The sequence below is a fragment of the Bos mutus genome, chromosome 6, assembly GCF_027580195.1.
Source record: "Bos mutus isolate GX-2022 chromosome 6, NWIPB_WYAK_1.1, whole genome shotgun sequence".
NCBI classification, from domain to species: Eukaryota; Metazoa; Chordata; class Mammalia; order Artiodactyla; family Bovidae; genus Bos; species Bos mutus.
Genome location: NC_091622.1, coordinates 116,360,674 through 116,428,800, shown reverse-complemented (window position 1 = coordinate 116,428,800; position 68,127 = coordinate 116,360,674). Strand labels below are relative to the sequence as shown.

Sequence of the window (68,127 nt, the reverse complement as noted above, 5' to 3'; positions counted from 1 at the left end):
TGCAGGGGGAGCAGGCTGCGGGTGGACGTGTCAGCCCTCAAGCCCCCGGGGTGGGCGGAGCGGGTGGGGGGGGTGCTCTCGAGACGCTCAGCCCGCGCCTGCTGCTGCCTCCATCCTGCCGAGGCCTGTCCCAGCCCGGCCTTCCCGGAACCCCAGGCTGCAGGGCTAGGTGGGGGGGTCTGTGCCCCCTTTATCCTGGCTGGAGCCTTCTGTGAGGTTCCCCCACCCCATGGCCCTGAGGCAGGCCTAGGCCGGATGGGTTCGTTCAGGCCTGCCCCGGGGCCCTGTGACAGAGAGGGATGCGTCTCCATCCCTGACCCAGCCCAGCCGTCCCGAGGCAAGTCTCCCTCCCTCAGCTTCTTCCTCGGGGTCCCAGGCTTTCCCCGTGTGTGTGTGCGTCCCAGGACTGGCTCTCACCACGTTCCCCCCTGGTCTTGGCCCCCAAAATCTGGCCCGACACCTGCCGTCTGCCTGGGGAAGCCCACCGCCCACCTCCCCCCAGGGCTGAAGCGCTGGTCCCCAGCCATGCCTGTGACCCTGTGGTGCAAGGTCAGAGGATGAAAGTGCAAGTCGCTCCATCGTGTCAGCTCCTCCCAGCCCCAGGGACAGCGCAGCGTGCGGTCAGCAGGTGTTTGTCACGTGGACGGAGGGCCCCGGGAAGCCTTCGATGGATGTTGCGTCCCGTGGTGAGGTGGGGTATGGCTGGCAGAGGAGCGGGTGGGGAGCCGGGGGACTCGGTAGGTCCGCGAGGCCACAGTAGGGGCGCAGGGGGGCGGGTGCAGGCGGCTGAGCATGCACTGCAGGCGAGGAGGCAGGAGCGGCTGGTGGGCACTCGGTGCGGCGGGTGGACGGCGGGTGGAGGGCTGAGTCCCTGGAGGACGAGCCCAGAAATGGAAGCGTGTCTCCCAGAATCCTGGAGTCCCACATGGGGCGAGTGCGCTGTTCGGAGCCGCCAGGAAGGCGGCAGGAGTCCCAGGGGAGAGAGCGCTTGGCCTGATCCACCCGCCTGCGGAGAGGGTGGCTGGGCACCTGCCTGGGCCTGGCAGCCTTGGCAGTGGAGCGTGGGGGTCTCGGAGAGGGAAACGCTGGGAGGGGAGAGTTTCCGCGTGCCTGGGGCTTCCGGCCCCGGGATCCTGGAGCAGAGTTGGGGCCATCAGTGGGCAAGCAGCAGGTGGGGAGCGCCTTGCCTGCCTCAGTGGGCCCCGAGGAACCCTCCCCGCTGCCGCTGCTCCCAGCGGGCACAGGGCCGAAGGATGATGTCACGTCTGCGGCAGGGGCCCCAGAGCCTGGCACGGGCCCCCGCCTCAACCTTGCCAGCCTCCGCTCCCCCAGCTCACCCCGAGGTCACTGAGCGGGCGGGCACCATCTCCTGGGCAGCCTCACGTGGTCTTCCTGAGTCCCTGGCCTCCTTACTGGGCAGTGGAGCCTGGCCGGGGCCAAGCCCGCCCACCCTCTGGGGTTTGGGGCAGTTTGTGAGGAGATGGGCCAGGCTAGGGGGCAGAAAGTGGGGGTCAGGGCAGCGCTTCCCCCGGCAGCTGGAGCAGGGGAGGCCGAGGCAGAAGCCCAGGATGCCAGGGTCCCCCGGGACGCCACCAGCCCTCCAAGCCCTGGACGCTCCGGAGGGGACCCTCTGCCTGGTGCCCACCTTGCCGGCAGGCAGGCCACTGAGGCCGGGCGCTGGCAGGGCCAGGGAAGACCTGCGGCACTGGCTCCAGGCCCCCAGGTTTGATGGCCGGCTTGCCTCCTGGCGCCGGCCAGCCTGGCCGTCACCAACGCCCCGGAGGCACAGGGCTGCCCCTCACACCCTCCTCCCACCATCTCCTCCTCAGAGGTGATGGGGTCCCCAGGCGGACACAGAGGCAAACGTGAGATTGTGGCCCCTCAAGGCCCCTTGCCGTCTGGCCCATCCCCGCCTCACCACGCGGGGGCCTGTGGCCGCCCTGCCCTCTGAGCAGGGCTGAGGTGGGTGATGTGCGAGAGGGCAGAGGGGGGTCCCAGGCAGACAGGACTGCTGCATCCGTGGGCAGAGCCAGGGAGGCTGAGCAGGCACACCTCATCAGGGGTGGACTTTGGAAACCACGTTACTGACCGCCCACTGACCTTCCTCATCCGTGGTCCACCCCACGCGTGTGCTGCTCCTGGGGGCTGGGTCTGTGTGTGTGTGTGTAGAGGGGAAACCAGGGCCTCCAGCTGCCCATCAGTGTCCTCGGCCAGGTCCTGACCACCCCAGGCCTTGTCCAGCCCCTGCTGGGTGCGTCCCTGCCTGGCAGGGGCCGGACAGGGTCTGGGAGACGGCTCTCTCCTGGACAGCGTGGTCCAGGCCCCTCCTGATCTGGGCCCTTGGCGAGTGGGCCCCCGGCCCTGACACACGGGCTCCTGCTCGCCCCCTCTGGGGCCTGGGCCAGCCGCCCTCACAGCTTGGAAGGGCCCCCAGGTCAGGTAACTGGCTGTCGTGTCAGGCTTTGCGGCCCAGCAGGTCCAAGCCCCAGCCTCCCCGTCTGCAGAACGGAAGTCATGACCAACGATGGCTGCTCCCAGCTGGGCGGGGAGTGGGCAGCGAGCCCTGGGCTGCAGGGGCCACTGTCACCCAGAGGGGCCTGGCCCCCACCCCCCACCCCAGGCCCAGCGCAGAGCGGCCATCAGCGGGGTCCCCATCTGGAAACGATTGCGCCCGTGGCCCTCAAAGATATAATTAAAATATATTGGGTTTTTCTGCTCCTTCCTTGACTGGGGAGGAATCCAGGCTGGTTATGAAACCAGATTGCTCTGACGTGGGTCCGGGGCATCGCACGCACGGAGGGCAGCTCTGAGCCCGCTGGGTCGCGGCTGCCCCGGGCTGCTGCCCCCGGCCAGAGGGGCCCTGTCCTCCCTGGGGAGGGTGGCCTGCTGAGTGGTGGACATGAGACCCCAACTTCATCCTCCCCAGGAGCACCCCTTCCCTTCTGCTTTTTCATCCTCCAGGCCTCATTCCCCCACCCCGGGGAGCCTCCCTGGCGGGATGGGGCCCTTCTTCCCCAAGTAGCCCACCTGGGAGGTTCTAGGGGCATCTTGGCCCCCAGGGAGGGTGTATGGCCCAGGGTGGGTCTGGGGTGCATGGTGCAGCCCAGGTGCCTCCGCAAACCACAGATTCCAGGCGTCCAGGGCCTGAGACCTGCCCAGCAAAGCCCCCAGAGACGGCGGCCCCTGCTGGTGGAGCCCATGGGGCAGGTGTGCGCTGGGCGAGCCCTGGGGGCCCTTCCTTCTCCAAGGAGCCTCTCTGACCCTCCCTCTGCTGTTCCCCTCGGTGCTGCAAGGGAGCCACAGGTCCCTGCCCCCACTCCCCATCACAGCCCCTCAAGGAGAGGAAGGGGCAGCAGGCTGGCCCCCCAGACCCGACCCAGGACCCCAGGACAGGCCCCAGGCCGGGTGGGCCCCAGAGTGCACCACAGGCTCTGGCCCAAGGGGGCCCCTGCCTGCCCTCCCTGAGGCTGCTCTTCCGTCGGGAGGAGCCCGTGTCCCAGTGGGGCAGGCTGGATGCGAGTGGGACAGTCTGTCCGGGTCTGGCGGGGCCGTGTCACCCCGCTCCTAACCCAGGGCCGTGGGGGTCAGGGGCCCTAGCCCCTGGTATCCACCTTGCGGCCGCCGCCCCTCCCAGCCCAGCGCGGTCACCCGGGGCCTCCCCGCAGGGTCCCCGCAGCCCTGACCTCGTCTTGTGTGGCCTGGCCCGGGGGTCAGCGTCCTGACCAGCACCTGCTGAGAAGTCTCTGCTTCCCCCCACCCCGAGGCTCCCCAGAAAGTGCAGCTGTGGGGGCAGCACTCGGGGGCAGGCTCCCCTGAGAACCACAGCCCTGGGGCAGCGAGGCCTCTGAGCGCTGGGGTCCAGGTTTGAGGGGGTCCACGGCCCGCGTGGCGGAGGGGCCGGCTGGGGAAGCCCTACCCTGGGCCCTGGCACCCTGTCCCCCGCTCCTGCCCCAGCTCAGCCCCAGCGTGGCCTCAGCCCGGCCCTAGCGCGGCCCCCCGCGTGTCCTGGCCCCAGGCCTCCCCCAGGTCTGGCTACCGGCAAGGCCCAAGACGACTTCCTCCAGAAGCTGCCTCCCCAGGCCGTCCCTGGCCGGGGAGGGTGTGTCAGGCTCCGGTGGGGCACCGGGGGGCCAGACAAGCCTGGGCCAGGGCGAGGGTACATTCCTGCTCCCCGAGCCTGCGGGGAGGGGGTTCCCAGAAGCGCGGGGAGGCCTGGCCAGCAGCCCGCGGGGAGAGCCCCCGGCACTTCCTGCTTGGCAAGAGGGCGCAAGGCAGCAACAACTGTGTGTGCCCGCCCTCCTGGGCACCCCCCGACTCCCCCTCCTGGCTCCCCCTCCTGGCTCCCTCTCCTGGCCTCGCTCTGCCCAGGCCCCGCAGCCTCCCCTCCGGGATTCAGACTGGACAAGACCGGTCCCTCCACTCGCCGGCCCTGGCACCACTGGGTGCCCCATCTCTGCTGCCCGCTATGTCCACCCTGGGCTCCCCCGTCGGGCCGGCCTGGTGGTCGCCGTCTGCGTGAGGACACGTGGGCTCGGAGCCCACCCCCCAGGAAGTGGAGGAGGGCGTGTGACCAGCGCGGGTTGGGGCGTGACCGTGAGTGAGTCTCCTCGCCATGGGGTGGGCCCTGTGCAGCCCGCCCTGCAGGGTGGGGGGGGGGGTGAGATCATGCTCCCTGCAGGCGGCTGCGCCAGCACCTGGAGTGGGGAGCACGGTGGGCACGTTGGGACAGGTACCCGGCCTCACCCGCCCGGCCCCGAGGCACTCACCCGGCACGCTGAGACCCTCCTGGCAGGGGCAGGTGGGGCTTCAGGTGCCGCCTTCAGGAGAGAGGCCCCCTCCCGGCACACCCGCTCCTCTAGGAAGCCTGGACCCCCAGGCCGGCCCACGGCGGGGCCCTCACAGAGCGGAGGGGAGAGCAGCCCGAGGATTGGATGCAGGACATAGGAGCACAGGGACACTGAGTTGGCCGGACATGTGTTTCTGGTTCCTTGATGCCTGCCCAGCGTGGAGCTCGTGTGAGAGGCCGCCCTTCTTCGGGGCAGGAGGACCCACTTGGTGATCCCGGCCCATGGCGTGGGGATGGATTATGGTGGGAGGCTGTCTGCCAGGCTCAGAGGAGCCTGTGGGTCGTTGGCCCATGACCTCCCACGGCTGGGAGAGGCTGAGGGACCTGCCTGTGCTTCAAGAAGGGGCAGAGCCTGGCCAGGGTATGGGGCACCAAGGACCCTCTACCCAGCAGGCCTGCATGGACAGTGGGCACCCCAGGCCGGGAAGCCTGGTGGGTGGGGAGCCAGCATGGTGTGCAGGGGTGGGCAGGTCGCTGGGAGGAAGTGGCTGGACCTTGCTGGCTGGAGGGGCCCCGGGAGCCCCCACAGGCAGCTGCAGCCCTGCCTCCCTGCCCACCCCCTGCCGCAGTCACCCCCACCGACGAGCTCTGCGTTTGCCCATTCATTCCTTCATTCTCCGCTCCCCTACCTGACCCCCAGCCAGAAGGCTGACTCCACCAGGGCAGTGACTAGACGGGTCTGTCCCTGCTGAGCCCAGGGCCAGGAAGAGCGTGTGGAGCCGGGAAGGTGCTCGTGAACTGAAGAGCCAATGGCTGAGCGTGTGGCGCCGGCCTCAGGGTCACACGCCTGCTGATGGCCGGGGACCACGGGCTGAGCGGCGGCGGGTGGGGGTCTGGACGGGGGTCTACCCAGAGTTCACGGCCCCACCATGGCCCCTGGCACCGCTGCTGCCCGCTGGAGCTGTCGGGGACCCGGCCCTGGGCCCTGGGAGGGGTGGTGGGAGGGGGCAGGCGCGGACAGACAGGAGCCCCGGGGCCCCACCCCGTCTGGGGATCACCCCTGGGCCAGGCACACGGGGAGGGGCGCCCCGTCTGGGGGGACCCCTCGGGCCCACTCGCTGTGACTGTGGTGCTCTGGGGACCCTCCCCCTCCCCGCCCCTCCCACCCCCCAGCTTCTGCCCACACCGTGGCTCCTGCCAGGATGGGCCCTCGCTGATGCCCTGTCTTGGCAAAGACCTAGTGGGCACACAGCATGTGAGGTCGGTGGCCCGCCCTGCGCTCATGGTGGCCAGTCTGCCAGGCCTGGCCCGGCTCTGGGTCTCAGGCTCCTGCTCCCTTCATGACCCAGCCGCCCTGCCCCCGTCCCAGCGCTGCAGCCGGGGGCCTGCCAGTGGCCCCGCTCGGGAGTGGGCACATGGTGGGTAGACAGGCAGGAAGCAGGGCATGAGGAAGAAGGACAGGAGGGGGCACCCCCTGTGGGGACTGGGCCACCACACGGGGCGCAGCCTCACCCACCCGCTCACGGAAACGGGAGAGGAGGGCCAGGCCACTGGTCAGAAACAAATGGGTCCAAGATGGCAGAAGAGCGGACTCCCACTAGACCTGAGCCTCAGAATATCAGCAAGCTAAGTGTGACATGGCTGCAGGCACCACGAAGGTCAAAAAGCGGGCAGTGGCCCAATTCCTGGAAATCCCCACCACTTCCCCAAACTGGCCGGAATACTCCTCCCACTCATTAGCCTATCCTCAGTGTGTCTGACTCTCTGCGACCCCACAGACTGTGGCCCGCCAGGCTCCACTGTCCGTGGGATTCGGGTGCCCTCGGTCGTCTTTACCACTGCAGTGCCTGAAATAACCCACCCCTATAAACACTGAGAGCTGAGGTGGTAAAGAATCCACCTGCCTTGCAGGAGACCCCGGTTTGATTCCTGGGTTGGGAAGATCCCCTGGAGAAGGGAAAGGCAGCCCACTCCAGCATTCTGGCCTGGAGAATTCCATGGACTGGATAGTCCATGGGGTCGCAAAGAGTCAGACATGACTGAGCGACTTTCACTTTTACTATAAGCACCGACAAGCCCCGGACCCTAAGGCTGCTCTAGCCCTCTGAGATGACTCGGAGTCTGCAGAGTTTGTTTCTCTCTGAATAAATCCACTTCTTAGCTGTCATCACTTTGTAGCTCACTGAATTCTTTCTGCCATGAAACATCCTGAGCTTCATTAAGCCCTGAGACCAGGTGTGTGATCTTAGTTAAAAGGGGGGCTTCCCTGGGGTCCGGTGGCTAAGACTCCGAGCTCCTAATGCAGGGGCCCAGATTCAAACCCCAGTTGGCAAGCTCGATCCCACGTGCTATGGCAGACACTAGCCGAGGCACCCTGCTGCACCAGCCCTGATCCATCCTGTTCTCTCCACCCGTTTTACCTGCAAATATTTGTCGTCCGACTTTCTTGCTTAACCACACTCTGAAAAGGAGTGCCCTCTAGCTACACCTGGCGTTTACCCTTCTAAGACAACACTCCCTAACTCTCCTTTCCTCTGCGAGCAGCCTTCGTCACAGAAAGAATGTCACAGGGATGGTGACCCCGAGGACCCACAAACCTGTCCTGGAATCACCCGATGCCAGCCCTAATGACCTCAGTGCTGCCTGGAGGAGGAGATGCATGACCACACCAGCAGTACTCCTTGTCTGCAGCCTGTTTGCCATCCTAAACCGTAAGACCTCCTCCAGCTTCCCAGGAACGGGGGCACGGTCCTGGAAGCGTCAGCTTGCTGTGGTCCCCTCTGCCTGGCAAAGCAACAAAGGCACTCCTTTCTGTGAGGCCGGCAAGTCGTGTCCCACTCTCTGCCACCCGGGGACTGCAGCCCACCAGGCTCCCCTGTCCACAGGAGTCTCCAGGCAAGAACATTGCGGTGGGTTGCCATTTCCTCCTCTCTACTCCTCCAGATCTCTGTCTCCATATTTATATTTAGCATCAGAGAACAGAGGTCACTTTTTCAGCAATACACACGCTAAATAGAGCTAAGCGTTTCCATGCTGCACTAAAAATCGCACGTGCCACAGTGGAAATCAAGATCCCGCGGGTCGCAGCGAAGACGGCGCCCAGCCAAGAGAGAGAACGGGCTGGGGGGCAGGGGGCACGCGGGGCGAGCCCCAGGCTGAGCCTCGAGGCTCCACTCCTCCCCAGCCCTGGACTCGCTCACTCGCTCACTCACTTTGCTTCACTCACGCTCTTATTCACTCGCTCACTCACTCACTCACGCAGCAGGTCATCCCAGTCACTGTCCATAGGAACCAGGACTCATCCTCTCTCCCTGCTCTGGATCCAGATAGGCTGCAGGAGGTCTCTGGGTACCTGCCCGCCCATCCATTCGTCCCCCCTATCAACACCCTTGAACTGTCCAGCTGGTGCCCAGCACCAGGTCTGGGACAAGGGCTGTATCTCCACCTAAGCCCGGCCCACTGCTGGGTCTCTATGGACGTGAGGGCCGTGAGTCTAGCATTTGCTGCACCCGTGTGTCAGGCTGGGGGCAGCACCCACCCCACTGAGAGGGCGCTCAGAAGTCACTGGACAAGGATGGGGCTGGGGAGGAAGGCGGGGGGTCCTGCTGCGGACGGGTCCCATGGCCCCGCCCCGGGCTTGCTCAGTGGCGATGGTGCCCGTCAGCTCCCCACCTGCCCTGGGCCTGGGCCTGCCAGCTGGCCCCTGTGTAGTGGGTGGGCCTGCCCTCCACAAACAAGGGGCTGGGCCAGTCACAGGGGTCTGAAGAACAGAGGGGAGTGTGGGAGGGCAGGACCATGCCCCAGACAGCTGGGCAGGGCACCAGGGAGGTGGCCCCTTGACTCCCTGTGGTGAGGGTCCCAGAGACCCCGGGGGGCAGGGGCGGGGGCTGGACCCTGGATGCAGTGCGGACTGCCCACAGGGTCTCAGGCTGGCCCAACAGTGCCCCCTGCAGGTCGCCTGAGCTCCCGACTCCCAAATGGCCACAGCAACCCTGGTGGTGCATGGGGGGCTGGGTACCTGGGGGTCAGGAGAGCTGCGGCCAGAGGGGCACACGGGGGCCCGAGACCCGGGACCGGGTGCCAGGGCGAGGAAGGGCATGCCTGTCCTGACACGGATGGCCCCGCGGGTGTGCCTTCTGCCTGCAGCCCCGGGACACACCCCCACGCAGCACCGAGGACACACCCCCACACAGCCCCCGAGGACACACCCCCACACAGCCCCGGAGACACCCCACGCAGCCCAGGGGACACACCCACGCAGCCCAGGCAGCCCCCAGACAAGCCCCCACTAAGTCAGGAGGGCCCTGCTCTGGCCTTGCCCAGGCGATGGCTCCGGCTGCTCCCCACCAGCTCCTGTCTCCCCATGACCAGGGTGCCGCTGGGCCCTCCCCTCTGGGCCCCCCCACCCCAGACAGGAACGCGAGCCCTGCACCTGCGGCAGCCCAGGGCAGAGAGGGAACTCTGGGTGGCACACCCGGGTCACACGGGCACAGATGCCCCCAGAGGGTTCTTCCCCAGGGCGGGCGGCATGGAGGGCTCGTGGCCCTGCCTGGCTGTGCAGCAGTCCCCACTTGCTTGGACTGTGAGGGGCTGAGGGAGTTTGGGGTTTGGCCTCGGCTGGGGGTCGCTATGCATGGAGGCAGCGCTTGACTTCGGGGGGAGCCCATGGCAGGAGAGGGCTGGGGGGACCCCCGGGAGTGGGTGGCAGGGTGGGGACACAGCAGCTCAGCGGGGAGCCCTGTGGTCAGCCTATTCTGGCCAGCCCCCCGAGTTCCCGGCCCCTTGAGGACTCAGCTGCATGGGTGGAGCCCAGTGAGAGGGCTGAGACTGCCCCGGGTGGCCCAGGCAGACCCTCTTGGGGGGCAAGGGCAGGCGGTGCCCACAGACCTGGGCGTCTCCATGAGGCGGGCGCCAGCTCAGAGTGGGTGCGGCCACAGCTGCCCGGAGGACAGGCAGCAGCTGGCGGGGCGGGGGGGCGCGGTGGGGCCTTGGGTGAGACAGCGCCCTGCGTGGTGGGGTTGTGAACTGCTCCGGCCTCCCCTGCAGGGGACACTGAGGTGGGAGGCTGGAGGGTCACGATCGGGTGGCCATCGCTTGACTTTGGGATGCGGGGCTGCATCCCGCCGGCCTGCAAATGCTGCCTTCTCACCGCGTCCTCGCGGTGGAGGTGGGGAGGCCTCAACGTGAGGACTACAGTGTGTCCCATGAGGGGAACCAGCCCTCAGCTTCCCCCAAAGGGCCCACTGCCTCCTGATTGCATCGCCTTGGCCTTAGGGCTCCTTAGGGCTCCCCCCTGAATCTGGGGGTCACGAATATCCACTCTGTACTGGGGTTCCGGGTCCCACCCCACCACTGGGAGGGGCTCACTGACTGTACGTCTGGAGGCGGCTGCCAGGGCTAGGCCCATGCGGCCTCCGTGGCCTCCTTGCTGGCCGACCCGCTCCCGCCCGGCAGAGGCCCCCGGCCGTGGTGACAGCGTGCCAGGCGCAGGGGTGCGGAAGCCGGGGCTGCGGTGGCGTGCCCAGCTCGGGTCATGTTTACCCTCAGGAGCCCGGTGCCAGGCCCCCGCCCGGCCTCTCGGCCCTGAGCTGACTCGGGCCCCAGGATAAACACCCATTCAGCTGCACAAGGCCCCTTTGTCCAGGGCGAGGCTGCCGGCCTAGGACGCTGTCCGGCGGCCCGTGTCCTCAGCGTGGCCAGCCACCCCTCGTGGCCTTGTCTGGGCAGACGCCGGCTCAGAGGCCCCAGCTGGGGACAGGGCCCTGAGCGGCTCGTGGAGTGGCAAGCAGCAGGGGGCAAACCTGTGGGCCCTCTCGGAGTGAGCCATGTCGCCACAGCTTCGGGGCCCCCGCCCTCGCCAGGCACACTGGGAGGCGTGGGGGGGTCCAGGCGCTGCAGGCGCCCCTTGCTCACCCTGACCCCTGCGGGGGGCCCACAGACCTCCGGACAAGGCGCGGCCAGCGAGGGCAGGGCCTGGTGTCAGGAGGTCCGGCTTGGGCCTTGAGGGCTCAGTTTTGGGGCTGGCCAGGGTGACTCTGGATGGAGCCCCGGGACCCCGCAGCCCTGCACCTGGCTGGGTTCGGATGCCGAGGACACCCCTCCAGGAGTTAAGCGGAAAGCAGCCGGCCTGGGCCAGGGTCCTGCAGGCCCAACCCAGCGGCTTGGCCCTGACGTGGGAGCTGAGACAGCTTCTTGAGCGCAGGAGGGCTGCGTGTGACTCAGGTCAGGAGAGGCCTGCTGGCGGTGTTACTGAGGATGGGGGAGTTGGGGGACCCACAGGGGTGCGTGCAGGCTGGACAGGAAGGACTCAAGTACAGGCCCGGGGGAGCCTGAGGCTGGAAGGAGCGGCCCCCCGTCCCCGTCGCTCTGAGAGTACTGAGAAGAGACGTGCTGTGCAACTGTGGGGGCCACAGGGGTGCCCGGGGAGGTGGGGGGCACGGGCATCACCATGTTCCCATCCTCCTGCAGCGTGTGGCCAGCAGCGACCCCTGGTGGCGGCCAGCGTGCCACTGCGGCCCCCCAGAGGCCTGCCCTCCTGAGGGTGTCGGGGGGCCTGCTGCCTCTCTTTGGGGACCCCTGCTCCCTGTGCTGGTGGCCCCCCGCTCAGGACGGCACCCTGGGCTCGGGGTGGACGTGCAGGCCCTGGGGGTGCCCTCTGGTGGTTCCCAGGTCATGTCATGAGGAGTAACCGCTCCAGAGCTCAAGCTTCCGTGACTGGTGTCCAGCCAGCGGTCCACCTACCCCCTCCACAGTCCCGCTGCCCTGCAGGCTGGGCCTGCTTGGTTCAGAAGGCCCCCGGGGGCCGCCTGGCCCTCACCACCCCCAGGCCAGGGACCCCTGGCCCCGCCCCCGCCCCATGGAAGGGGCCCAGGAGAAAGACGCACTCAGCCTCTCCTGGGGAGGACCCTGGCCCTGGGGGTGCAGACTGAGCCCTCACTGAGACTTGACTTCTGAGCCTTTCATCTATCAGGAGCGTCGGATGTCTGTCTGTCTGGCAGGGCTCTGCAGGGAGACCCCCTGCTCGTGTTTCCACCCACGGCGTCTTCCTGGGTCTCAGGAGACTGGGGGCTTCCAGCCAGGAGGGCGGCAGCTGGGAACTGCTGGTAACCCCCATGAGCGTCCCACTGCGGGGCCTGCAGCCCTCCCCGGACACATAGCCAACCCCTGCTGCGGCTGCCGTGGTCTCCTTTCTTCCACGAAGGCGCTGGTCTGCGAGATCCGTGGTTGATGCAGATCGCGTCCACCCCAGCACCACATGGCTGACCAGGTGGACCGGGGGGACTGGGGCCCACTCAGCCGACGCCCAGGAGGTGCTGGTGGCCGGCCGGGCAGCTGCGAGGAGTGGGGCAAGGACATACTGTAGACATCGAAAGGACAGTGGCTGTGGTCAGGTCAGCCAGAAACTGCCCCTTTAATGAAGACCAGGACAGGTCTATTGCTTAGATTTAAGAGAAACTTTATTTAGTTTTTTCCTAAAGCAACCTAGTTTAAAAACGAATTGAAAAAAGACGTCGATAGAGAAGAAAAACCTAGACAGACAGACAGACAGACAGACACACACACGCGCACACACACACACACACAGGGAAGACGGCAAGATCAGGGCTGCCGCGTCAGATTCTCTTCATCTTGGAAATGAGGTCGTCACAGATCCTGGTCAGCTCATCATTCTCTTTAGTCTGAGGAGGAGAGCCGCGCCCCTGGATTTCTCACAGTGCTTGGAGCCTGGAGCCCCCGAGGCTTCCCGAGCTGTGAGGGCTGCCCGCCCCCGCCCCCTCCGGCCTAGGGACCCTGCGCCCACCTTCTGTTCCACCACCTTCTCCAGGGAGTGGACACGCATCTGCTCCTTCCTCAGGACCGCCTGCAGCGCCAGAGCGTCAGTCTGGGCCTTGCTGCGGACCTGGGCGATCTCCTCACTTGCCCTGGAGCAGCAGAGGGCCCGGCTGAGCCACGGGCAGGGCCAGACCCCCCCAGGCTCCTGCCCCCCATCCTGACCCCCCCAGGCTCCTGCCCCCCAGGCCCCGCCCCCCATCCTGACCCCCTGCCAGCCCCGCCTGCCCACGCACTGCCGGAGCTTCTCCTCCGCCTGGGCCTTCAGTGCCTGGTACTTCTGGGCCTCCTTCTCCACCCTCTCTATGTAATCCTCGACACACTTCTTCAGTGACTCTTCGTTCTGGGAGGAAGATGGACGCTGAGCCCCGAGCTGAGGCCCAGCTCTTTGGGGGTTCGTGGAGCAGTCCGCCTGTTTCCCTGCAGACAGCCCAGGCCTGTCCGCCCCTCAGGGCCCTGCCACGGGGGTTCTGTCCAGGTACTGTGGGGGAACCTAGGTCAGGCACCAGGCCCACGGAACAGCCTGTCCTGTTCCCTGAGCCCCGGGCTCTGGCAGCCAGGTGCCCTGCCGTCTGGCGGTGGGGAACAGTGCAGCGACCAGCACAGACCCGTAGTCTCCACGCAGGCCCACACGGACGCCTCGCGGGCACCCGTGTCCAGTTGCAGGTGACAAGTCAAGAGCCCAGGGTGCAGGCACAGGCAGGGCTGAGGCTGGCCCCACCTGCGGGCCTGCCTCTCCCTCTTGCCAGGCTCCGTACCAGGGCTGTGCTCAGCTCCTCCTCCTACAGGGCCCCCGCCCCTCCCCCGGCCCCAGGCTGGCCCAGCACCCACCGTGCGGTAGCCTTCGATCACCTCCTTCTGTTTCTCAAACCGCTTGAAAAGGTCGGAGAACGACTTTTCCATGGAGTGCAGGTCGGCCGTCAGCTGTGCCTTCTCCTTCAGGACCTTCTGCATTTCGGCCTTGGTGAGCTCCTTCTGTTTCTGAGACTCCTCTGGAGGAGAGACCAGCACCTCAGATCGGTGGGCGTCAGGGTGTCTGCCTCTCTCGGGACCTCCCAGGGCAGACCCTTGGGGCTCCAAACGCCCAGAAAACAGCTGTCTCCTCAATACCAGCTCCACCCAGAAACCGAGGCAGCTGGCAGTAAGCCCAGACCTGTCCCACACTCGGGGCTTCCAGCCCGGACACGGCTAGTGCCCAACATCCACAGAGGCCGCCAGGGGACGCACAGCCCCCAGAGCAGGGTGGACACCGCAGCATCAGGAAGGGACCCAACCTGCCCGCTGCCTCGCCACCCCTGCCCCTGATGCCGGGGCGGGGACTGGCACTCACCCATCACCTGGTAGACAGTCCCCTCAAAGCTGTCCATGATCTTCCTGTGGGAGGAGAGCAGGTGCGTGAGCCGAGTCCCACGTGCACGCGCGCGCACGGCAGGGCGGCTGCACTCACCCCATCTCCAGGAGCCTCTCCTGCAGCGCCGCGCACTTGCCCCGCAGCACCTCGTTCTCCTTCTGCGTGGCCTCCACCTGCGTGGTCACACGCCTGCGTTGGCCCAGGGCCGCCCCCTGTGCTGACATCTCCCACCCCACTTGGTGGACGCCTCCCGACATGGGCGGGGCGGCTTAAGGGGGGTGGGAGGTGCTGGGCACCGCAGGGTCCAGCCTAGGCCTCCACCCCCTTAGACATCGCCCCGGCCTCGTCCTCACCCAGTGAGGAGGCTGGGGGGCGCTCCCCGGGGACGGTGCAGACCCTCCCCCATGGGTTCTGTGACACACGTGGGGGCGGAAACAGGACACCCGGCTGCCGGACCGCCTGGGCACAGTGAGTGGAGCCTGTGACGCCGACCCCCCCAGCCCCGCCCGCGCTCACCGCCGAGTCCAGGTCCTTCTGGCTGTACTGCAGCACGTCCACGATCGGCCCCACAGGCAGCAGTGGAGCCCCGGGCCCAAGGTCACACGGAGCCAGGCCAGGCATCTGCGGGAGAGACCGGCGGGGCCGTGAGCTCCCCCGCGCGGCCCCCCGCCCTCCCGGCTCCTCACACCACAGCCAGAGGCGGCGCCTCGGCCCCCACCCGCCCTGTGAAGCCTGCAGATCCGCAGCACGTGAAAGCTGGGCCCTGAGAACAAGCGAGTCTCTAAAGCAGAGGGGACGAAGCACTTACAGGAATGCCCGGGGCTCCAGGGAAGTCCAGGTCAAGCAGCTGGGCCTCCGGGGGGCTTCCAGAGGAAGGCCTGTCCACACTGCGAGCACGGAGACCAAGAGAGAAGCCACCTGCTGTCTGCATGAGCCCGGGGCTCTCCTCGGAGGCCAGAGGGCCCGCGCTCGGGACAGGTAGGCCCCGCGGCCTGCCGCTGCTGTGGGCACATGGGAGCATGCCCGCTCACTAACTGGGCCCCCAGGTGGGCCCAGCCCCCGCCCTCGCCCCTGCCACCAGCCAGGCGTACCTGCTGGGTGTCAGCCCCTGGGGACTGTCCTGCAGGAGCGGGTCGAAGTTGAGGTACAGCGACTGCTTCCTCAGGGCTGACTCTTTAAACTGCGAGGCGGGGGGCAGGGTCAGCAGTGTCCACAGCGTGCGTGCCCCATCCCTCGGGGGAGCCCAGCCCACAGGAGACGCCTCTGGGGCCTGAGCCAAGTGGTCTGGGGGCCAGGGGCAGGACTGTCCTGGGAAGAGTGGCTGCAGCAATGGGCCTGGGGTGACGCCATCTCCAGGGACACAGAGCCTGCTCCCGGGCAGCGGGGCCGCGACCGTGCTGGGTACTCACCGAGGGCGCCCCGAACTGCTCCAGGTAGTCCAACTCTGCCCCCGCGCCTAGGACTGAGAGGGCGTCAGCAGCCGCCCCCCGCCCGCCACGGGATGCCCGCCCCCCATGGGCCTCAGGTGAGATAAGGCCAGGTCAGCCGTGTGCCCCCCAGCCTGGCGCTTGGCTGTGCCCAGCACAGCACCCCTCCCCGGGCTCCCGGACCAAGCACTTTTTGCTGTAGAGCAGGGTTGCTCAGGGTGCCTGGGGCCAGAGGGTTCGGGGGTGTCACAGAAATGTTCCCTGGGGGCCAGGTCACCCTGGATGAGAACCACCACGGAGAGAGTTCTTTACTATCTGATAATCTGAACTCTGCTTAAAAAAACCCAAAGGTGACTGATGCCACAAAAATTTTAAATTGACACCAAAAGCCCAAGCAGCAATAGAACCAATTGGGTTTGAAAGTAGACATCTGTGCTTCTGAAGACACCATCAAGGAAGTGAAGACAGTTTTTGCAAATCATGTACCTGACGAGCAATTCTTATCTGGATTATATCAGAAATCGGTACAGTGTAATAAAGAAAACAGTTCGATGTAAAACCAGGCAAAGAACCTGAGCAGATGAAGGTCAGGAGCGCGTGCGCTGCTCAACATGAGGGAGCAAACCCACCATGCGACCACTCCCTGGACCTCAGACCCCACGGAGCCGGGCTGGGCCCCCAGGAGCCTCCGCCCAGAGACAGACAGCAGTGCACGCGCTCCAGGCAGCCCGCTCCTGACGGCCAGAGCAGCCGTGGAAGGAGACGAGGCACCATCCACGGCAGGGACGCTGCTCGGCCAGGAGAGAAGCCCTGCCTCACCCTGACCTGAGGCAGAGCGCCGCGACACAAAGTGACCCGTGAGGCCAGGGCCCCTGGGGCAGAGGGAGGCTCCTCCTGGCTCCCAGCCCCACTGGTGCGGTGAGGACCCCACAGAGAGCCCCCCAGAGACCCTCGGCCCATGCCCTGCCTGCCTCAGGCCTGGGCTCTTCACGGGACGGAGACCCTCGAGCCCTCCTGGCCCTGAAAGGCCCCGGCCGCACTAGGGCAGCTCAGCCTGTGCCTCTGGGGGCGGGTGGCTCCTCTCCAGGGGCCTCGGTTCACACAGGCCCTCCCGGCTCGGCGGCCCGCTGCCTCCGGTGCCTGCGCTGAGGACGGACAACCACATACCCTCCGCGGGGTCCCGGAACTGCTCCCCGTTCAGGTCCAGGGTGGGCTCCGGCCCCCTCTCGGTGGGGGGCGTAGGGTTGGTGGGTGCAGTCGGTGGCTCGCTGCTTGGGCTGCTGAGGGGCGCCGAACCCCCCAAAGAGCCTGTGGTCCACCCCTGAAAGGGAGGTGGGATCACTGCAGGGCTGGCTGAGATGAGGGGTGTGGGGGAGCAGGGGCAGCGGCGTGCCCTCCCCACCAGCCTCCCTCTGCCCGTGGCGCCCGCAGACGTGGTGGCTGTGCCCATACCTCGCCCGCCGCTCCTGGGGTCCTCGCTGGGGCCCTCGTCCCGGGTGTGTCATCTGAGCACGCCTGCCTGAAGAGACAGGGTCAGCAGGGCCTGAGCCCACCCCCAGCTCCGAGCTGCCGGGGTCCTGCGACCCCTCCCCTAGAAGCCAGGCTCAGGGCCACATCGGGGGCCCCACAAACCATCCGGCCCAACCTCGCCTGCACAAGAATCGCGCTCCTCAGGAGTGGGCAAAGTGCCCTGAGGTCGTTTCAACTCAAGCAAAAGCAAAAATAAGTGAATGCTATGGTTGCTAGGAAATGGCAACAGAGGCCAGCCCGGGAGGCTGGGGCCCCGCTCAGCACCGAGCACACCCCGGGAGCGGGCAGCGGGAGGCAGACGAGGCGCCAGAGTATTCCTGGACCTTCCAGAGGCGCAGCGGCCCTCCTGGACTACACGAGCACCCCGCCTGTCCCCAGGGCCCCCACCTGGGGGACACGTGGCACCTCTGGTCTCACGTCTGCCCTGGAGGACCACCAGCCCGTGCTCACCGGCTCAGAGACAAGGCCTCTGTGGCCTGGCCGCTCTGCGGGTGCTCCAGGGGCCGGGCCTCGCCACTGTCTGCGGCCGGGTTACAGTCTGGGTCGTCTGGCTTGTCCCAGCTCGGGCCGTCGGACCCACGCAGAGTGAGCTCGCAACCCTTGCCCGCCTCCAGGGTAGCCTTTCCGGGCCTCGCCTCTGGTCTCCTCGAGGGGGGCTTGAGACCCAGGGCCTTCCCTCGCTTCCGCAGTGGGGGCGACCTTTTGCCGGTGGCATCAGAGAAGTCGAACTCCAGCCGGACAGGACCGCTCCTCAGAGAGCTGGCGGCCTGGCCACAGGCCTCCTCCCCCTGAGCACCGGGGTGTGTGGCCCCCGCAGCCTCTCCAGGGCCGGTCAGAGCCGTGTCCTCGCGGCTGGTGGCACCCATGGAGCCCACTGGGGCCGCTCCAGGCAGGTCCACGAGGGGTTTTTCTCCAGGGGGGGCACCACAGGGCGAGGCGGGCCTGGCAGGGGGACCAGGGACCCCCTCTGAGTCCCCTCCCGTAGCGCTGAGTGGGTCCTCTGCTGTGTCCTGGGACACCACCCCAGAGGGCTGTTCTGGAGCCATGGGGCCGAGGGGCATGCTCTCCTCTGAGGGCCAAGGGTGGACGTGCTCTTCCCGGGCACACTCAGGGCTGCCGGGTGCTGGTCCTCGGGAGGCCTCCGGGTTTTCAACACTCTCTGGTATCTGGGAAGAGCTTGAGGGACCCAGGCTGACCAGAGGAGCTGAGGGGGGCCCACCAGGAGGCTGGTCTTCAGAGACTGGTCTCATGTCCTCTGAGGGGGGCTCGGTGTTGACTGGTACTGGCTTCTGGAGAATTCCATGGGTCGTTTTGGTGTCTGTTTCCTTGGTGAACTGTTGACTTTTCAGAAAACAAACTTAGTTAACACTAAGGAACCAGTTAGGACTTTAGTTGGATTTTAGTCCATGTGAAAACATTAACTAAATACAAAAACAAGAAGCGTTCTGTCGACGCTCTCCTTGGGACCCGCTTTCACAAGAACATTCCCACAAGTCAGTGTCGGTGGGCCCTGGAGACCCAGGTGACAAGAGCAGAAACCTCACCGATGACGGTCAGAGTTGAGCTTCCCCACACCAGCCCACGTCCCCCTTCCAGCTGGGGACCACCGCCACGTCATCAGGGAAAGTCAGGCTCCCCACTGGAGCGAGAAAGGCCAGGTGGAGGCCGCGGCCTTTAGGAGAAGCAGGACCCCAGCTCCCCGCAGCTAGAGCGGCTCAAAGCTGGCGCCTCAGCAGCCTGGCCTCCCTCTCTTTGGGCTTTGACAAAACGACAGTATTTGAGTCACTCTAATCTCATTCAGCTGAATTTCAAACAGAAAAGTAAAAGCCTGAAGCTGAAAAGCAGTGAGGAGACCTGGGTAGAGGGGAGTCAGGTGCGAGGAATTTCCACTCTGGATTCAGGGGATCCCTTGGGGGCACTCGCTGGGTAAATTCAGCCTAATCTGGGGTGAAGAGCCGCCACCAGGTCCCCGTCTCTAGACAGAGGCAGGAAAGCCTGGGCGTTCACTGAGCTGACAGCCACATCCAGCCAAACACCTAATGCCAGGTGAGGCTGCAAAGACAAGACGCTCCTCTGGTCAAAGTCAAGTGTTTCCAATCTGATTCGTCAAACTGGATCACACAACAGACAGCTCCTGTGCCTTTAGCAGCAAGGCCGGCCTGTAAGCCCTCTCCCAGGCTTGCTGCTGAGCATAGGAGACTCCTGAAGTGCTAACACAGCAGCAAAGCCACAGAGCACCCCTCTTTGGAGATTCCGCCAGGGCACTTCATGAAGTCAGAGGAACAAAAACCAATGTCAATTTGCTGGCAAGAGCACAACAGAGAAGCAGAATGTAAAGTTTACACTTTTTCTGTTTCATTACTCACTTTTCCAGTAACAAACGGTTTCTGAGGTGCTTTGGGCCACGCAGGACGCACAGCAGAGACCAGAAGCCTAACGGATGTGGCCCTCTGCAAACAGAGCTTTCTGCTGAGTCCCTGAGGCCACGGACGGCAGTGCATCAAACCACCCCACACTTACTTCTCTTTCTGGGTACAGACTTGATGGCAGTTTTCTAATTCAACGGGGTCACCCAAAACAAAACAGGCTTCGAGCTTGCTGCCCACGCTGGGACTTAAGATCCTATATGTCTGTGGGTCCCGTAGAGGTGTCTGAAAAGTCACCTGTTGGGGAGAGAGGAGGGCACCTGCTCAATAATTCAAGTCTTTGACACCCCTCGGGCAGCACCGTGCCCTGCCCGGGCAGCTCAGTAAGTTGCCAGGAAAGCAGGTGGCAGGGCGACCTCCGCGTGACACACAACAGAGCGAACACAGGGGCCTGACGTGCTTACCTTCACAGTTTTGGCTGTGCTCTTCGGCGGCACATTCTCTTTCTGTGACAGACGGAGAACGGACGCCCTTCCGGTAAGTTCCGGGGGTGAAAACAGGAAGTCGCAATTTTCCCTACTTTTGTCACCAGTGACGTTTTCGTCACTGAAGAGATGCAGACTCATTCTGGAAAAGCAGACAGTTGGGTGTCAGGAGGGGGCAGTGGCCCTCTGCTGTCTGGACGCTCATAGGTGCCAGTGACAGGGCTGATCCCACGGTGCTGCAGGGAGATGCCCCCCTTCCGCACAGCTGGGTCAGACTTCAGGCAGTCCCCATCCTGCTCCGGGGGAGCTGCCACCTCCCTGGAGTAAGAGCCGGAGGAGCCTTCAGCTCACAGGGCAGGAGGGAAGGCTCAGGTGATTGAAACAACTTGAACTTTGTGGGTAAAAGTTCAGAGACAGAGAAGGGCTGATCTGTGACGAAACTGAAGCAGCAGAGGAAGCCTGGGCCCTCCATCAGGTGGAGCAGCTGCCAAGTTTGTGGAGAACAGAAACGCAATAGGGCCCAGCAGCATGGCCAAGGAGGAGCTGGAGAAGGTAACAAGCAGCAGGTGTCGAGTCACCTGTGGGGAGTTGAGTGTCTCCATCAGGGGCCTCCAGTCAGGCCCAGGGGGTTCCAGGAAAGTCTCATTCCTCCTTCCCGAGGCCCTCATGATGGTCAGTGCCATGGCATTCCCAATTTAGGAGTCACCAGAGAACTGGGCATTTGCCTCGTGGGGGCACTACAGGTATTCGCTGGCGTTGGGGACCCTGGGGACTGTGGTAGAGGATGCCAGGTGGCTGGGGCAGCAGGAGAAAGGGTGGCTTTAAAAAGAGGTGAGGTCAGGGTGACAAGCCACCTCGAAGGGCTTTGGGGGTAGGGGCTGCCTGTGGAGGACAAGAGGGGTGGGGTGGGGAGAGTCAGAGGCTCTGGCACTGGGCCAGGGGTGGCCTGGTCAGCCCCTCATGGCATCAGGCTCACACACTGCGTGGGGAGACGCGAAAGATGAGCCCGAGCCGGTGGCCACTGTGAGGTTTGGCCTGAACAACTGGGTAAACAGGGGAGGGGGCTGGACGGCTGCAGGACCCAGGACGGAGAGCAGACACAGAGGACGCCTTTCCGGCAGACCCCCTCCTTGCCCTGGGGACGGTGGGAGAACAATGACGACAGCCTTCCGGGGTTCGGCTTCTACTAATGAGAGCTTCTGCTTAAAAGGAGGGGTCTTTGAGGAGGGCTGGCCGGGGAGGCGGGGAGGGACTGGGGACCTAAGGTGAGCGGGGTCTGCGGAATCAGGTGCGGCAGGAGTCGGCGATGGGTCCAGGCGGGACTGGACCCAGAGGGGCGGGGATTGGGAGGCCAGCGCTGGGCGCAGGGCAGCGAGCGCGCGTGTACTCAGGCTCGGAATCACCGGGCGTCTCGGGAGGCGGGGGCGGGAGCACATCTGCTCTGCTCCCGGTTGCGGCCGGGCGGGCGGGATGAGGGACGGCGGGAGAACGGCCCAGACCGCGAGGAGGGCGGAGTCGGAGGCGGTATAGGCCCCGGTCTGGGTTGGGGGGCGGGGGGTCGCCAGCGCGGCAGGCAGACCCAGGCCGGCAAAGCCCCAAGCCCCGGCTACAGGCAGGACCGGAGCCCCGAGCCGGGACCCCGCCGCCGCCCCCTTACCTGTCGGCCGCCGCGCGGAGCCCAGGGTGGGAAGTGCGGAGCTCGGGAGCCCCTCTGCCCGCCGCCGATTCAAATACCGACGGTTGGCGAGCGCGGCCAATCAGCACGCGGCTGGGGCGGGGCGCGAGGTCGACAGCCAATGGGAGGCAGAACGCCAGTCCACGCCCACTAGGAGGTTTCGTTTCCGGGGCGAGGGCACGCTGGACGCGGCGGACGCCGGATTCCTCAGTATAGGCTGCTCGCCTGACGCCCCTAGAGGAGAGGCCGCACGCGGGTGGACGGTGACTGCGGAGCCCGCCGTCGCCCAGGAATCCCGGGCTTTGCTGCGGACGCGCCTGAGCTTTGTGGAAGTGAGGGCCCGAGAGCCTCTCCCCCGAGTTTCAGTTTCCCCAGCTGGGCAATGGGATCGAGTGCAGCGCCACTCCCAAGCGGGTCGTGTGGAAGAGCCAAACCCTCGCGAGAACTGTAGGGGCGGCTCGCGAGGCGAGGGTCGAACGAGGGGCCCGAGAACTTCATTTCCCAAAATACTCTGCGGGACTCCATCTCCCAGAGCGCCCCGCGAGGGCAGGGACTCCGTTTCCCAGAGCGCCCCGCGAGTGCCTCCAGGGCAGGGACTCGGTTTCCCAGAGCGCCCCGCGCCGCCGGGCGCCTACCGGACCTGGACGCTGTGGCCGGTTCGCTACGCTGGGTGGCAGGCCTCGCCGAGCCAGTTTCCCGCCGGCGACGGCGGCGCGATGGACAGTCCCGAGGTCACCTTCACGCTGGCCTACCTGGTGTTCGCCGTGTGCTTCGTGTTCACCCCCACCGAGTTCCACTCGGCCGGGCTCACGGTGCAGAACCTGCTGTCGGGCTGGCTGGGCAGCGAAGACGCCGCCTTCGTGCCGTATCACCTACGCCGCACGGCCGCCACGCTGCTGTGCCACTCGCTGCTGCCCCTCGGTGAGCCCAGGGCCGACCTCCGGGACCCGGAGCGGGAGGGACGAGGGGCGGGCTCCCGTGTTGGAGAGCCGAGGCTGCGGGCGGAGCGCCCGTGTGCTTGGGGAAGTGCTGTCCCTTGCAGGTACCCGGCGGAGAGGCGGGCTCAGAACTCTAGGGAAGGGGGTGAGCTGGCTCTCGGGGTACAGGTCCCTCGAGTCGAGGTATGAGTTAACTGATGCCCGTAGAGGTGGCCTGTCCCAATCTCCTTGGAAGGTGGGTGGGGGAAAGGCAGGCAGAGAGGGTGAGGGCAGTCGAGTGTCATTTCCGCCTCCGGGGAGTCTTCCTGACCCAGGGATCGAACCCGCATCTCCTGCATTGGCAGGCTGGATCTTTGCCACTGAACACTAGGGAAGGCCCCCACCCCCACCCTTTTTAAAAAATAAAATTGTATCCATGGCTGCGCTGGGTCGTCATTGTTGCGCGGGGTCTTTCTCTAGTTGTGCAGAGTGGGAGGTGCTCCGCTGCAGGCCGTGAAGCGCGCAGCTCTCAGCAGTGGCAGCACACGGGCTTAGTTGCTCTGCAGCGTGTGGAATCTTCCTGGACCAGAAATCAAATCCATGCGCTCTGCGTTGGCAGGCAGGTTCTTACCCACTGCAGCACCTGGGAAGTCCTAGAGAAGTCCTTTGGAAACCAGAGAAGTGTTACTTATTGCCACATGAGTTACTTATTATGTATCAGTTTGATCAATAGCATTTATTACTATTTTTGCAACTTCAAACCTTTCCTGCAGGTCACTGTCTACTTTATTAATTTTGACATGCAAACTGGCCCCGTCTGGCCACCAGGGGCCTGGAGCTGGCCCCTGTGTCCCTGTGACACGCTCTTGTCGCCTTTGTTGACTGGTCCACGACGTCCCAGTTCTGGGATGGGCCATACTCTGGTCTGCTTCCTCAGAGTAGGTGGGATCCAGAGGCTGAGATCCAGTCCCAAGACGACCTGTGGGCAGCTCTGCATTGGGTGAAACCAGATCCTTGTGCTTAGTTTTGCTTTTCTAGGATTTTCTCATTTTATTTCTTCCACTCATATGTGGTTTGTGCAAAACTAAAGTAATAAGATGAGAGTGTTTTCTGCTCACTGGACAAGTACTCAGTTGAGTCAGCTATGGAGCTGGGCAAGGCCCACCTGCCCTGGGGTACCATGGCCTTGCCCTGGGAGCTGACCATGGCAGAGGGCCAGACCCAAGGCTGGGGATTAAAGGAAGGGGCCTCCCCCAACCCCACCAAGGGACAGGGACAGCACTGGGGAGGCTGGCAGCCTGGCAGTCCCAACCTCTGCTGAAGCTTGCCCGTCCCTTTTAGGCTACTATGTGGGCATGTGCTTCGCAGCCTCGGAAAAGCAGCTCTACTACCCCAGCCAGACCCCGGAGACCTGGCGGGCCTTCCTCCTGCTAGCATTGATGCTGCCCGCCATCGCCTGCACCCTGATCTACTACTGGTCCCGGGACCACTGGGCCCGCCACCCCCTGGCCCGCACCCTGGCCCTCTATGCCCTCCCACGGTCGGGCTGGCAGGCCGTGGCTTCCTCCGTGAACACGGAGTTCCGGCGGATTGACAAGTTTGCCACGGGGGTGCCGGGTGCCCGTGTGATCGTGACGGACACGTGGGTGATGAAGGTGACCACGTACCGCGTGCACGTGGCCCAGCAGCAGGACGTGCGCCTGACTGTGACGGAGGCCCAGCAGCATGAGCTCTCCCCAGACTCGCACCTGCCCGTGCAGCTCCTCACCATCCGCGTGGCCAGCGCCAACCCCGCCGTGCCGGCCTTCCACATCCGGTAGGCGGGCCTGCAGCTGGGGCCGCTGGGGTGGTGCGCCCGTGGTCTGCTCTTTGTGTTGCTCAGGGGGTGGGGTGGGTGGGAGCTGGTCCCTCCGGAGTGCCCCTCCCTCAGGTCCTCTGCGTTTCCCCTTTCTTCCCAGCCTGCCCTGAGCTGTCTTCCCGGCGTCTCGGGAGGAGCACACGGCAGGTGTTTGGGGGCCACTGTATAGGACAGAGGCTCAGTGGCTCCCTCAGCCCTGAGCCTGGGCCGGGGCCGAGGCGCTTCTGTCCAGTTCAGGCTGTGGCGGGCCTGCCCGCCCCCCTGGACCCGTCTTGGGCTTGAACGTGCCGAGGGCCAGGCCCTCTGCCGCAGCTGCAGTTCTCCCACCCTCCGTGCCCCTCTGCACCTCCCAAGGAGAGGCCCGTGGGCAGCAATGGACCAGTGGGCTCTGGCCCTACGGCCATCTCTAGTGCTCCCTGCCCAGCAGCACCCACCTCTACAGGCTCAACTCCACGGAGTACGGTGAGCTGTGTGAGAAGCTCCGGGCGCCCATCCGCAGCGCAGCCAACGTGGTCATCCACCAGAGCCTGGGCGACCTCTTCCTGGAGACCTTCGCCTCCCTGGTGGAGGTCAACCCGGCCTACTCGGTCCCCAGCAGCCAGGTAGGGGGCTGGGCAGGGGAGGTGGGTTCCCACAGCTGGGCCGCCATGGACTGCCTCTCCTGGGGTAGGGCAGGACCCCCATCCCCAGGGTGGCCCGACCGGGCTTCCTCTGACCACCTGGCCTGCCTGCAGGACCTGGAGGCATGCATCGGCTGCATGCAGACTCAGGCCAGCGTGAAGCTGGTGAAGACCTGCCAGGAGGCGGCCGTGGGCGAGTGCCAGCAATGCTACTGCCGCCCCATGTGGTGCCTCACCTGCATGGGCAAGTGGTTCGCCAGCCGCCAGGACCCGCAGCGCCCCGACACCTGGCTGGCCAGCCGCGTGCCCTGCCCCACCTGCCGCGCGCGCTTCTGCGTCCTGGACGTGTGCGCCGTGCGCTGAGCCCCTGGGCCCTGTGGCTGCCTCCAGGGCGGACGGGCCTCTGGGCCCTCCTCGGTGCTGCTGTGGGCAGCTCTTCGTGTGGCGACTCACTGGTGCCCCGACTCACTGGTGCCCCGAGGCTGTGGAAGGGCCTGGCTGCAGTTTTGGCAGAACCTTCCTGCTGAAGTTCTGTCCCTGGCAGTGGGGTGGTCTTCAGCACCTCTGCCTCCTTCCCTCTCTGTTCTTCCGACTAGGGGTCAGTGCTGGGCACGCAGAACGTGGTGTCGGGTCCATCTTCAGAGCATTCTGGGGCCCCTGAGCTGTGTTCTGGGTGACCCCTTGGTCTGCCCCAGATGACCCTAATCTAGCCATTTGCCTTAAGTGTATGGGGCACAAAAGTCTTAACTGCTCCTCAGTTATACGACAGACCTGAATTTGTCTACGACTGCAGTCTGTCATGCTTCTGTTGCCAGGCTGGCCACTGGCCCTGCAGCATGGACGCCCTCCCCACGAGGCCGCTCTGAGGGGTGTGGAGCCTGGCGGTGGAGGGCACGAGCATTGCCCAGGGCCTCCTGGTGACCGCGGCCAGCCGAGGGCGCCCTCCTGGGTGGAGTGGCCCCCATCTGCCCCCTACCCAGGGACTCCTCGGGCTTTCCATCAGGCGCTGTTTTCGCCTGCCTTTCCCTTAGCCGAAGGCATGTGGGGCTGCCCACCCCTTTGAGGGGCCTGTGACCACATGCCTTTTGGTGCTCCCACGAGTCCACGGAATGGGCTGTCTCAGACTCCTGGTTGCCCGGGAACATCTTGTGTTCAGACAGCAAGATTGTGGGGACCTAGCACGAGGCCCCCCACAGGCCCACCTGCTTCAGAAGGGAAGTGCCCAGCAGTCAAGACGATGACAGTCGTCTTCCCCAATCTTGGTGGTGAGGTGGGGGGCAGGGAGGAAAGTGCTGGGCTCCTGGGTACAGCTCTGAATGTGGCTGTTGGAGGGGCCCTAAGCCTCCTAAACTTGGTCCTGCTAAGCAGGTTAGATGGAATCAACTCCACCAAGGCTGCACTGAGCCCAGGGATTTGGAAGTGAGCAAGCCCAGATTCGTGGTCTTCTGGGGTCACCCACAGGGGACAGCCATCAGAAGGGCAGCCAGGAGCCATGCCTGGCCTCAGCCTGAAATTTCAAACTCTGGCAAGGGAGAGCCAGGCCTGGGGTTGTCTTTTCTACAAGAGATGGTTACTTAGTTTTATAAAGATACACCTATTGTAGCAAAGTGGTATGCTATTGAATAAAATGTTAGTATGAAGTTATTAGTATTTTTTTTTCCTGATATTCAAACAGTTGGGGCAAGGCCATCTTAGAAGTGGCCTCTTTAGCGTGCATGTTTTCTTCAGAATAAAGGGAGGCAGACTCTTCAGGAATCTTCCCCTGATATTCTAGCTGGGGTCTCAAAAAGCTCACTTCAGGGAACCTTTGTGGATGGGTCCTGGGGGCTGGGGGTGGGGGGTCAGCATACACATGCTCCAGATGCAGGGGCCCACGTGAGGGACACTGGTGATCCAAGGTGGTGAGCCCTGCTGGGCGAGGCCTCCAGCCCTGTGCTTGCTGCTCGGTCCCACACGGAGCCTGCTGGCACAGCCGCTTGGCTGGGAGAGCTCCTCAGCAGCACAAGCTCCCTGCTCCCTTATGCTGCTGCCGGACCCTGAACATGTTTATAAAGTACACGCAACCCACTGAAAGCCAGTGGACTGGAATTTACTATATCTTGGAGATACTTGATTTTTTTTCACTATAGTCCTTCTCTGATAGTTTAGTCATAAGTCATGTCTGACTCTGTGACTTAATGTGTTACCGAGTCCAAGCTCGCTCTGCTCACTGCATGGTAGGCCAGTGCGCCGGGGACCGGGAGCTGAGGCAGGGAATACTTTACTCTGAGGGCCCGCTGACGGAAGACGGCAAGCTGTCTCAAAACAACCACGTCACTGGGGTCTGGATGCCAGAGTCTTTCATAGGCCATAGGTGGCGGATGTAAGGGAACAGTAAAAAGGCCGTTAGTCTTGCAAATATCTCCTAGAATTGCAAGCCTCAGGCAGGGTATATGTTTCTTCCTGCCTTCTACAGCTGGACAGGGTTCTGAACAAAGGGCACTTTAGAGTCAGGCAGAGAAGCAGGATTCTCTGAGGCAGGGTTTATGTATGATTGTCAAACAGTCCCAGCACAGAGTCAGAATTGCTTTTCCCTAAAACGTGGACTGTAGCCCGCCAGGCTCCTCTGCCCTGGGATTTCCCAGGCATGAATACTGGAGTGGGTTGCCATTTCCTTCTCCAGATCTTCCCAACCCTGGGATTGAACCCAAGTCTTTTATTTAGTTGCACACAAGCATCACCACCTAACGCCTGGAGACTGGACAAAGGCCCAGCCCGGTGAGGGGGGGAGGGAAGGGAAGGGGTGTGTGTGTGTGTGTGTGAAGAACGTGGAGTAGGCTCACAGGTGTGTGTGTTTGTGAAGAACCTGACATAAGCCCACGGGTTGTGTGTGTGTGTGAAGAACGTGACATAGGCCCACAGGTTGTGTGTGTGTGTGTGTGTGTGTGTAAACAATGTGACATAGTTTCAGGGGTCTGGGCATCTGACGCCGGCAGCGAGTTTTCAGGGCGCGAAGCCTGCAGCCTGAGGCTGCCTCCCCTTCCGGGTTCCGGGTTCCCGCCAGCGCGGACAATGTCCCTGCCTTGCCGACCAATCGGAGAGCGCCCCAAACCTGGGCTAGGCCAATCGGCGGCGCGTCCTTTGCCCCCTCGGCGCGCCCAAGTCGCGGGCCTCCGAATCTCCCGCCAATACTCCTACCCCGCCCGCGAAGGCGCGGCCAATCAGCATCGAGCGGCCCGGCGGCCCGGCCGCCTCCATGGCGGAGGGGACGACCTTTTCTGAGGCCTCGCTCAGTGTTCCCGGCGGAGCCCCTTCGCTGCCCGGATGGCAGTGCGCGGGGCAGCGGTTTAACGGCGGCCGCCCCGGCCTGGGCAGCCTGCGCGGCGCGCGCTGCCGAGGGACTCCCCCGGGTCCCGGCCCGATGGTCTCGCCCGGCGCGGCGCGCGCGGGAGCCGGGGGGGGGGGCGGCGCCTATAAATGCGGTTGGGGGCGGGGCGCGCGCGTCAGTCGGCGCCGCGCTGAGAGGAGCTCGCGTCTGCTTCCCGCGCCGCCGGACCCCGGAGCCCCGCTCGCCGCGTCGCCATGGCCTACAGGCCGCGAAGCCCCGCCGGCTACGAGAACCGTCGCGACAGCGACGCCAGGTGAGGTCGGGCCGCGCGCCGGGTCCTCCCGGGCGGGCGCGCGGCGGGCGGGGTCCGGACGGGGGTCCCGGGCGGGACCCCCAGGCCACCTCGCTCTGACGCGGTCTCTCGTCGCCAGCCCTCCGCCCCCCGCGCGTTGGAGCCTCGGACGCAAGCGCACGGCCGACGGGAGGCGCCGGAAGCCCGAAGACGCCGAGGGCCTCGCAAGGCCGCCCAGCGGTCACAGACCCGAGAGGTGGGCCCTTGCGGCGGCTCCGGGGGCCTGGGCGGAGGTTCCCCGCACATGACTGACTGACTGGGGGGCGCCGGTGGGTCACCAGCAGCACCCGGGGCGCCCCTGGGGCAGCACCCCTGAATAGTCCTGGCCCCTGGGCATCCCAGCAGGACTGGGAGGTCCCTGAGGATCCGAGGAGGTGTCTCAGTGACGGGTGTCAACAAAACTGGCTCAGTCTCAGTCAGCGAGCCCTGCTAGGTTCCAGGGATGGCATTGAGGGCCACCCCAAACTTCCTAGAACGTTCCAACAAGGCGAGTCAGGCTCACCCGTGAAAGAGTCGGGAAAGTTGGGTGTTGCAGCAGTCACAGAAGGTGGGCGCCAGGAGGCAAACCAGGACTTAGGCTCCAGGACCCTCTCTGCACCCTGACGCTCCTGAGGCGTTTCCGGCTGAGGAGCCTTGGCCGTACCTCTGCAGCTGGCAGTTTACCTAAGTGTTTTCTAGGCTGGGCAGCGTGTTGGGGAGGTCAAGACACCCTGCCAACCATGGTTCCTTTTTTTGTTTTGCTTATACTCTGATACAGGTGGGTCAGCAAGTCAGACAAGGTATTTCAGGGAAACAGGAGTGGCTGAAGAGTGCACGCGGGGGTGTCCGGTGGTGAAGGCCGGCGTGCTCTTCAGATCCGTGGCCTCTGTCGGGATGAGATGGGAGGTGGTCCCTTGAGGATCCACACACCGGGGCCCTCAGGTGGGGATGCATTAGCTAGTATGAGGACTGGCTAGAGGAGGACAAGGGCGGGGGATGGGGGCCGCTGCCAAGTCAGGTGAAAGGGGTGCTGAAGACTGAGCAGTGGAGATGGTGTAAGGAGTGTGTAGGGGTAGGCTTTTAAGGCAGGACTCTCAATACCTGCTGATGGGTTAAGGGCTGGTGCAGGGAGGAGTCAAAGACGACTCTAGCTTTGAGACCTGGATGAAGAGGATGGTGTGGACCAGACCTGGTCTGGGAAGGGAGTCAGTGATTAGGCTTTAAGTTTTTCAGATGACTAAAGAAAAGATAGTGAGAAAGCAGCATCTAACAGTCTGGGTTGGGAGGCACAAATTACAAATTGAGTTATTAGCATACATGTGACTTTTAAAGATTTGAGGTTACTTGGGGAAAGACGTGAGAGGAGAGGCTCTAACAGCCCTGGGGCTAGATGTGAGGAATAGGTTACTATTCAGTTGCTAAGTAGAGTTCAGCTCTTTGTGACCCCATGGACTGCAGCACTCCAGGGTTCCCCGTCCTTCACCATTTTCTGGAGTTTGCTCAAACTCATGTCCTTTGAGTTAGTGATGCCGTTCAACCATCTCATCCTCTGTCGCCCCTTTCTCCTCCTGCCTTCAATCTTTCCCAGTGTTGGAGTCTTTACCAATAAGTTGGCTCTTCACATCAGGTGGCTAAAGTATTGGAGCTTCAGCATCAGTCCTTGAAATGAATATTCAGGTTTGATTTCCTTGTTGTCCAAGGGACTCTCAAGACTCTTCTCTAGCATCACAATTTGAAAGCATCAGTTCTTTGGTGCTCAGCCTTCTTTATGGTTCAACTCTAACATCTGTGCATGATTACTGGAAAAACCGCAGCTTTGACCATATGGACCTTTGTTGGCAAAGTGATGTCTCTGAATTTTAATACAGTGTTTAGGTTTGTCATAGCTTTCCTTCCCAGGAGCAAGTGTCTATTAATTTCATGGCTGCAGTAACCATCTTCAGTGATTTTGGAACCCAAGAAAATTGTTTCCCCATCTATTTGCCATAAAGTGTTGGGACCGGTTGCCATGATCTTAGTTTTTTGAACGTTGAGTTTCAAGCCAGCTTTTTCACTCTCCTCTTTCATCCTCATCAAGAGGCTCTTTAGTTCCTTCCTGTTCACTTTTTGCGATTTAAGTGGTGTCATCTGCATATCTGAGGTTATTGATATTTTCCTGGCGGTTGATTCCAGCTTGTGATTCATCCAGCCCTGCATTTCGCATAATGTACTGTGCATATAAGTTAAATAAGCAGAGTGATGATACACAGCTTTATTGTACTCCTGTCCCAGTTTGGAACCAGTCTGTTGTTCTATATCTGGTTCTAACTGTTGCTTCTTGACCTGCATACAGGTTTCTCAGGAGGCAGGTAAGGTGGTCTGGTATTCCCATCTCTTAAGAATTTTCCACACAAGGTCTTTCAGGTAGTCAATGAAGCAGAAGTAGATGTTTTTCTGGAATTCCATTGCTTTCTCCGTGAGCCAGTCAGTGTTGACAATTTGACCTTTGGTTCTTCTGCCTTTTTTAAATTTAGCTTATACATCTGGAAGATCTTGATTTATATACTTCTTAGGCTTAGCTTGAAGGATTTGAGCGTTACCTTGCCAGCATGTGAAGTGAGCACAATTGTACGGTACTTTGAACATTTTTTGGCATTATCACAAAGCTATCTTTGAGATCAAGCTTTGACCCCTGCAGTGATCTCCCTTTTAACTGAAGACAAAATGTTAAATCCTTAACTGCTTAATTGCTCTGAAATCCCTCTGTACCCTGGGATTCCGCCTGGCTCACATTGACACAGGCCTGCTTGCTCCTGTGCCAGCAGTGTTCCTGTCCTGGGGGCGTTGCCCCTGGCGTTTGTGCTGTGTGCTTTTATTCCCACAATCCCCTGTGATGGCAGTGGAGAATGCATGTAGGTTCTTGGAGAGTGGAGCCATCCACATCTCCATGGGTGTAAGAACTGATCCCTTTGGAGGGATGTTAGCTCAGTGTGTAAATAAAGCTTTATCTTCCCTTTGAGCACTTTCCCCACAAGTACTCTCATCCCAAGCTAGGGTGAGGTGGTGAATGTAATTTGCCTAATCTAAAACATGAGTTTCAGTTCCACAAAAGGTAGTTTCTGTTGAGCTACCAAAATGTGAGATGGAGGAAAAGGGCATTGTTCAGTTGCCGAGTTGTGTCTGACTTTGCATCCCCACGGACTGCAGCACGCCAGATTTCCCTGTCCTTCATTATCTCCGAGTTTGCTCAAGCTCATGTCCGTTGAGTCAGTGATGTCAACCAACCATCTCATCCTCTGTTGCCCCCTTCTCTTGCCCTCAATCTCTCCCAGCATCAGAGTCTTTTCCAATGAATGTTCAGGGTTGATTTCCTTTAGGATTGATGGTTTGATTTCCTTGCTGTCCAAGGGACTCTCAGTATTTTCAGCACCTTTAAAAAGTTGAGGCACCTGTTACGGCTTGAAATGCAGACCTGAACCTCTTGACACACTATTGAGAGTGTTGATGTCTAACCCTCCGCACACTCTGTGTCTGTGATACAATCTTGAGTCATTTTAACTTGTTTATTAATTTGATTTCAGACCCTGGCAACCATATTTATACTGTGGAAATTTGTTTTTAGGATTTGAGTTTTTCTGGTTGGGGTAACTAAGGGAAGAAGTGATAATTACGTAAGGGGATTATTCTTTGGTTATTGCTGTTGCATTTTCAAAGCATGCCATTGAGTTTTCAGCTAGAATGTATAAAATTGCTTATTGTTGCAGTTGAAGTTAGTTTTTCTTTTTGATGTACGAGTAGTGACCAACAGAAAGTTGAGGAAGAAAGATAAAAACGTGAGTTTACATCTTATCTATAAGTAACAGACATACCAACAATTCTAGCTGCCAGAATTCTTGGCATCAAGCCCCGTGCTTTCAAATTGCCTGAACCTGACTGAAGATTTCCTTGAGTTCTAGATAGACCTGAGCTCCTAGATTAAATGTATCCAACTCTAGGGGTGCCTTATCAGACCAGCCCTGATGTGGTGAGAGCGCTGAAGGATGTTTTTATTCCCCACATTTTAATTATGATGTGATATGTTCTGAACCGTTATTGCATGCATCTGGAAATAAATAGTAGCCACATTTACTAGGTGTGGGTCACTCTGCTTAGCACTGAAAATGTAGTAGCTGCACTCTTTCTTTAAAATCCTTTTAAAAAAATGAAACTTTTTACAGAAAAAGTTGTGTTAGATAAGTGCACTTCTTGGTGCTGATGAAAACTGTTGACTTGGTCTGCCTTTCCCTGCATGGACTGTGTCCTCATGATCTAGCTGACAGTGGCACATAGGGAGTGCACGGTTGTTTAACAGACAGAGCCCAGAGAGGCTTGGAGTGAATTGCTGGAACCCGGTGATCTAGGGAGTTAGTGGAGCTGATTACTCTGGAGCCCATTTTGTTGGCACTCTCCAAACAACCTCAGAAAATTTCCTGATGTATGATTTGAAAGGAAACTGAAAGTTGTGTCATGGTTCGAATGTGCCTTTTCGTTGTTTTGCAGCTTTACCACTCCCGAAGGCCCCAAGCCCCGTTCCAGATGCTCCGACTGGGCGAGTGCAGTGGAAGAAGATGAAATGAGGACGAGAGTCAACAAAGAAATCGCAAGGTACGCACTATAGACCACCGTGAAGTGTCACCTGTGGTGCTTTCAAGTGTATATGAAACTTGAGGCGTGTCCTGAAGTGGTGGTGGGCCCCCAGCCAGCCGCATCTCAGCTCCTGGGGACTTGGGAGAAATGTGGGTTTTCAGGCCCCACCCCAGGCCTGCTGGATGGGAAGCTGGATGCGAAGCTGGGTGGGCTCCAGCCACACCTTAAGCCTGTCAGTTGAGCCTGCCCACTGACGTTTATGGACCAATGTCTTAGGGCTGTCCTGAGGTGGCTGTGGGTGGGCAGTGGCTGGCTGGGCTGCAGACAGCTGTGGCCGTGTGCTCTGACCTGCCACGCTGGCTGTTCCACTCCACTGGGGCGTGCGCTCTTGACTGCCACCTGCCTCAGGTAACAGCTCAGAAGTGCCAGAGTGCAGGGGGTCCCTGACTCGGGGCCTGTGAGCCCTTTGCAGGCCGGCCCTAAGTTGTGTGTGTGCAAGTTCAGTTTCAAGCTACTTCCTCTTCCTCAGCTCCTCACAGTTCAGAAGATGATGGCGTTCTCACCCCTGCTTATCTCAGGATTACATTCTCCCTGGTGTTCCGGGGCCTTTCTTCCTTTGATAGATGCCATCCAATCCACTGAAGGAGCCTTGAGTTAAAATGCTGTGGCTTGAGATTAACTGAAGGATACTGAGCCAAGAGTCTGTTGGTTCTTAATTCAGAGGAGAAGGCCTGTCCTTACCGTAAGCAGGGACGTGGGGCCAGGCTGCTTCCTCTCTGTCTGCAGTGGGCAGTGGTGTTCAGAGCTGCCTCCACTGGAAAGGACACAGGCACACTTGGGATTGGTTATGACCACTTAATTTCTTTCGGACATTAAGACGTATGTGGGCAGATAATCTGCCTGGGTAGGAGAGTGAACTGGGAGTTGACAGGCTCCAGTATTTTGAATGAGTTGTATTTATATAGATGCTGGTTTTTCTCAGCTGTGAAAAGTTAGGCTGTTTAACTTGGTCTGTGCAGTTTTGTGTTTGCTCACAAGGTTTATAACAGTTCTGATCATGTGCTTGTGTATTTTTTTTTTTTTTTTTCCTTTTGACTGTGCTTGGCATGCAGAATCTTAGTTCCCTGACCAAGGATTGAACCTGTGCTTCCTGCATTGGGAGTGTAGAGTCCTAACCACTGGACTGTGGAGCCCCAGTGCTGTGTGTCTTGATACCCACTGTCGCCCCTTGCTGGGGACCGTCTCCAGCACCTGTTTGATTCAAGGAGACCCTGTCTGTCTTGACTCTCCTATTGTTGGACTCCTCTTTGTTCTTCTCTGGATCACACCGTTTCTGATGGAAAGCTGCTGCTTTTGAGCAGACTAGGTGATGGAGCTATCATGGTCTGCCTTACTTCCCACCAGGAGGTGAGGGGTGAGCACTGAGCTCGCTGTATGTCAAGGCAGCTGGCTCATGCTACACACCAACAGCCTGAAAATTGGAAAATGGGCTTTAGTTATACCTGAAAGCGAAAGTGAAGTCGCTCAGTCATGTCTGACTCTTTGCAACCCTATGGGCTGCAGCCCACCAGGCTCCTCTGTCCGTGGGATTTTCCAGGCAAGAATACTGGAGTGGGTTGCCATTTTCTCAAGAGGATCTTCCCAACCCAGGGATTGAACTCCAGTCTCTCGCGTTGCAGGCAGACTCTACCCTCTGAGCCAGCAGGGAATCCCTTAGTCATACCTGAAAGGGTTCCAGAAAGAATGAGATCCTACAGAAAATGATCTCATGGCCTAATGTTCCAGTTCTCACGCGATGGCTCCAGACACACATAGCCTCCTGGTATCCAGATTCACTGGGGCCCCCGCACACCTGGGACAGGGTGAGGCACCGCAGCACGTGGCGTCCTTTGGAGCCTAGCGTGAACATCTAGCGAGAGGCAGTTTCCAGGTCAGATTGTTGTGTGTTTTTTGGTTGATGACATACCTTTGCAAAGTTGGGTGTTGGTTGTTGCTGTGCTAGAAAGCAAATTCCCAGTGCATCCACAAGGAAGGAGGGTGGGGTGGGACGGTGTGCAGTCTTCCCAAGGTGAGCGGTGCCCAACAGGCATGTGTCTCATTAATGAGTGACTGTGGTATTAGAAGTAAAGACTTCATTTCAGCTCACATTGAGTTTTTCCTGAAGGTTTCAGGGTTAAGAGAGATGTAAATTTCCATGGTCTCACTACTTAACTGGAGGCAGTAGTTTGCTTTCAGAACTGGTTGCTTTAAGTATCCTGTATGGTCTTGGCAAGTAGCCTTATCTTCTCACCAGAGAATGGTGATTGAGGGAGGTTGAAAATAAAAGAAGCCACCTTACTGTGACTGTTGCTTAATCCACTTACCAGACCACATCCTCAGAGAGGCTTTGTGGCTCTAGAAGCACTGTGTTGATTTCTGTACCTTTGTAAAAACAGCAACATTTATTTACTTTGCTCTCAGATATAAAAGGAAACTCCTCATCAATGACTTTGGAAGAGAGAGAAAGTCATCATCAGGAAGGTAAATGCTGTGTAATCATTTCTTTTCTAATTAGTAACCCTGTGACTTATTCATGAAAAATAATGTGAACGTGTGAACGTGAAATGCTGACTCTTAGTAGTAGTTTCTATTTTTTCTGTTCTTCACTGATTTGAAATACGTATCCTGTACTAAATCTCCATGTATTCAGAGATTCTAGACTGTTCTGGAGTTAATACAGTTTGGAAACCCAGCGGGCGAGTGCTCTGTTACTGTGCTTACACGTTTTCTTATGGAATGATCTTATTTGTGAGGTTTGCTGTGTGAATTTCATTTTGTTTAGTTCGGATTCGAAGGAGTCTGTGTCTGCGTTACCAGCCGACTTGGAGACGGATGAAAGTGTCCTGATGCGGAGACAGAAGCAGATCAACTATGGGAAGAACACCATCGCCTACGACCGCTACATTAAAGAAGTCCCCAGGTAGTCCTGCGCTGCCGGCGTGGGCTGGCCAGGTCACGTGCGTAGGTGGTGAACCTGATTCTGGGTGTAGTTCACCTGCTAAGAGCTGCATTATTAATGACCTTCAGGCACTTACATAAAGAGGAACACGTTGGTGACTGCGAGACCAAGGACACGAAGACAAGTAACATTTTCGTGATTTAGAGTGTTAGGTAACGTTTGTCAGGAATCACAGCTGTCTTGTAAATGTGAGACTGTTACGTACGTGACGGGGAAAGTTCAGTTCAGGTTGCAGGTTGTAAAGCTTTTACTAGAGAAGAACGCGAGCCTTACCCAGTCTGCGTCAGCAGCTGCTTCCTGCTTCCCGCACAAGGGTGCACGGGAGCTTCACAGGGCACGGGAGCTGCTGGACTGAGTGCAGGTGTCCTTTGCTGGAGCGTGCATTGCGAGCGAAGAGCAGCCGGCGAGGCAGCGCTCTTCAGCGTGTTCACACGTGGGTCTAGGTGTGCCCCAGGCTCACCCCTCTCTCCCTGTAGGCACCTTCGACAGCCCGGCGTTCATCCCAAAACCCCCAACAAATTCAAGAAGTACAGTCGGCGGTCGTGGGACCAGCAGATCAGACTCTGGAAGGTGGCTCTGCATTTTTGGGATCCCCCCGCTGAAGAAGGATGCGATTTGCAAGAAATGTACGTCTCTGTTGGCGTCCTGTCCTCCCTCTCTGGTGATGGCAGCGGCTCTGTTGCTGTGTGGCCGTCATCCTGTGTCCTGTCTGTTCTCTCTCTGCTGTGTCTGAAGCGGGCGGTGTGGGCTCCGGGAGAGGCTGGAGGGAGCGGTGTGCTTCCTGGGTTGGACTTACTGTTTGTAGCTACAACAAACTGATCTTAGTAGAGGTACATGACGTTTTGTTTGTTTTTTAAGATAAAACATTTTGAAAAGCTTGAGTAGTTTATGTTGAGCTAGGCAGCTCAGTGAAACTCGAGCTTGATCCCCTGGTTTGGGAAGATCCCCTGGAAAAGGCAACCCACTCCAGTATTGCCTGGGAAATCCCACAGACAGAGGAGCCTGGCAGGCTACAGTCCATGGGGCACAAAGAGTTGAAGGTGACTCAGGGACTAAACACGACAAGTAGGCATGCTGTGTAGTTACTTCACTTTGCTACACGGTAGAGACTAACACGAGCTCATAAAGTAGCTATGCTCCAGTGAAAACGGGCTTCCCAGTTGGCTCAGTGGTAAAGAGTCCGCCTGCCAGTGCAGGAGATGCGGGTTCAGTTCCTGGATCGGGAAGATCCCTGGAGAAGGAAAAACTCCAGTGTTCTTGCCTGGAGAACCCCATGGACAGAGGACAGTCCACAGGGTTGCAAAAGGGTCAGATATGACTTAGTGACTGAACAGCAGTGTAAAAGTGAGAGGCTTTCTCTTTTTTACCTATGGAAGGTTTTTCTTTTTCAATTCTTTGTCCGTGGAGAAGGCCTCGGGTTGAGCTGCTGCCATGTGGTCAGGATGCTGGCTGGGCAGGGAGACGGAGGCTGGTCTGGTTGTCTCCTCAGCTCCCTCATCTGAACCTCTCCCTCCCTCAGAGACCCAGTTAGTCTTCCAGATGTCTGAGTTTCTGCTCTGAGTCAGGGACATTTATTAGAAACTGTCAGGTTTGAAATGATGTCTAATACGCATCTTTATGAAGTTGGCCTCACCTTCACAGACGCACCCGTTCTCTCTGAGCAGGAAATTGGAAACATGAGTGGTGATGTGTCGTTTGGTTGGTCAGCGTGTGTCCCCCCAAACTGGGCTTTACTGTCGTCATGTCTGTGTAGAGGGTGCTTGTGGGCGTGTATAGACAGTTGGCTTCGCGCAGGAGTGGGCAGCTTGTTGTGTGCTCTGAGCGCGGTGGGCATTGTGCCCGTGGTTGCTGCTGCCAGCGTTCCTCGGGGAGGAGTGGGGGGCTTCCCCTCCTCAGGGCGGAGGAGGTGCTGGGACCGTGCGTGCGGCATGGCACTGGCGGTGTCTCACTGAACCAGCCTGGCATGCTCATCTGCACTGCGTGCCTCCTGGTCCCCTCACGTGGTGGCTGACGCGCGTGTGTTCACTGCACAGACATCCTGTGGACCTCGGGGAGATGGAGACTGAGTCCGCAGAAAGCAGCTCTGAGTCCCAGACGAGCTCTCAGGACAACTTCGTAAGTACCTTTCCCCGGGTGACTCTCCCATGAGTGTTCCAGGTTAATTGTCTATGACACATGCCCCTTGATAAACCAAAGTTTAGAATGAAATTTGATCTTGATGCTTAGAAGAAGGGGCCCTTATTTCTTTCTCTGACTTTATTGAAATATCAGATTTGATGGATCCTTATTTTAGATTTTGGGTTCAGTCTGACTAATCGATACCACCATCTTCATTTAAAAGTAAAAGGTCTTTTCTGGTCTTGTCATTAGCGTTAATTTCAGGCTGTATAGTTCGTGCTGGTGAATTGCTGGTACAGGATCACCGGCTAGTTGTCATAAGTGGAGAGATGCTTTGGCCTAGGGGTTTCCCCACATTTGCCAATTTTTTAAAAGTACATGTTTTGGAAGTGCACTCGGCGGCCCCGCGGATCTGTCTCTTGCTTCAACAGTGCTTGGACGGAACAGACCCAGGGACGCCCCTTGCTCCAGCCTCCAACCACCCTCCAACCTTTTTTCCAGTCGCAACCTTCGGAGTCAGCCACTCAGCTGTCCGCGATCACCGGGACCAGCCACCATTTTTTAACTCCTTATTATTACCGACCAATCATGAGCTCCCAGATTCGTCAGAATTATTCTACCGAGGTGGAGGCCGCCGTCAACCGCCTGGTTAACATGCAACTGCGGGCCTCCTACACCTACCTCTCTCTGGGCTTCTATTTCGACCGCGACGATGTGGCCCTGGAGGGTGTGGGTCACTTTTTTCGCGAATTGGCCAAGGAGAAGCGCGAGGGCGCGGAGCGTCTCTTGAAACTGCAAAACCAGTGTGGTGGCCGTGCCCTCTTCCTGGACGTGCAGAAGCCATCTCAAGATGAGTGGGGTAAAACCCAGGACGCTATGGAGGCCTCCCTGCTCGTAGAGAAGAACCTGAATCAAGCCCTGTTGGATCTGCATGGCCTGGCTTCTGCCCGCGGAGACTCCCACATCTGTGACCTCCTGGAGAACCACTTCCTAGATGAGGAAGTGAAACTCATCAAGAAGATGGGTGACCACCTGACCAACCTCCGCAGGCTGGCTGGTCCCCAGGCTGGGTTGGGCGAGTATCTCTTCGAAAGGCTCACCCTCAAGCACGACTAGGAGCTTCTGGAGACCAGTGGCCATTGAAGAACCCACCTAACATCAGGGCTGCCTGAAGCCCCTCTCTGCAGCTACTAGGCAGCTTTTTTAACACCCTGGAGCCCTCTCTCAAGCCTTGGACCATATGGAAACAATAACGCTTTTTGCAGCATATAAAAAATAAATAAATAAAAGTACATGTTTTGGAGTAGGAAAAAAAAAACCTCGAAAGATGAAAAGCAGTGTGCAGAATCCTTCTCTGATTCCTTGGTTACTGATTGAGTGCAAGTTCTTCTCTGCGTGTGTACAAGCCACACACGCAACAGCACTTCACAGCAAAGATGCCTTTGTTATCGCAGGGCCCGCCGCCCCCCTTCCCCCCCGGAGGCTCAGCAGTGAAGAGTCTGCCTGCAGTGCAAGCTCCATCCCTGGGTCGGGCAGATCCCTGGAGGAGGAAATGGCAACACTAGTATTCTTGCCTGGGAAATCCCATGGACAGAGGAGCCTGGTGGGCTGCAGTGTTTCGGGTCTCAAAAAGTCAGACATGACTGAAGTGACTGAGCTCTCACTTGTTAGGGAGCCTGCAACAGTACTTGCATGTATAAATATCCTGCCCACTGAATGGAAAAACAGGTTAAAAACTAGAAGTAGTAGATGTTTTCTTGAAAAATTCAGGGTTTATATAAGACCAGCTTATACTGTGAAGAGCTGAGGAGCAGGTAAAATCAAAGTGCACGGCTGCCTTCCTGCCTGCCATCTGCCAGCCTGGTAAACAGGCACCTGTCCTTCCAGTCGTGGGGCCACCTGCAGCCCCCCGTCCTGTGACCGCGCGAGATGTTGGAAGTGACGCAGACACAGACATATGAGGAGGACAGAGGTCCCGAGAGGAACACAGTTACCGCGGACGCTTTTTGAGGACTAGTAACCTGGAAACTCTTCATACTGTTCATGGGGTTCTCAAGGCAAGAATACTGAAGTGGTTTGCCATTCCCTTCGCCAGTGGACCGCGTTCTGTCAGATCTCTCCACCATGACCCGCCCATCTTGGGTTGCCCCACGGGCATGGCTTAGTTTCATTGAGTTAGACACGGCTGTGGTCCTAGTGTGATTAGATTGACTAGTTTTCTCTGAGTATGGTTTCAGTGTGTTTGCCCTCTGATGCCCTCTTGCAACACCTACCGTCTTACTTGGGTTTCTCTTACCTTGGGCGTGGGGTATCTCTTCACGGCTGCTCCAGCAAAGCACAGCCATTGCTCCTTACCTTGGACGAGGGGTATCTCCTCACCGCCACCCTTCCTGATCTTCAGTGTGGGATAGCTCCTCTAGGCCCTCCTGCGCCCGCGCAGCCACGGCTCCTTGGATGTGGGGTTGCTCCTCTCCGCCGCCGCCCTTGGCCTCGGGCTTAGGGGCGTGGGGTAGCTCCTCCTGCCTGTCGCCCCTGGCCTCAGGCTTGGGGCGTGGGGTATCTCCTCCTGGCCGCCGCCCCTGACCTCGGACGCGGGGTAACTCCTCTCGTTGCCACCCCAACTTCGGACACGGGGTAGCTCCTCTCGGCCGTTCGTGTGCTGTCGCAGTCTGGTACTCTCGGCCGCTGCCCCTGACCTCGGACGTGGGGTAACTCCTCTTGGCCGCCGCCCTTCGGGCATGGGGTCCTCCCGGCTTCTGCCCCTGACCTCGGACATGGGGTGGCTCCTCTCGGCCGCGCTATGGCGTGCCCATCACGCGCTGTTTATTTAACTTATATGCAGAGTACATCATGAGAAACGCTGGACTGGAAGAAACACAAGCTGGAATCAAGATTGCCGGGAGAAATATCAATAATCTCAGATATGCAGATGACACCACCCTTGTGGCAGAAAGTGAAGAGGAACTCAAAGGCCTCTTGATGAAAGTGAAAGTGGAGAGTGAAAAAGTTGGCTTAAAGCTCAACGTTCAGAAAACGAAGATCATGGCATCCGGTCCCACCACTTCATGGGAAATAGATGGGGAAACAGTGGCAGACTTTATTTTTCTGGGCTCCAAAATCACTACAGATGGTGACTGCAGCCATGAAATTAAAAGACGCATACTCCTTGGAAGGAAGGTTATGACCAACCTAGATAGCATATTCAAAAGCAGAGACATTACTTTGCCAACAAAGGTTCGTCTAGTCAAGGCTATGGGTTTTCCTGTGGTCATGTATGGATGTGAGAGTTGGACTGTAAAGAAAGCTGAGCGCCGATGAATTGATGCTTTTGAACTGTGGTGTTGGAGAAGACTCGAGAGTCCCTTGGACTGCAAGGAGATCCAACCAGTCCATTCTGAAGGAGATCAGCCCTGGGATTTCTTTGGAAGGAATGATGCTAAAGCTGAAACTCCAGTACTTTGGCCACCTCATGCGAAGAGTTGACTCATTGGAAAAGACTGATGCTGGGAGGGATTGGGGGCAGGAGAAGGGGACGACAGAGGATGAGATGGCTGGATGGCATCACTGACTCGATGGATTTGAGTCTGAGTGAACTCCGGGAGTTGGTGATGGACAGGGAGGCCTGGTGTGCTGCGGTTCATGGGGTCGCAAAGAGTTGGACACGACTGAGTGACTGATCTGATCTGATCTGAACCTGGAAACTTGTCAAATGAAAACAGGATATTTAACCACAGGAGGATCCCAGTTTAGTGGGTATTCAGATGCAGGCAGGACTACGGAGAAACCCATGCCAGAGGATCTCAGCAAGTGGTGTCCTTGATCTGGATTAAGAGTGACCTTTGTCCCAGCTCAGCAAACAGATTCTGACCGGATTCTGACCATGCGCTTGTGATCAGACAAGTTGGGAGGGGCGGCCGTGCAGATAGAGGCGGGAGTCCCGGGGCTCCCAGGGAGAAGTGGAGGTGGGGGATGTGGGAGGCGAGAGAGCAGGCTGGGTGGGAGCAGGTGAGCCAGCAGTTTCCCCTCGGGAGCGGGAGCCGGGGGGAGCGCTGCTCAGCTGAGCACAGACGCCGCTGTGTCACTGCTGTGCACAGAAGGCCCGCTTGTTAGGACGCCACTGCCGTGCAAACAGGCTGTTCCGGCTGCCCATTTGTCCCAGTGATACTCTTTTCACAGGTCTTTTTCTCTCTTTTGATCTGGAGTTTAATCAGCGATTACATGTTTAATAGCCACATCTCTCTAATTCCCTGTAGTTTAGAGGAGTCTTCCTGCTTTCCCCCACGAGATGACTTCCTAGAGGGGTTCAGGCTCCTCGGTGGGGGGCTGTCATGTTGGCCCCTTAGATTAGGTTCAGGTTGAACACCTTGGCCCCTGTTTCGGGGTGGAGTGAGGCCGTGTCAGTCCAGGGCCAGAGCTGAGGGGGAGTCCCTATCTGGTTTCGGGCGCTTGCTGGTGGTTCTGAGCCATGGCATCGCGGCTCGTCCACATCGGCTCCCGTCACCTTGAGCATCTGCGGCTCAGAGGCCTTAAAGTGTCACTCGGTTTCTCATGGGGGAGGGTTGGGGGTTTAGGTCAGCTAAAGTTTGACATTATCTGCGAATGTTAATTAACTAACTTCTGGATTCTCTCCCGGGAGTTTGCTGCATTCCTGGGGAGTCCCCAGAGGTTGAGCGGCCCTGCTCAGCGCCCTCCAGCAGCAAGTCCGGTGCCCCAGGGCCTGCTGAGACTGTGCTTCTGTCTTCCAGGACATGTTCTGCGGCACCCCCACTAAAGTCAGGCACGTGGACCACCAGGCGGAGGACGAGTTCGATTTGGAGGCCTGTTTAACCGAGCCCCTGAGAGACTTCTCAGCCATGAGCTAACTGGCGCCACCTGGAGGCCGACTGCCCAGCATGCATCCTCGTTTGTAACTGGAGGTTCCTGTTAATAGCTTGCTGTCCTCATGGTGAAGTGTTCTCGCCCCGTTTTCTTAAGAAATGTTAATTTTATGTATAGGGAGTGTACTTTGCATGTTTTAAATTGTAAATGGAACTAAATTCAAGGAAACTAACTTGAAGCAGTCTTGCCACAACTTTAATCGCTCCATCTCCAGCATCCTTGATGTTAACCTGGGAAGTGTAGCCTAACTCTTTCCTGCTAAACATTGCAGATGTGAAACTGCTGCTCGTCAGATGGCTGGTTTGGGTTTAACTGCGTTCTTGGGACCAGTCTAGCGTCGACTTTCTTTACTGATTGTGAGAATGAGTGTCTCACAATCGGCTCCATTACTCTCTCTATGGAAAGCGTTAGGTTCCTGGCTTTTTGTCAGTATATCAAGATGGGATTTTTCCTCATACAGAGCACTGAATAGTCAAAGATATTGAGCTGATAAGTTAATGGGTTTTATGTAAGTTATACAGTCTTGGTACTTGTAAATAGCACTAAGTGGGCCTTCTATCTATAATACTCCAAAAGTTAAGGCAGCAGAGGAATTAGAAAGAATTTTTTTTTTATAATCAGTTAATTCACTTTGTAAAATGGCTGTAAATGATAATGTGTACAGATTTTCTGTTCATATATTCAGTTGTAAACTTCTTAAGACTGTTATGTTTCTATTGCTTTTGTATGGAATGACATTGCAAAAATAAAAAGAACCTTCTTTAACTGACTGTCGCCAGACAGTCTGGCTGCTGGGTGCTGGCTGTGCTGAGAGGAGCCGCGTCAGCGTCGGTCCTGGGTGCATGCACGGCGAGGGTGGACACGGAGACAGTGAACGACCTCCTTTTAGTCTGTTTGCAGCTCTGCCCTGGGGTCCTGGTCACCCTGAAGCCGGGTCCAGACCTTGGGTGTGGAGCCAGCCAGGTCTTGTGTGCGCCTCTCTTGGCCCCAGTCTGCTCCTGAAGGGAGTGTGTACCCCGCGGGCACTGGGAGGCCAGGGCTTTTCCATGTCTGGGGACCAGGGCTGTACAGTCCACCCTGCAGCCCAAGGGGCTGCCCGCCACAATGCGTCTCTGCAGCCTGCAGCTCTGCCCGCAGCTGTGCCCACCTCCTTGGAAGTGACACAGCTCCCTTTAAGCAAGGGGTGGGCTCTCACCACTGTGTTCAAAGTGCTTTGCGGGGGCAGAAGCCCTTCCTGGTCTCGTCACTCGTGCGGACCTCGCGCTGTCCAGCAGCCTCACGGACAGGGGGACACAGACTGGCGCTGTAAGCCTGCGCTCAGGTACTTGGGGCCAGAGAGTGAATGTGGCATCAGGTCACAGGGCAGGAGGGCTGCCAGGCAGGGTGGAGGTTGAGAGACGCCTGAGTGCCCTGGGAGCCAGATGTGCCACGGGAGCTGGGAGCATTGGCCCCAGGGTGCGACCAGCACAGAGGCCCAGATGTGGGAGGGCGGTGACCAGACTGTCCGCGCCCCCGAGGGGCTCGGCTGGGGGTGCAGGGTGGGGGTCCCTCAGGGCCTGGGAGGGGAGGGGGCGCTGGGAACCGAAGCAAAGCGGACCCATGCTCCATAGTGACCACTGGCAACCCTGTGCACACAGGGGTGGAAGACGGACCTATGGGCTGGACAGGGTTTCTAGGCAGAGCCGCAGAGGTGCCTCTGCTAGCCCGGCTCCTGGGGGGGCGGGGGCGCTGTCTAGCTGGGGGCGGGCCCTTCCTGGTCCCGGCCCGTCTTCCCCAGAGGTGGCAGAGGGAGGTCCTTAGTGAAGCAGAGCAGGCTGTCAGCACCGTGGAACTGGAGAGCCTTCCCATCTGAGACACACAGGACCCTGTTCCAAGGCAGAGAGGGCTTATTCCGAGGAGCCCTCCTGCGTGCCCACTCTGGGGTCCCCCAGACGGGAGTGGTTGCAGCAGTGGCCACAGGCTCGGCCCATCGCATGTCGGAGTGTGTGTGACGGGGCCTGGGGACAGTGCAGGTAAGTTGTCTCTCGTTCAGGTGTCCTCAGACCCTGAGGACCTTCACCTTGGGGCCTGTATTTAGGGGACTCCGTCCATCAGAGCCTGTTCCCATGATGGGAACCAGGACTTTGGGCCGGTGCTGACAGAGAGGGAGACTTGGGGGCCTTGGGAGGACTGATCTGCGGCTGTAGCGTGGATTGTGCTGGCCGTAAGTAGGGGGGAAGGAGGCAGGCTGGCTGGAGCAGAGGGTGAGGGGTATGGTCTGGGCTGGGGGTCTTGGGCAGGAGGCATGATACCTGACTCAGGTTCTAGAAGAGTCACCCCAGCTACGGCTTTGGTGTCACATCTATATTTTTAGAATGCTCTTAAGTGCCAAGGAAATCTGTCTTCAGACTTTAGTTCCTGCCTGTTAGTGCTGTTAACATAATCTGGTCTTTCCATGTGAGTGTAACAAGTAACCGATCGGCTGGGACTGACTGGTCTTTATTCTTGACTCTTGTACTTCGAACCCAGAGGTGTCAGAACTCAATTGCATTTGGCGAGCATGATTAATTCTTCACCATACCAGGCTGATTGTGATCTTGTCGCCAGCGGAGATTCATTTTCCTGTCTCCGTGTATAGCCGTGGCCGGCTTATCGGGGCTGTCATCCGCAGCCCGTGCTGCTCCTGCGCCAGGATGTCGTCTCTTCCTGCTGGCCCGTTGGGACCCTGCCATCAAGTTGCTGACCCTCTGCCTCTCTGGGAGGAAGATGCTGATGGCGCCTCCTGCATGCGTAGGCAGCCTGCCTGAGCCAAGGGCTGCGCCTCCAGCGTGTGGTGGCTCTTCTGGTAACGGAGGGGCTACAGGAGCGTTTTTGTCCCAGGCAGGCCGACTCGAAAGCCCTCCCGGGTGAAGTCACAGGACGGCAGTAGGTGGACTGGGAGGACCTTGACATGAGCGGTTTTCTGGAACCTGGTTCGGCGAGGGGTGTGTGCCTTTTTAATCACCAGTCTGTATATTTTATGTTTAAGAATCTTGAAGGGGGGCTTCCCTGGTGGCTCAGTGGTGAGGAAATCTGCCTGCCAATGCAGGACACACTGGTTCCATCTCTGGTGTGGGAAGATCCCACATGCTGGGGAGCAGGCAACCCTGAGAGCCACAGCTGCTGAGCCTGAGCTCTGGAGCCCGGGAGCCACGGCTGCTGAGCCTGAGCTCTGGAGCCACAGCTGCTGAGCCTGAGCTCTGGAGCCCGGGAGCCACAGCTGCTGAGCCCGAGCTCTAGAGCCACAGCTGCTGAGCCTGAGCTCTGGAGCCTGGGAGCCACGGCTGCTGAGCCTGAGCTCGGAGCCTGGGAGCCACGGCTGCTGAGCCTCAGCTCTGGAGCCCAGGAGCCACAGCTGCTGAGCCCGAGCTCTAGAGCCACAGCTGCTGAGCCTGAGCTCTGGAGCCCGGGAGCCGCGGCTGTTGAAGCCCGCAAGACCCGGCCGGCGCCCGTGCTCAGCAACAGGAGGAGCCCCGCAATGAGAAGCCTGCGCACCGCCTGCTCAGTGCAACTAGAGCAGGGCCTGAGCAGCGAGGAAATAAACACATCCATGAAACAGTATTTTTTTAAGAAAGGGAAGAATCCTGGGGACCCCCCTGGTGGTCCAGTGGTTAAGACTGAGCTCCCAATGCAGGTGGCCTGGGTTCAACCCTTCACTGGGGAACTAGATCCCATATCCCACAACTGAGACCCAGCACAGCCAAATAAATAATTTTTTTTTAAAGGAAGAGTCTTGAAGGGGACTTCCCTGGTGGTTCCGTAGCTAAGACTCTGCCCACAATACAGGGGACCTGGGTTCAATCCCTGGTCAAAGAACTAGATCCCGCATGCTGCAACTGAGACCCAGCACAGCCAAATAAAAAAAAAGAGTCTTGAGGATTTTTTTTGTTTCAGACTTTTGTTGCTTTCTTGTCAATGTTTGCTTTGTAATTAAAAAAAAATATGGTTTTACTGGAGTCTAAGCCACTTTGTAAAACTCACACTTCAGAGATGCCTGTGGAGTTTTCCTGGAAAACCCTCAGTGCAGGGTGCAGGAAGCACAGGCTCTGGCACCGGCACTGCAGCTGACCTCCCAGAAGGCGCTGACTATGTACGGGGTCCGCAGAGCCCGCCGCCTGGTGCTTGCAGGCACGTCAGCTGGCAGCATGTGGAATGCGGCCCTGTGTCGGTGCCAGCTCCACCTTCTCTAGCCGTGTGATGGGGCCTCCACGTCCCCGTGGACAAGACCAGGTAGTAGCACCTACCAGCAGGCCAGCCCTGAGGATCACAGGAGAGAGAGCATGCGGGACCTTAACAATGTCATGACGGCAGCTGTCGTGGTGGCCGAGGGCCCCATTTAAGATGTCGGCAAAAGCCCCACATCTGTTAACTCTCACCGATGGGTAGGGCGGGGTGGTCCTCGAATGAAAGTAACAATGCAGACCTTTAGGAAGTGGGCGCCTGACACACGGGCACAAAGCTGCCTCCCGGAGGCTGAGACATGGTCAGTCTACCTGGGGAGGGGGTGCCCCTGGAGCCCAGGGCTTGCTGCTCCCCTGAGTGAGCACCAAGCCACGTGAGGGGCACACAGGAGGTGCGATTTCCAGGGGTTTCCGGGTGTGACGGCCATCGGCGAGCTTGCTGTGCTCTTTAGTAAAAGGGTGGAGAAACCGCCTTCCCTCCTTCGGGCGGGAGTGGCGAGCGAGGCCCTGCCACCGACATGGGCCGGCATGTGAGGCCAGGACAGCTGCCTGCTGCTGTGGGACAAGTTGCCACAGGCTGGCTGGCTTAGCAGACGGTCTTAATCGTCCCTGGCTTTCGCGGCTTGGTTGGGTCCTTGCCTCTTGGCCGGGATGTCATCCGAAGGCTTGACCCGGGAGGACCCACGCCCACAGCTGTGGTCAGGGGCCTCACAGTCCAGAGGTCGCCCTCGCCCCTCACAGGGTGGACTGGCTTCACCAGAGTGAGTGGACGTGGCGTGGTGGGGGCCCGTTGCTGACGGCTTGTCACTCCGGTTGGGCAGGAGCAGGTTGCGTCCAGCCTGCCCACAAGAAGCGGGGCTGTTGGAACCACAGCCAGACCCCGCTGTGAGAGGCCCTGGCGGGGCAGCGCACGCCTGCTGGCACCTCAGCTGCATGGTACACAGAACCCTGCGTGAAACAGGCCCCAGGGCTTCCTTAGTGGCCCACTGCCTGTGAGACTCCTCTCTCCCAGCGCAGGGGGTCTGGGTTTGACCCCTGGTCAGGGAACTAAGATCCTGCATGCCCGACACAAATAAATAGTGGGAAAAAAATGGATCTCAGACTTGAGCGTAAAGTGCAAAAGTACAGAACTTGTAGAAAACGGGTTTCTAGGTCCAGGCAGTGCTTAGGTTGGGCACCAAGAGCATGCCCCGTTAAAGGGAAATTGTTAAACGGGACCCCATGAGGATGAAAACTTGCTCTGGACAAAACCCTGCTGAGACACGAAAGGCCCAGACGCACACTCGGAAAAGATGACTGCCAAGCGCGGACCTGATAGGCTTGCCTCTGGGATGGGCAGAGACTCCCCAAACTCACAGTAAGGAGCAGTCCAGCTGGAGGACAGGCCAGGGCGTGAGGAGGGAGGCACCGCGCTGGACAGGCACCGGTGGCAGCGGAAGGCGCCCAGCGTGGCTGGCTGGCTGCCCACGGCAGGAGTCAACCAGCCAACCAGCCGTAGGTGCCTGAGGTCAGCGCCGGGACGCTCGGAGGGCTGGAGGCGGGGAGATGGTACAGCTGCTCTGGAAAGCACTCAGACTCCCCTCAAACCCAGCAGCTACCCCTGGAGCCAGCACGGTACTCCTGGAGAACACCTGTTCTCTAGGACCCTGCGTGCAAACACTCCTGGAGGACGGCAGAGGTCCTGCTGCAGGCAGCGCCGGGCCCCAGGGCACCCACAGCACAGACGGATCCCTGGGCACCACCCAGCGCTGGGGTTCTGCAAGACGTTCCCCTGGGGCGGTGAGCACTCATGGCGGTTTTCCTGGAACACGAGAGAGCTGAAACATCCTGGAAGGGCACGCCATGCTCCCAGGTGTGTTGGCTCAGAGTGACAGACACGGAGACGCCTCTGCTGAAATGACTGGACTTTAAAAGAAAAAAGGGGTCCTTTGGGCATCTTGAAAAAAGCACATTATATCAGAAAGCATATTAGACTATCATACCTTTACATTTTTTAATTGTTTTAGTTTTTTACATATTTTTTGTTTTGACTTTGGAGCAAACCCCCAGGGTCGGGATGTGCGGGCCTGCTCCTCCTGCTGGGCTGCTCCAGCATTCAGATCAGCACGGCCGCATCCTTCACTCCTCCTGCGTTCTGGGATGCACCCGTAGCGGAGGACGAGTTGGTGTGCAGGCCGGGAGATCCCCGAACCGCAAGTGCCCCTTTGAAGGCTTCAAAGAGAGGAGGTGAGGCTGTGGGTCTCCCAGGCCAGGCTCTGTGGTCCAGGGCCACCGTCGCTCAGGCAGGCACCCCTCCAGGTGGCAGGCAGCGGGCAGCCCAGCCCTGTGGTCACAGCCTCAGGACGGCCAGCGCCGGGTGGGGGTGGGGGTGTCCTCCTTCCTGGTCCTTGATTCAAGGACTCAAACTAGCCTGAGTGCTGGGACTACTACCATGGAGGCTGGGTGACCACGGCTTCCTTGTGGGTCAGTGCTGGTGGGCAGCCCCATCTAGAACGCGACCCGCTGTCCCTGTCTCCGATGTGGCCTGCTGTTGTCTAGATGCGACCCGCTGTCCCCGTCTAGGACACGGCCCGTTGCTCAGCCTTCTCTTTCTCCCCAGGTGACTGAATTTTTAGCTCAGGCCACATTTCCTCAGTAGCTGTGGCCATGTGACTCGGTCCAGCCCAGTGACCTATGACCCAGTTCAGGTTCTGCCGTGAAGGGAAGGGGTGCCCTCCACTTCCCTATGGCTGGAATGCAGAGGAGATGAGGGGAGCTGGGCAGCTGCCTTGTAGCAGGAGGTAGCCTTCCGCTGAACAGGCGCAGGGTGGGAGGAACCTGGTCCTGACAAACCCACTCTGCTGGCCAGGGCTCCCAGACAGACAGTGATCTCAGAGCCAACAGTGCACTCGGGGGGGGGGTGTGCCTGTGTGTGGGGTGTGTGTGCACCCCTGTGTGTGCACGTGTGTGCTTGCTTGACTGTGCCTAAAGTCCACCCGTTTGAATGTCCCTGTCATCTAAAAACGCTCCCCGCAATCCTAAGGGCACAGTGTTTGACCAAATGTCTGGGCACCCAGTGACCCAGTGAGCTGACACGGACAGTCACCTCTACACCAGCCTCGAGCGGTGACAGGGGGACCTCCCGTTCGGGGCAGGTGGGCCGTGTCCTGAGGGGTCCGGGGTGCTGCCCTGGGTTGCTGGGGGGTGACCAGTGCAGCGTGGCTGAAGCAGCAGAGGCCCCCTCAGACGCTGGCTCCTCACTCCCCCGGATGCCGTGTTAACGCGCAGGCCAGCCTGAAGCCACCTCCATGAGCCGAGCCCCTCCCAGGTGGGACTCTGCTCCTGCCCAAGGCCCTGGCGGGCCTGTCTCTGCACCCTCGCCTGACGGTTCAGCTGGCCGTCTTGAGGCAGGCTCCCCCGGCTGGGTTCCCCGGGGCTCTGCGGTCCCCCTCAGCCGTGACTCTCAGCCCTGCTCCCTGGGCCTCATCGGCCAGAGCAGAGCCCTGCAGGCTGCCCAGTGGGGTCCAGACCAAGTCCAGGCTCCTGCTGTTCCCCGGGTGGTCACCCCCACTGCCAGTCCACTGTGACAGCGCTCACCCACCGGCCTGTGGACCCTCCTGCCCTGGAAAAAGGATCTTTCCCCAAGAGCACTGCCCCACAACTGTGGTCCCCAAGTTCCCAGGCCCACCCCGCCCCCGGAGCACAGGGCACTTTCTGCCTGGAGCCCTGAGCTCAAAGGGCGGCGTGTCCGGGAGGGAGGCCCCAGGTTGCCAGGTGCCCGAGGGCATGAGCGGCACCCAGAACTGACGCTGGGCTTGAGTCCAGTGCATCCAGACCTCCACCCACCTCCTACCTGGCCCCAGAGGCTGTCAAGGCTAGTGCTGGGCCCAAGGAGGACTTGGACCCTGGCTCTGAGTGGCGGGTTTCCAGATCCACCTCCAGCTTGAGTTTCACAACCTCCCCCGGGTGTCTATGCTGTGAAGTGGGACCTTGGTGACTTGAGGTGGTCATTACAGGTCCAGATGGACTAGAAAAAAGACCCAGCTTCCATCCTCTGCACAGGTACCCCCAGGGGTCTGTGTTTTGCTCTGGCCTGGATCACAGAGCTACTGGTCCTGGGGAACCTGGCCAGCACCGTCTGACTCTTGGATTAGAGAATGGTGGTGTGGACAACTACAGCTTTGCCAGCCTGCTGTGGACAGCCTGGGCACCTGCATCACAGTGCCTGTCCCCCACCCCCATCCAGCCCCCTGGTCCTGTCTAAAAGAGCTTCCACCCCATCTCTGTCATGCATCGTCTGGCCTCAGGGCCCACAGCGGGGCCTGGTCAGCTGGAGCCCCCTCTTCAATTTCTCCCTGCCCCCAGGCTGAGTTAGCACATAGGTGGAAGGGGGCTCTTTCCCATCAGACCCCTTCTCACCACCCGCAGGAAGCTCAGAGCCTGGGAACTCAGATGGGAGGCCTCTGGACCACACGGTCCCTAAGGCCTCTCTAGGCCCAGTGACCCCTCTCCTGGGGGAGGAGCCTTCTCCTGTCTGCACCCTTTAGTGAGCCATTTCATTTGACTTCCCTTGCGGCTCAGCTGGTAAAGAATCTGCCTGCAATGTGGGAGACCTGGGTTTCATCCCTGGGTTGGGAAGACCCCTGGAGAAGGGAAAGGCTACCCACTCCAGTCTTCTGGCCTGCAGAATTCCATGGACTGTATATAGAGTCCATGGGGTCACAAAAAGTCGGATACGACTGAGTGACTTTCACTTTCATGAAGAGTCCTGGCCTCAGAGCTGCTCCTGAGCTGGGGTGCCAGGGCCCTGTCTGCTGCTGGGTCCAGGGGGCCTGTGGGCCTGGGTCAGTATCCCAGCCACCCCCTAGGTTGGAAGGCTAGAGGTGGAGCAGGGCCCCTTCTAAGGGCAGGACCGCTGACCGCCAGCCTCATGTGGAGACCCCTCCAAGGTCCGACCATAGCTGCCTCCGGGTTCAGATGGACGAGTGCCCAGCCTTCTCTCTAGCCAGGAGCCTGGGGGCCTCCGCCCCTCTACTGCGCACAGGGCGGAGCCGCAGAGAGACCCGAGAGAGCAGGAGGCCTGCCCAAGGCCACGCAGCCAGCCCCAGGCAGGGCAGCAAGAGTGGCGACGGCGGGCCAGCGCTCCGGGCCAGTGGGGACCCTGAACGGCCGGCCGGGCCGCCAGCGGGACAGGGCCCTTCGCGCTGGACAGATCGCCGACCCCGAGCCAAGCAGGCCCCGCGCCGCCTCAAGTCGCCGTCACTGGCGGGCCTCGCGGTCCGGGAGGGGGACCGACACCCACCGCTCGCAGCCGCGTAGGCCGGTGGGGCTCCGACTCTGCAGACGGGGCCAGGGCTGCGCGAGCGCCGTTCGCCGGCTGGCTGCGGAAACGCGCCGGGGCTGCTCGGGCCCCGCCCATCGGCACAAACCCCGCCCACCAAACACACCCCTCGGGTCTGCAAGTCCCGCCCATCCAACAACACTTGCTCCCACGAGCCCCGCCCGCCCGCAGACGGAGGTCCCGCCCCCAACACAAGCCTCGCCCCCCAGGAGCTTGTAGCAGCGCGGCCGCCGGTCGACCGTCCCGTGGGCGCTGAGGCGCCACATTCTTGGAGGGAAGAGCTCAGCCTGAGGGCCGAAGCCTCCCGCCCTTCTCCCGCCCGGCCGCGCTCAGGTGCCGGGCTCGGCGTGGCCCGGGAGCGCCGGCGCAGGGCCGCGCGTGAGCCTGGGCCGGATGGTGTCCGTTCCTTCAGCGCGCCGAGCCCGGCCCCCTGCGTGTCCGCCCGCGTCGGTGCCGGGCGTTTTCCGCGGATGTTCCCTGGGGGCGCCGGGACTGGGGGCTCGCGGCCCGAGGTTGGGACTCCCGCTGCGCGCACCGCCCCCGAATCAGTCCGGACCCCGGGACCCCCCAAGCCCCAGGCCCCCTGCACCCCAAGACCTCGCTCACCCTGGGGCCCCCCGCGCGCCCCACAAGTCTTGTGACACTTGTGCCCCGAGAGCTCTGTGCACCCCGGGATCCCTGCGTGCCCCAGGAGTCCCTGGCCTTGGGGATCCTGAGCCCCAGGACCCCCCACCAAGCCCCAGGTGCCCCTGCACCCCAAGACCTCGCTCACCCTGGGTCCCCTGCGCCCCACAAATATCGGGACCCTTGTACCCCAAGAGGTCTGCGCACCCTGGTGTCTCTGCGCGCCCCGGGACCCCTGCTGCCCAGGAGTCCGGCGCCCCGAGAGCCTGTGGGCCCCGGGCAGTCCACCCGAGCTTCAGCTGTAAAGGGCCCCGCCTGGGGCACCCTGCCACTCGCCAAAGCGACTTTGGGTGCCGCCCTTGTGAGCTGCCTCTTCCCAGCGCCCAGACACGCAGCCTAAGCGGCTCCCAGGGCCCCTCCCGCCCCTGTCCTCTGGCTCTGAGGGAAGCAGGAAGTTGGTCGCCGTCGTCGACTGTGCCTTATGGGAGCCCAAAGGTGGGCCCGCTGGCTGGACCTGGGAGGCCAGACCCTCCCGGGGACCTGTGGAAGGCGACTGACTGGAGGTGGATTCCCACGCCACTTTCTCTGCCAAGAACGAGGGTTCTAAGTCTCTTTAGGACTTTTCCTGGGAGTGCAGACATGTGTTAGGGGGATGGAGTTTTTCCTAATTTCTGCTTCATTTCCCCCTTGCTCTAAGTGCTCTCGCAGGTCTGAAGTGTGTTAGTCTGTTCAGTTGAGCAGTCGTTTGCCTTTGATCGTGGGCTACCTCTTCTTGACTCTTAAGTGCCCACAATTTTACTTTTCTCTTTAACTGTGTTACTCAGTACTTGGTTGAGTTTATGATGATCTCTCAGTGTTGAGAGCTTTGCAAGAGAAGTTAGTTTGACTTCAAGAATGGCTTCGGCTTCACAGTATTTAAGAAATTTAATTGAGCTTTAGATGTGGCTTCTTCCTCTGACCGTCTGGAGTGTGTCCTCACTGAAGCAGGGCAGAGAAGCGCAGACTTGCCCACTGGTAGTAGAAGGCAGGCAAACAGCTTGATTTTGAAGTTCTAGAATATTCCCCCCGCTCCCAATTGAAATTGAAATACACTTGTTTAGGAACAGTGGCCTTTCTTTAAGCCGGTGTCCCTCCCTTGGTTCAACTGCCGGGTGAACTGAGACCTCTGTTCTGGCGCTGTGGCCCCCTGCCCTGCTCTGCAGTGCCCTTCTCAGGATCTCCGTGGGGTGGGGCGGCCACGTGTGGTGTGAATGGTTTGCCCTTTGGATGGATCCCTACGTTGTCTTGTCTTACTTTGGATTTGGGGACCACGGAGAGGGGGCTGTTACCGGAGCCCCTGGGAATGTGTAACTGGGAGGCAGCCATCATTCACGTTTTTTTTTTTCTTTTTTAAGTGGGTGCATCAGGACCTGGCATTTGCTCATACGCACCTGCGTACACAGGGAGCAGGCTCATAGGAGACCTGTTTGTTTGCTGGTGGATAAAGGAACCGGTGCAACTGTCAGCTTTTTTTTTTTTTTTTTTTAAGGGTGGATTGCAAACATTCAAAATTGGCTTTTTCTTTTTTTATAAAAAGCAAATTAAAAATTTTATATACACCTTTTTTCTGCTGTAATATTTTTCAAAGGCACGTGGACTTGCACAGTCTTTGGAGTATTTGTTATAAGTGGTCATAATGCCTGTGCCGCAGGCCCAGCTTTTTCCTGCCAGTTCCTTAACTGGATCCCTTGCAGCCTCGTGATGTGGCTGGTTCTTCCCCAGAGTGAAGTCACGGGCCTGGGAGAGCCCAGCTCTGAGTGAGCCAGCGGGTCTGACCCTGGATCTTCTGTCCAGCTGAGCAGAGTCCACCTCATATCCTTTCCCAAAGCCAGCTTCCTGGGTGTGGTCCTTCTTTAGCCTGTGTGCTCTGCACTCTCTAGCAGAGAGCTAATGACCACAGTCTTCTTTTTAAGATGTGAGTTTTTTCTTGTTTTCTTGCAAAGGTCACAGTTCAAACATGGTTTCAGGGCAACGTTAAAGCTCCCGTTGTCTAAGCTCTCCAGTGGTGGGTTTTAATATTGGCAAGATGTTGGTTAGTTAGGGCAGGTGATTTTTGTCTTCTTTGGTTGTCACGAGCACGGCACTGAAAGTGCCCTGTTAAGGAAGGCTCTGAAACGTCAAGGTCAGGCAATCTTGGCGGCTGCAGCAGCTTCTCTGCATGGCTCGTAGGGAGCACATGGACGCTCCCCTTCCTTCCCAGCCCCCGGGCGACGCAGGAGCAGCGACAGACTGGCTCCTGCGGTGCGAGGGGTGCGCGTGGCTCTGTTCACGTCACTACGTGCCACTGCTTTGGTTTCTACGGCAGCACAATGAATTCACCCCACAACTGGTGGGTTCAAGCAGCAGCATCTGTCACCACGCAGGGTTTCAGGGCCCAGAATTGGGAGCAGCGTGCTGGTTCTCGTTGGGCAGCTTGGCCGCCTGGGGGCAGGGCTGAGCGCCCCCTCAGGGACCTCCCGGCTCCAGAGCTGGGGAGACGTGGACAGCAGGGCTGCCGGCCTCTCTGTGGCTGTGGCTGCCCCCCGCGTGACGCCCCCGGGGGTGTTCCTAAAGGAACCAGGCCTCTGCGGCTCCTGGAAGTCGCCGTGCTCCCCTCCGGTCCGGGGGCCTTCGGCTCCATCTCTTCTGGGGAGGCGAGGAGAGCAGCTCAAGAACGGGGAGCTTCCCTGCTCGTCCAGTGGTGAAGGATCCGCCTTCCAACGCAGGGGACGCGGGTTTGATCCCAGGTCAGGGAATGGGGATCTCACGTGCGGAGGGACGACTAAGCCACAGGTACTGAGCCTGCACTCTGGAGCCTGTGCTCCCCAATGAGGAGAGCCCATGCACTGCAATGAAAACGCATCAAAGCCAGCATACCATAAACAAATAAAACCTTTAGGAAAAAAGAGACTCAGCCGGGTTCCGGGTTTCACTTGAGCACTCCTGGAGAGAAAGCAAAGTAGGAGCTCAGAGACGCTGGAGGAGGCGCCGGCTGCTGGCCGCTGGCTGGCGACTGCTCGGGGGGCAGGTCCTGTGGTGCGCTGCTGGGTCTGGGGCACCGGGGCCTTAGTGCTGCCTCTTCCGTGAAAACCCCAACACTTTAGGACCCGATGCGGGCGGGCTCTGGCCTCCTGGCTCCGACTGATACAACGGCCCAAGCAGGTCCTGGGCATTTTCCTCCCCGTTTAGGGCTTCAGGAGCCGGCTGGGGAGCTGGAGCGACCTGTCTGGAGCCCAGCGTTGGGCCTAGCATCTGGGTTGCAGCCCAGGCCGGGGTCCCGCTTAAGGGCTGGAGGGGCTGCATGTCCGGTGCCCGTCCCCCTTGCGCCCGTCTATAGCCTGCTGACCCACCCGTTGCTGACCTCCCCGAACACCGGGTGGCCCTGCGCTGGAGACGCTGTGCACGCTCCTCCCGGTGTGAATGGGGAGCCAGGGGACCAGGCACAGGGGACCCCTCTGGCCGGAAGCTGAGCAGAGGAGGCCAAGGGAACCAGACAGGACAGCAGGGAGTGGACGAGAATGGTTAGAGGGAGCGCTGTGCCGGGCAGATGGAGGCTCGCAGTGCTCAGTTAGGTGGGGCCCTGGTGGTTAGACCAGGAGCAGGAATTGACATGTCATCGGAAGGCGTGGAAGATGAGGTCGTTGGACAATTGTGGAAACAGATGGCAGCAGCAAAAAGGGAGGCAGAGACGGACAGGCAGGGAGGCCCAGGCCAGGCCCGGCCAGGCACCCAACCCCGAGCGCTGGCTGTCCCAGGAACAGGGGTAGGGGGCAGGAAGGGCTCAGCAGTGACCCGGGGCAGACCTCAGAGGCCCTGACGGCTCAGGTTCCTGGTTGAGAAGACCCTTCTCAAGGCTCGTGCACATCTCCTGACCCTGGGAGATGCGGAAAGCTGGCAGGCATCCAGGGAGGAGAGGAGGGGCGCTGGGCACCCTGCCCAGGAAGCACCGAGGTGTGGGGGGCCCAGGGCCCAGCTGGACAGAGCCCCTTGGACCTGAGCTGAGGCCGCAGGTCAAGGAGAATGAGGGCTAACGGCCATCCTGGTGTCTGACCAAATGACGCCTTTTTTTTTAAATGCCAACTTTTTGACTACGCCCTGTGGCACGTGGAATCTTAGTGCCTGACTACCGTTTGAACCTTGTATTGGAAGCATAGGGTCTTAACCACCGGGCCGCCAGGGAAGTCCCAAGCTTACTTGTCGAGTTTATAATTCTTTGGGGCAGTTTGGGGGAAGAATTTGCCTTGTGTAGAAACTTTGCATAGGAGGAAAAGGAGGCAGTTATAAACTTCGGGAAACAGACTCCCCGTGTGGCCCCACTGGGGACATGATTTATAGTGACGGAATGATGTCGTGAGGACTTAACGAGGATTCGGTGGAGCTTGGAGACGGGGAGGTGGGGTGGGGGCCATGGCGGCAAGACCTCAGCCCTGATGCTCCCCGAGTCAGAAACAGCCAGGAAGAGCCATGCGTGGGGCTGTTCGCTGTGGACGCAGCAGAGGCCATGGCGGAGCTTCAGGCCAGGTGCCCAGCCTCTCGTCACAGGAACGGGGCAGTGCCGGTCTTTGAAACGATGTGTGGAGTGATACGTCGGGCTTGGCTTGTCGTCAGCTGAGTTGTGCTGAAATCCTAAACCCAGTGCCTTAGGAATAGACTTGTGTGCGGAATGCATTAAGATGCCTTCACACTGGAGGAGGGTGGCCCTAATCCAGATGACCAGTGCCCTTATGAAAAGTGGGGGGGGTTTGGACACACACGAGCCAAGGGGCTGCCGGGAGCTGCACAGCCCAGAGCAGGCTCTCCTCGGCGCCTTTGGGAAGCCTGGCCTCCGGAGAGGGAGACAGTAAGAGTCTGTCGTTTAAGCCCCCAGCATGTGGCACCTTGTCATGGCCGCCCCAGACACTCATATGTTGTCGATCGGTCGCCCAGTCGTGTCCGGCTCCTTGCGACCCCGTGGACTGCAGCACAGTGGCCTCTCTGTCCCTCACAGCTCCCAGAGTTCGCCCCAGTCCATGTTCACTGTGTCAGTGATGCTGTCCAGACACTCCCATGTGTGCTTAGCCGCTCAATCGTGTCCGGCTCTCTGTGACCCCATGGACCATAGCCCACCAGGCTCCTCTGTCCGTGGAATTCTCCAGGCAAGAGTGCTGGAGTGAGGTGCCGTGCCCTCCTCCACAGACACTTCCATGGCACTCTGCAAACACTGTCTGACTCTCTGCATCAGCTGAGATGGAAACAGACCAGAGCCCACTCTGGCCCCTGTGGGGAGGATCCGGAGGCCGAGGGGCCAGAGTGGCCACGAGAGGGCCTCCCGGCCAGCTGGGCCCATGCGCAGGGCGGTCTGTGGAGCCCCCGCTGTGTGCGGGCCACCCCTGGGCCTGGAGCATGCCGGCATCGCCAGGATGCGAGTGGGGACAGGGTGGGCAGGGAGGGCAAGCCTGAGGGTTTTGGCCTCTGTCCTGTGGCCATGCGGGGTGCTCTGGGGTTGGAGCCTTGTGGCTGCTTCTGGTTGAGGCTGGCTGGGGGCTGCTGATGGACAGGAAGGGTTCGCTTAGGGGCTGCAGCCGCCCAGGCTCACTGGGGTGGTGGGTGGGGAGAGGGGAGTCGGGAGGTGGGCCGCTGAGTCCCTGGTTTGGTTGCAAGAATGGACCAGGGCCTTTGGAGGTGGGGACGTGAGATTGGGTTTCTCACTGTAGGAGAAGTGGAGACTGTCCTTGAGGGTGTGTCCTCTCCCATGGGTGTGCCTGGCGCGGGGAGAGGGTGCCCTGGTTAAGGGGGTGCTCTGGGGTCTCTGGGCTTCCTGACCCTCCCGTCTCCGCGTCTGCCATCAGCTGGCCTGTCCCCAACGAGAGCACATGTCCCCCAGGGCCAGGGCTCTGAGCTGCTGCAGCCCCGCTCGGCATGCTGACCACGGGCAGGGGTGAGCAGGGCATCATGCGCTGTGACGGTGATGCTCCATCCCGCTTGCTGGGTTTCTTGTGAGGGGAACTGTCTCGGCCTCATGGGCCAAACTATGTCCCCACAAAAAGTTACTCAGGTGAGCCCTGACCTCTGACCCCTGAGGCCCCGCCCCCCAGCACCTGTGCACGCACCCCGTTTGGAAACGGGGTCCTTTCAGGTGTAACTGAGATGTGAGCTAAGAGGCAGTCACGCCGGATCAGGGTGGACCTCAGACCAGTCCCTGGGGTGGAGAGATGCAGAGATACAGGACCGGGGGAGGCCGTGGGAGGAGGGGGTGGAGGTGGGCGTGATGCAGGCCCAGCCGGGGCCGCACGGACCACCGGCCTCCTCCAGCGGGAGCCAACCCTGCGGATGGCTGGGTCTCTGGCTCTGCGCCTCAGAACTGTCCTAACCCCACCTTGTCGTGGCGCTTCGTGGGGGTGGCCCCGGGAGCGGGGATTTGAGTCCGCGTGTTGGTAACCTGGGGGGCACGAGTTCCTTCCCAACAGGACAATGAGAGCGTCATCAGGATGGCTGTGCTCTTCACCCAGTGCTGACCTGTACCCTGACGCCCAGCGTGCCGCTCAGCGTCCCCACCAGGCATCCCTGGCTTTGCCTGTGGCTGCTGCACCTTGGGTGATGCCCGACTGCCCCAGGAGACATGGTTGCCTGGACACGCCGAGGGGCTGCCTTTCCCTGCATGTCTGTGGTGGCGGAGGACCCCTCCACGTGTGCCCCCTTTGGGCTGCGTGGCTCCCAGCATCCACATCCTGTGTGGCTCCTGCGTCCACGTCCCACATGGCTCCCATATCCATGTCCCATGCGGCTCCCATGTCCATGTCCTGCGTGGCTCTTGGAGTCCACGTCCTGCTTGTCTCCCAGCATCCATGTCCCACGTGGCTCCCACGTCCATGTCCCGCATGGCTCCCACATCCATGTCCCACGTGGCTCCCGCATCCATGTCCCGCATGGCTCCCACATCCATGTCCGCGTGGCTCCTGCGTCCATGTCCCACGGGGCTCCCACGTCCACGTCCCTCATGGCTCCCGCATCCATGTCCCACATGGCTCCCACGTCCACGTCCCGCGTGGCTCCTGCGTCCATGTCCCATGTGGCTCCCACGTCCACATCCCGCGTGGCTCCCGTGTCCATGTCCCACATGGCTCCCACGTCCACGCCCCGCGTGGCTCCCGTGTCCATGTCCCATGCGGCTCCCACGTCCACGTCCCGCGTGGCTCCCGCGTCCATGTCCCGTGCGGCTCCCACGTCCACATCCCGCGTGGCTCCTGCGTCCACGTCCTGCTTGTCTCTCAGTACCCATGTCCAGTGTGGCTCCCGGTGTCCACGCACCGTGTGGCTCCCGTGTCCACGTCCGGTGTGGCTCCTGCGTCCACATCCTGCGTGGCTCCCGGTGTCCACGCCCGTGTGGCTCCCACGCCCATGTCTGGCGCAGCACAAGGTTGGATCGGGACCTGGAGTGTGGGCTCTGACTGTTGTCTGACACACGAGTTGGACATTGTCCCTGGAGCCCTCTCTCTGACCCAGGACCGGAGTGCCCCCAGGGTGGTCTGTGGGGCAGGCCCCTCGCGTCCACCTTTCACGGCTCTGATGCTGCTGATCACTGCCTGCCCCTTTGCACAGTTCACCTCCTCAGGTTTGTCTGATTTTTCTCACCAGTAAATCCAGGTCCTACGTTCTGGCAGGAACCCCGTGTCCCACGCTGTCATTTGTCCCGTGACCGGCCATGCGTGCCTTGCGGCTGGCTTCCGTGGTGGTGTCCAGGCTTCTCCGCTGTGTGCTTTCTGGTGAGGAAGTGCCTCACGGGGGAGCCTCTGGGGCAATGTGACACCCTGTTCTCCTCATGGTCCCACTGACCGCTTTTAGTTGCTCAGTCGCTCAGTTGCATCGGACTCTTTGCTACCTCATGGACTGCACTGCACCAGGCTTCCCTATCCATCACCAACTCCAGGAGCTTGCTCACACTCATGTCCATGGAGTCAGTGATGCCATCCAACCATATCATCCTCTGTCATCCCCTTTTCCTGCCTTCAATCTTTCCCAGCATCAGGGTCTTTTCCAGTGAGCCAGCTCTTCACATCAGGTGGCCAAAGTATTGGAGCTTCAGCTTCAGAAACAGTCCTTCCAATGAATATTCAGGACTGATTTCCTTTAGGATTGACTAGTTTGATCTCCTTGCAGTCCAAAGGGACTCTTAAGAGTCCTGTCCAGCTTCCTCATAACTTAGTTGGTAAAAATTCTGCCTGCAATGCAGGAGACCTAGGTTTGATCCCTGGGTTGGGAAGATCCCCTAGAGAAGGAAATGACAACCCACTCCAGAATCCTTGCCTGGAGAATCCCATGGACAGAGGATCCTGGCAGGGTACCATCCATGGGGTAGCAAGAGTCGGACACAACTTAGCAGTTAAACCGCCATATCCAAGGGACTCTCAAGCCTCCTCCAACACCACAGTTTTAAAACATCAATTCTTTGGCACTCAGTCTTCTCTATGGTCCAACTCTCACATCCATACATGACTACTGGTAAAACCATAGCTTTGACTAGACAGACATTTGTCAGCAAAGTAATGTCTCTGCTTTTTAATATGCTGTCTAGGTTGGTCATAGTTTTCCTTCCAAGGAGTAAGCATCTTTTAATTTCATGGCTGTAGTCACCATCTGCAGTGATTTTCAAGCCCAAGAAAATAAAGTCACTGTTTCCACTGTTTCCCCATCTATTTCCCATGAAGTGATGGGACTGGATGCCATGATCTTAGTTTTCTGAATGTTGAGCTTTAAGCCAGCTTTTTCACTCTCCTCTTTCACCTTCATCAAGAGGCTCTTTAGTTCTTCTTCACTTTCTGCCATAAGGGTGGTGTCATCTGTATATCTGAGGTTATTGATATTTCTCCCGGCAACCTTGATTCCAGCTTGTGCTTCTTCCAGGCCACCGTTTCTCATGATGTACTCTGCATATAGTTAAATAAACAGGGTGACAATATACAGCCTTGACGTACTCCTTTTCCTATTTGGAATCAGTGTGTTTTCCATGTCCAGTTCCAACTGTTGCTTCCTGACCTGCATTCAGGTTTCTCCGGAGGCAGGTCAGGTGGTCTGGTACTCCCGTCTCTTGAAGAATTTTATAGTGTTTGTTGTGATCCACACAGTCAAAGACTTTAGTGTAGTCAGTGAAGCAGAAGCAGATATTTTTCTGGAATCGCCTTGCTTTTTTATGATCCAGCGGGTGTTGGCGATCTGATCCCTGCTCCTCTGCCTTTTCTAAACCAGCTTGTTCTCGCCTGAAGCTTTACGGTAACCGTAACTTCCGTCGTTCCGTCTGTGTTTCTTAGTTGGCATTTTCCCACCTCCTCCTCCTCCCCCCATTTCCTCTTTTCTCAGTTTTCCCTCAGTCTGGGTTCGTGGACATATGTCCTCTGTGGCGTACGCTCTGCTTGCCTCGTTCTCTCGGCGCCTGCCGGGGGCCCTGTTCCGCCCTCTCACCTGACCTGAAGGTTGGGCCCCCGGAGCAGCCCCGTCCAGCCCTGCACACCCAGCCTCTGCCAGGACTGTGGGCCCGCTTTTCAAACACTAGTAGTTTTGCTGTTTTTTTCACATCTTGTCATCGCTGCTGCTCCCTTTCCAGGGCTGTGCGTGCTGTGAGCTGCCGGGACCAGCCCCGGCTGATGCAGGGTATTCGAAGGAGAGACAGCGTAGGTGAAGATCAGGAAACAATTGCTTAATTAAACATTAATTAAGGATATAAAGAGTAATAGAATGAGGATAGCTCAGTAGGAAAATTCAGTGGAGAAAAGAGGCTGAGATAAGGATAGCTCAGTGAGGAAATTCAGTGGAGAAAAGAGGCTGAATAATTCAGCCAGAAGGTGAGAGAAAGAACGACGTGGTGAGACCAAGTTTTGGTGAACAAGGCCCCGCACTTTATTTTTCAAAGTAGTTTTTATACCTTAAGTTATGCATAGAGGATAATGGGGGAAGGGGTAGAGTCATGCAGTAAGCCAGGCTTTCTTCCTGCAAACTTAGCATATGCAAACGCTTAGGTGATTTGCATCATCTTCTGGCCCGGAGGCCTGTTAACAATTTAAGACCCTTTCTTCAGAAAACTTATTTTTCTCTAAAGGTGATTGGTCAGGAGCCACCCTCCAAAAGCATTAAAGTTGCATTCCTATAGAGCAAAAGTGTGGTGGGCTACAACAAGAAAAAGAATTAACTCAAGGGTCCCAGGTTACAAACATTAAAGCTACTACTTACACCAATTCTATTAATCAATACACTGCCAGGGACACAGCAGGTAAGGGATATGGAGACTTAGCAGCAAACATTGGCCCAACAAGTGAAAATCCCTTCACCAATACAATTTCTAATCAATCTTTTAACTGCTCAAAGGAATCTGTATTTAGACAGTTTAGAACACCTCATGCCTCTCACAGTTGGGAGGCTCTGAACAATCACATGTGGCCGGAAAAACCTATTCAGGCAGGCTAGAAGATTTCCAAAGGAGTTTGTAGGTTAAACACTGTCACACCCAGGAATCCTTAACTGGAACTGTAAGCTAACTCTTTTTTCAGAGAGGTAGTGGGGGACAGCCCCCCGTAAAGTCAGAGGTGTAGGTGAAAGCACAAAGCAGAAAGTAGGCAGACTCTGGTTTTGGGTGTAAATGCTCGAGAATTTCCAGGGGGACCCCTGAGGCTCGATCCCGCCTTTGCGTATGCCGAGCCTCCTTCTTCATGACCTTTGTCATGGGTGGAGCTCCTCACGCTGGCTCCCGGCAGTGATAGAATTCCAGTTGAGCTATTCCAGATCCTGAAAGATGATGCTGTGGAAAGTGCTGCACTCAATATGCAGTATGCACTCAATATGCCGGCTCCCGGCATCTCCCCCTTTTTTATTTCTTAAAACAGCCAGATGCAGCTCAGTCGCGAGCTTCTGAATGTTCTGCTGAAGAATCATGACAATACAAGGAAGAATGATCATGAGAAGCAAAATTAGATCTAAAGATATTAGACAGAATGCTTTTTCCAGAAATAAAGTTAGAGAAGGTGTGAAAAAAGTCATTAGCTGCTCCAGCGGCGGTAAAATCCAGTCGAGAGTGTTCCAGGGTCTGTATTTGATTATGAAATTTCCCTAAGTCCAGGCCAATGTCAGAGCTGTTCCAAACACCTGAGATATGATTTTTGATTTTTTCCCATTCATAATCTGTCTCATTTACCTTTAAAGAGGTCATGCATATCCACCGGTAATGAGCGTGGCAAGACAGAGCCATTTTCACTTTTAAAGCCTGTAACTCAGTCCCAATATGTATTATTGCCTCTTTTAAGGCGTCTACTCTCATCTCTAATTTCCTATCTATAGCTTCCTGTGTTGCTAGAGTTAAAGAAACATTTTTAGACATGGTATCAACATATTGGGCAGTATGCACTTGTTGAGTCAATGATATTGCTGCCACAGTAACAGAAGTAATTGCTGCTATTAAAGCTGATATTCCTAAAATAAGTAAAGCCCACAAACCGTCAGGATCACATTAAATCTTATAGTTGTTGTAACACAGCAAGACTATAGTTATATCAATAAGTGGTTACATCATAAGATAAGGCGGACGTTGTAACACTACAAAGGAGCAAACATTATATTGAGGGTTTAAACAAGATGAGAGCACGCATTGTTCACAAGTCACTGCATTGGGTCCGCCAGTGAAAGTCACATGTACATTAAGTTTTCCAGAATCATTGGTAAAGAGAAAAACATAAGGAGAGGGTAGACAAGCCAAAGCAGAGTAAGTAGAATTATTTTCTGGTTGGAGTTCGCAGTGCAGCAGCCCTGTCCAGTCTCGCCGGGATCTCGATGTTTATCTTGCCTCCCCTTCTGGCGGGCTCCTCTTTTGTGATCGAAGCAATGGGGGAACCAAAGCAATGGGGGAACCGGATGTCTGGGGGACTGCAACATGGCGAATCAGCCTGTCCCGGATGTAAATTGGAGAATCTGCATCCTGTGGAAAAATACAAGCACATCCTCGACCGCTAGTTAATAATGGGTCAGGACCCTTCCATTGTCCTGAGAGGAGGTCCTTCCATTTGACTAATGGTTTTGCATTTAATTGCTCTGGGCACCAATGGCGAAGCATTGCAGTAGTTCAGGCTGAATCAGTATTTAAAATGTTTATTACGAAAAGAGCATGTTGCAAGATTTGATGGGGAGAACTATACTTAAACTCCCCTTCTTTTAGTTTTTGAATTTGGATTTTTAATGTTTGATGCACTCTTTCAACAATGGCCTGTCCCTGGGGACTATAAGGGATGACAGTATTATGTTTAATTTGAAACTTTATACAAAATTCCTGAAAAGACTTAGAAGTATAAGCAGGAGCATTGTCAGTTTTCAGAGCCTTTGGCAGGCCCAAATATGAAAAACAAGTAAAGAGATGTTGTATTACATCTTTAATTGCTTCCCCTGTACGAGCAGTTGCAATAATAACGTGAGAAAAGGTGTCTACAGTTAAAGAACAAAGGACAGTTTTCCAAATGAAGAAACATGAGTTACGTCCACTTGCCAGAGTACGTTGGGTTTGAGACCGCGAGGATTAACTCCCATAGGTAGACTAGTATAAACAGTGGGGCAATATAAGCAAGAACGCACAATTTCTCGAGCAGTCTCTCTGGGAATTTGGAATCGATATCTTAAAGCAGTAGCGTATTGATGATGAAGTGAGTGAGAGGCTCTGGCCTCCTCAATCACAGTAGCCACTGTATTTCTGGTTAACAAGTTAGCCAAATCTTTAAAGGCATTTTAAGGGCCGGGCAATCTGGAATGAGCCCGAATGTGTCCAATGAAAAATATTTTATTTCTTTTCCAAATTTGTTGCTGTAATTTAGTTAACAAATGAAATATGGTAGTTTTATTTTCAGACAAAAACCGCAGTTTCAATGTGTGGAAACAACCTGACAATATACTGAGAATCAGAATAAAGGTTAAATTCCTCAACTGCAAACATAGCAAAAGCCTTTATGACTGTTGTTATTTCAGCTCGTTGAGCTGAAGTTTTTTGTGTTTTTAAAACCTTTTGGTGATTTTTAGTGACTATGGAGGCTTTACCATTTGCTGACCCATCAGTAAAAACTATTTGAACATTTGGAACAGGAGATTGTTTACATCTCACAGGAAAAATAACTGGATGTCTGGATATAAAATTCAGCAAAACATGTGAAGGTAAATGATGCAAAAATTTGACCAAAATAGTTTCCTATAACAATCTGCCAATCCTCGTCAAACATTAGAAAAGCATCAAGTTGTTCCTTATTATATGGAATTACAATTTCTGATGGCTCTTTACCAAATAATTCAATGTTCTGCTTTTTTCATTTAATATCAAAGTAGCTGTCAATCCTGGATAAGAAGTCGCTACTTTTTTAGTTTGAGCGGGAAGATGGACCCACTCTAGGGGGCCATTTTGCTATAAAACCAAGTTTTTGTCTGGTTACCCCAGTTACACCTATGGCGGTTTTATGGCAAAGGAATTGTCAAGCAGTTGTCAATTTAATTTTTAAAATTTTTAAAATTTACATTTTAACAACATAAATTTAGAGATATGTTAATTTAGCTCTAACGTTTAGTTTAGGTCTCTATAAATTTAAATAATAAATGTATAACCTCCTTATCTCATTTTGGTATACAGATATACCTAAATGCAAAATGTATTTATATATGGCAACAAGTATAAACTTATTGACATACAATATATATAAATCAATATGCTTGAATTAATCTTATAATTAATATATTAATTCATATATATTACAACAATACAACACGTACACAGCTAATACCAACCAACACAAACCAATGTACTGTAATAATACACGTCACACATATATAATATAATTACACAGCATACAGAACATATATCATCACAGCACATCAATCCATACCAATTAATATCAGCCACACACATTATATTACTGCAACATACATTTAATTATACAGTATATATATAATATGCATACATAGTATATACATTAATTTATATACAAATTAATTAAGTATAGATCTATAAATAGAATTAGGCATACCTTTATTATATTTTATTTATACCCATACCTAATTAGGCAAACTGTAATTAGGCAAATATATTTATATTACGTATTTATAACAATATATAAAGTATTGTTAATTGTACTGCCTGTTGATAACTAAGAAATTGAGAAAACCCTTCTCTGAGTATCTCCTATTCGAGACAGCACGTCCCTCCCCCATAGGGTAAAGGGGAGCGTAGGAACTACGTAGGGTTGGAAAGTTCCACAGGTATCCTCAAACTGCCAATCTAACATTTTTGAACTTTTAACTACTGTGGGGGCTTGAGGGCAAATGAAACAAAATTTGACCCCTGAAATCTATCAGGGCAACTTGCCAGTCATCACTATTTTGTAAAAGACTTTAGTTGATCCTTATTGAATGGAATTATTATATTTGCTACTTCTTTTCTAAAAAGTTCCACACTTCTTTTTTCCTCCTTTTATAATTAATTGTGCCACCAAGCTGGGATAAGATAAAACTATTTTTCTTGGGGTCACTGGTAGATGGAACCAATGGGCCTTTTTGTCACAAGCATCCTGTAGGTGTATGTTTTGTGGGAAGAATAATTTAATCTCATCTTATGGTAATATTAATCCTAATTAACTGATCATTTAAAGTCTCATCTACTTTAACAAGAGCCGTCTGTCTTATTAGTCAACTTTCTCTTAGAACTGGAATTAGGATCGCTTTTTAAGCAATCGAACAAAGGCTTTAAATCTGCAGTAGTCAGTTTTAAATGTGGGCGTATCCAATTAATGTCCCCTAATAATTTTTGGAAATCATTTAAAGTTAGTAAACAATTCTCTCCGCAGCTTCAAAGGGGCATTATCAGTTTTTTAAAACTTTTGGCAGACCTAAATATGAGAAG

The 68,127-nt window shown here is 58.1% G+C and overlaps 3 protein-coding genes across 3 annotated transcripts; 2 read left to right on the top strand and 1 right to left on the bottom strand.

Moving 5' to 3' along the window:
- Positions 1-12,225: 12,225 nt before the first annotated feature.
- TACC3 (transforming acidic coiled-coil containing protein 3) lies at positions 12,226-21,656 on the bottom strand. Its single transcript, XM_070372862.1, has 16 exons — positions 21,433-21,656; positions 19,755-19,917; positions 19,445-19,587; positions 17,375-18,265; positions 16,847-16,913; positions 16,562-16,715; positions 15,377-15,429; positions 15,059-15,147; positions 14,776-14,968; positions 14,484-14,588; positions 14,064-14,140; positions 13,947-13,990; positions 13,448-13,608; positions 12,853-12,959; positions 12,588-12,708; positions 12,226-12,465 (listed from the first exon to the last, which is right to left on the bottom strand). The coding sequence occupies exons 2-16, from the start codon at positions 19,914-19,916 to the stop codon at positions 12,400-12,402; spliced, it is 2,433 nt and encodes an 810-aa protein (XP_070228963.1). The 5' UTR covers position 19,917; positions 21,433-21,656; the 3' UTR covers positions 12,226-12,399.
- A 202-nt stretch (positions 21,657-21,858) lies between these two features.
- Positions 21,859-26,493, top strand: TMEM129 (transmembrane protein 129, E3 ubiquitin ligase). The gene is made up of 4 exons (XM_005896296.3): positions 21,859-22,371; positions 23,709-24,183; positions 24,668-24,827; positions 24,960-26,493. The coding sequence occupies exons 1-4, from the start codon at positions 22,167-22,169 to the stop codon at positions 25,206-25,208; spliced, it is 1,089 nt and encodes a 362-aa protein (XP_005896358.2). The 5' UTR covers positions 21,859-22,166; the 3' UTR covers positions 25,209-26,493.
- A 1,826-nt stretch (positions 26,494-28,319) lies between these two features.
- SLBP (stem-loop histone mRNA binding protein) lies at positions 28,320-43,851 on the top strand. The gene is made up of 8 exons (XM_070372861.1): positions 28,320-28,465; positions 28,584-28,700; positions 33,002-33,106; positions 35,549-35,608; positions 35,910-36,047; positions 36,563-36,712; positions 38,120-38,201; positions 42,950-43,851. The coding sequence occupies exons 1-8, from the start codon at positions 28,407-28,409 to the stop codon at positions 43,064-43,066; spliced, it is 828 nt and encodes a 275-aa protein (XP_070228962.1). The 5' UTR covers positions 28,320-28,406; the 3' UTR covers positions 43,067-43,851.
- The last annotated feature ends 24,276 nt before the right edge of the window (positions 43,852-68,127 follow it).

Bases quoted from the DNA above. Each gene is read 5' to 3' on its own strand.
- TACC3 (XM_070372862.1), bottom strand. From the start codon at position 19,916: ATGAGTCTGCATCTCTTCAGTGACGAAAACGTCACTGGTGACAAAAGT. The intron at 15,148-15,376 runs GTGAGTACCCAG...CCCGCCTCGCAG, and splicing joins AGCAGTTCGGGGCGCCCTCG to TTTAAAGAGTCAGCCCTGAG. The intron at 13,609-13,946 runs GTGAGTGCCAGT...TCTCTCCTCCAG, and splicing joins GACTGTCTACCAGGTGATGG to AGGAGTCTCAGAAACAGAAG.
- TMEM129 (XM_005896296.3), top strand. From the start codon at position 22,167: ATGGACAGTCCCGAGGTCACCTTCACGCTGGCCTACCTGGTGTTCGCC. The intron at 24,184-24,667 runs GTAGGCGGGCCT...CCACCTCTACAG, and splicing joins GTGCCGGCCTTCCACATCCG to GCTCAACTCCACGGAGTACG. The intron at 24,828-24,959 runs GTAGGGGGCTGG...GCCTGCCTGCAG, and splicing joins ACTCGGTCCCCAGCAGCCAG to GACCTGGAGGCATGCATCGG.
- SLBP (XM_070372861.1), top strand. From the start codon at position 28,407: ATGGCCTACAGGCCGCGAAGCCCCGCCGGCTACGAGAACCGTCGCGAC. The intron at 33,107-35,548 runs GTACGCACTATA...CTTTGCTCTCAG, and splicing joins GTCAACAAAGAAATCGCAAG to ATATAAAAGGAAACTCCTCA. The intron at 36,713-38,119 runs GTACGTCTCTGT...TTCACTGCACAG, and splicing joins GGATGCGATTTGCAAGAAAT to ACATCCTGTGGACCTCGGGG.